This window comes from Curcuma longa, chromosome 8, assembly GCF_044706935.1.
Source record: "Curcuma longa cultivar G26 ecotype Majalengka, Jawa Barat chromosome 8, ITB_CL_G26_1.1, whole genome shotgun sequence".
Classification (NCBI taxonomy): Eukaryota; Viridiplantae; Streptophyta; class Magnoliopsida; order Zingiberales; family Zingiberaceae; genus Curcuma; species Curcuma longa.
In genome coordinates this window covers 121,631-193,536 of record NC_133868.1, presented here as the reverse complement: position 1 = coordinate 193,536, position 71,906 = coordinate 121,631, and the positions used below count along the sequence as shown (strand labels likewise).

General features: G+C 40.1%; 5 protein-coding genes and 1 pseudogene across 5 annotated transcripts; 1 reads left to right on the top strand and 5 right to left on the bottom strand.

Moving 5' to 3' along the window:
* Positions 1-2,550: 2,550 nt before the first annotated feature.
* Positions 2,551-3,982, bottom strand: LOC141833796 (arogenate dehydratase/prephenate dehydratase 6, chloroplastic-like). Its single transcript, XM_074721295.1, has one exon. It carries the CDS (start codon positions 3,808-3,810, stop codon positions 2,611-2,613), a length of 1,200 nt encoding a protein of 399 aa, XP_074577396.1. The 5' UTR covers positions 3,811-3,982; the 3' UTR covers positions 2,551-2,610.
* Positions 3,983-32,772: 28,790 nt separating this feature from the next.
* Positions 32,773-33,930, bottom strand: LOC141833122 (cation/H(+) antiporter 15-like). Its single transcript, XM_074720504.1, has one exon. The coding sequence runs from the start codon at positions 33,928-33,930 to the stop codon at positions 32,773-32,775; it is 1,158 nt and encodes a 385-aa protein (XP_074576605.1).
* Positions 33,931-45,677: 11,747 nt separating this feature from the next.
* LOC141833120 (uncharacterized) lies at positions 45,678-48,119 on the top strand. Its single transcript, XM_074720503.1, has 3 exons — positions 45,678-47,343; positions 47,387-47,688; positions 48,093-48,119. The coding sequence occupies exons 1-3, from the start codon at positions 45,678-45,680 to the stop codon at positions 48,117-48,119; spliced, it is 1,995 nt and encodes a 664-aa protein (XP_074576604.1).
* On the bottom strand, positions 46,059-46,156 carry LOC141834235 (small nucleolar RNA R71; annotated as a pseudogene).
* A 7,809-nt stretch (positions 48,120-55,928) lies between the features above and the next one.
* On the bottom strand, positions 55,929-56,585 carry LOC141832914 (uncharacterized). Its single transcript, XM_074720281.1, has 3 exons — positions 56,500-56,585; positions 56,095-56,428; positions 55,929-56,015 (listed from the first exon to the last, which is right to left on the bottom strand). Exons 1-3 carry the CDS (start codon positions 56,583-56,585, stop codon positions 55,929-55,931), a joined length of 507 nt encoding a protein of 168 aa, XP_074576382.1.
* A 2,328-nt stretch (positions 56,586-58,913) lies between these two features.
* On the bottom strand, positions 58,914-60,921 carry LOC141833119 (protein neprosin-like). Its single transcript, XM_074720502.1, has 7 exons — positions 60,748-60,921; positions 60,571-60,657; positions 60,257-60,463; positions 59,967-60,137; positions 59,726-59,779; positions 59,464-59,610; positions 58,914-59,291 (listed from the first exon to the last, which is right to left on the bottom strand). The coding sequence occupies exons 1-7, from the start codon at positions 60,919-60,921 to the stop codon at positions 58,914-58,916; spliced, it is 1,218 nt and encodes a 405-aa protein (XP_074576603.1).
* Between the last annotated feature and the right edge of the window lie 10,985 nt (positions 60,922-71,906).

Sequence of the window (71,906 nt, the reverse complement as noted above, 5' to 3'; positions counted from 1 at the left end):
TGGACATCTCACAAAGCACACTAGATACCTTGATTGTGATTGCTAAAACTTAGAACGGTGTGAGATGTATAGGAATCTAGTCTAAGCAAAACAGATGCTTTAAGTCAGTGCATCAAACCAAAAAGCTTAGACTCTAATTTCAATTGATCAAGTTAAGTGTCCCAAAATAAAAAGACAATCTTTTAAGTTGGGATCAAACACTTATACTTGGCTAACTGGGTCAAGCTACTACTTTCTAGTAGATAGCTAAAACCTAAGTTGGACACTCGCCCCAAAGGAATAATTTTTTTTGTCTAACTATATTTATTATCTATTAAGCTTGGACTCAACCCAATAGAACCAAATATATTTTTGATTATGTCAAAGGGGGAGAGAATTGAGGTTCAAGTTAGAATTTTTTTAAAATCTTTCAAGTTAAATATTTTCAAGTTAAAATCTTTTTTTGTTTTTTGAAAAAGCCTAAGTTACTTGAAAAAGGGGGAGTGAAAGGATTCAGGGGGAGTAACACACATGCACTGTCATACATGTTTAATACTTGTGTTATTTTTGGTGTATTTATCTTGGTTTATAAAAATTGTGATTTGTAACTTAACTTGAAACCTTAAGTTGCCATAATCAAAAAGGGGGAGATTGTTAGTGCAGGAAGCACTAGCAGATCGAACCTGAGTTTTGATTATGGAACTAGGATCAAGTTAAGTATGTGGTTTGGCTAACCAGGTTGAATTGAGCTTGCAGAAAACAGGTTAAGTCCTAGTGCTGCTAGGCATGAAGTCTTGGCAGAGTCAAAGTGCACCAGGCAGAAGTCTGGACTTGGTCAGGAGGACCAAGTTGCAGAAGGCTGGACTTGGTCAGGAGGACCAAGTTGCAGCAGAAGAATGGACTGATCAGGAGGATCAGTTGCATTACAAGTCCTGGGGGGCAACGACAGAGCCGAGCACAAGTCCAACGGGTCAGGAGGACTCGGTTGGCATCAGGTAAATTCTCCCGAGGGAGTGGGTGAGGACGCGTTCCTACGAGGAACAGTAGGCGTCGGTCTAACCCAGGATCTCACCGGAGATCCGAAGTTAAGACTCGGAGTTGGTTCGGTGAACCGACTCAAATACTTTACATGTTATTTGTGAGCTAACTTTTGTGCAGGAAGAAAATCCGACGAATGCTTAACTCCGGCCGAAAAATTGATTTTTCGGGTCTGGAGTCGACCCAGATGGGTTCTGGAGTCGACTCCAGCCGAGTCAGCCGAAATCCGGAGTCAGCGCGTCGAGTTTTCTGCCAAATCAGCCTGGAGTCGACTCAGGTGAGCTTTTGAGTCGACTCAGGGTCAAAACTTATCGCCGCTGCCGCCACCGCGACTGGAGTCGACCCAGAACGAGATCAGAGTCGACTCAGGAGGGATAAGCGACGAAGCCGATCAAGTTTTATCTGCCACGCGCGCTGGAGTCGACCCAGATCGCTATCTGAGTCGACTCAGGTCGACTATATAAGCAGTCCGCGACCTGCAGCCGACACACACCATTCCAAAGCTTCCAAACTCCGTTCCCGCGACTCCCGTGACTTCCAACTTCGACGTCGGTGCTGTGCCTGCTTCAAGCTACTGTTCCGAACACCGAGACGCCGAAATCGAACTCCGGGGAGCGAAAGTTTGGTAACGAAAACTTAAGTTGTAATTCAATTCTGTTTATACTTTGTACTCAAGTTTTGTAATCGGATTTTCGATATACTTGCTGCCGGAAAGGGGCAAGTATCTTAGTGGATTGCCCAACGTAAACGGTCAAGGACCGTGGGCCTTGGAGTAGCAGCGTTGCGCTGTGAACCAAGTAAAAATAAACGTGTCAATCTCTTTTACTTTCACTTGTTTTTGCTTCCGCGCAAATTGTTTAATCGCTTCCGCTTCCGCACTCGAAGTTTTACGAAAATTTGAAAAGCGTGCAAACACGCTATTCACCCCCCCTCTAGCGTGTTTTCGATCCTACAGGTGGTCGTCCCGGAAGAAGATTGTCTTGCACCAAATCAATAAAATTAATTAATAATTGCTGGACTTTAGAAATCATCGTCAATCTGCTGACAAATATACATCAAGAGATTTCATTTTCCTTGTTGGTAGCCTCAATCGTCCTTCAAAACCTAAAAGAGAAGTTGATAGTCTTGATTTCTTCCCATCACAGCTCAAAGGGGAATATAGTTGTCGGAAAACATAAATTAATAATGTTGTTAGATGCTCTTGCATTATTTTTTTATTTTTGATAGGTCCGTGGGTTGGTCCGTCTAGCAATTTGTTGGATTGATGATTTTCTAATCTATCAAATTAGTAGATCGGTCTGTCCCACTCCATCATATAATAAATTTTTGATGGATTAATCTATCCCATCATAAATTGATCAATTCAAATTCTATTTCTGACTCTATCAGTAGATCTTTCCTTCTAATAATAAATTTAAAATACAATTTATATGCATTAAAGGTCGATCTCTCTCGTAAAGATGAAATATTTTGAAAAATAAGTATGTGAGTTAGGTAATTCAAAAAACAGGATGCCTTAATTGAATATTTTTTCCCTTTATTTTCTGTCTTTTCGTGAAGACATTGACGCCACGCAAATTTACTTAAATAAATTCAAGGTGAGTGGCACGTGCAGGAGTAGCTGCCAAGCACGCGTGTGAAGGCGCTGATCTCCGTCAAGCGCGCTATTGCGGCCTCGACGGCGGCGTCCGATGCGCTCCCTTCCACATCCATCACGAAGACGTAATCGAAATATGCCACCTTCCCTCCAGCCCCGTCCACTATCCGGAGCGGCCTCTCGCTGTTCGGCCGGTGGTCCACGCGTGCCACCCTCACGCCGTGTCTCTCGAAGATCCACATCGCGGAGAACAGATCCGACGGTCCGCCCTCGAGCGCGAAGGCCAAGGTGGTCTTCTTCTTCGCTGGGGCCAAGGACGCCGTCTCGGCGGCGGTCGAGAGTCCGAGCTGGAAGAATCGGTTAAAGTTACCGCCCACCTGGCGATCCTGGAAATTGGGATTGAGTACCCGCAGGCCGAACTCGCGCGCAGCAATCCGGCTACCGATCACCGCTGTGTCGGCGACCCGGTTCTCCGCCACGAAAAGTGCGGCGTCGGCGGTGTTGGCGACTTCGTCGACTTCGAGATCGAGCGCCTCCAGGCTCCGACGACAGTGGGAAAGCACCTGCGGGTGGCTGACGACGCGGCGGAGGGCGGATATGGGGGCGCCGGGGAGGGAGAGGAGGCAGTGGTTGACGGGGAGGACGAGCTCAGCGAGGATGCGGACGCTGGGGTGGCGGAGGAGGAGGTCGAGGTTACGGTCGATGGGTCCGTCGAGGGAGTTCTCGAAGGGGACGACGGCGCGGTCGGCGGAGAGGTCCTCGAGGGCGGCGAAGGCATCCTCCATGTGGAAGCAGGGGAGGAGGGTGGCGGCAGCGGAGGAGGAGGGGAAGGCACGGGCGGCAACCTCCTGACAGTAGGAGCCGCGGGAGCCCTGGTAGGCGACGCGGGCAGGGAGGCGACCAAAGGGGTCTCCGATGGGAGGCGGGGAGGATCCCCCGACAGCCTGCTTAGTAAAGAGGCGCTCGAGGTGGGCAACGGCGATGTCGTGGACCAGACGGGAGGCATGGTTGTTGGCCATCTCGAAAGGCCACGCCCCCTCGTTTCTTCGCTCCCTCTGTTGCTTGTTCCGGTTCAATCTGGCAGCTACAGGAATGGATGTGGCTATGGACACGGATGCTCGGTTGCTGATGCTTAAATTGGCAGCAGCGAGAGCAGGATGCTCTGCTCCGACGTGATTCGAGACTGCAATCGTCATTCGAAGGAATAGATAGATAGATAGATAGATAGATACACCGATGGATCGATCAGACTTTCGTGGATGAAATAAGCAAGCCTCCTCCGCTTCTGTCCGTCTTCTTGTCGAGGTGTTGGTCGTTGATTCAGAAGAAGAAGGAGGAGCCGGAAGGGCAGCGCAGAGTGAACAGAGATCGAAGGGATCCCTGAAGGGTTGTTGGGGTGGCTTTTCTCGCATTTATAGTCCTCGAGTGTGGAGGTTGGAACTGGTGGTTGTAGGTGGGCATGCGCGGACCAAGGAAGAAGTGGAAGGAGGACGTGCAGCAGCAGCGCGGGTAGGTTGGTAGAATGAGCGGTGCGATGTGGCCTTGTGAACCGGCGTGTCAATCTCTGGTCCATTGGATTCGGATCGGTCGCTGAATCCAACTTAAACATTAATTTTTAAATCATATTTAATCGTGTTAAATTATTGGCCGAGTATTGTAATGAAATGGGATCAATCAGATGGAGTCCATCCACCGCTCCTAGTTACGATGTATTTGCACCGTCTCTAATTACAATGTATTTGTAGGAATTATTTTTCAAATAGAGAACATAATCAAAAGATGCTGGACGTCTGGGCTAATCATAACTTTCCAATTTATGATGGTCGATGAAAAACTTTCGGATCTGACATGTTAAAGATAGTCAATAGGACTAATTGAGATTTATCATTTTTCTTTATAAATTGTACTAATTTAGTGGGTATCACAATGGTTACGTTAGTCATCTTTAACAATTTTACCATGGACAAGAAACAAGCCGCGATGATGCAATTCTTAACTTTGTGAATATCGTCACGCATCCCATTTTTTAGTTGACGTCGGGGTTCAATTTACTTTAGCTAATGTTATTAGTGATTGGTTATTATATAATTTTTTGTTTCATCATCAGAATAAAAATATTCACGATGACCCATTTAAACAACCTACTCTATCTGATCCGCTACTCAGGGAAAGAAAATCAACTCTAAATCTGAGATTTCTGAGAATTCATATGAGGACTTTAACTGCTGCATTTAATTAATATAATTAAATAATAATCTGATATTGGTAAGTATTAATGGTAATATTTACTAATTTTGACTTTTAAGGCCATTCATTATATTTAGTAAGAATTATCCATAATTGATAAGTATTTATCTCAATATTCAATATTTTAAATTGCATGAAGTTACCATTTTTTTAATTTTTGTAAGCGCATGACCTATTATATTTAGTATATATTGATGGCAATATATAAAATTATAATTTAATTATTATAGAATATTTAGTGTTTAAGATAATCTATATACATCTAAAAGTTACATCCTACCAACTGAGTATTTAAACAACATGAAAGATTATTAATTAAAATGAAATAGTTGATATGTCGACAAATGGACCAACTTAGTGGTAGAATTAAAAAAAGTCTAATGATTATCTTACCTATATTAAATATTGATGATAATATAATAAAAGTTATAATATAAATTTTATTTTAGTTGACATATCAGTTCACCATATTTTGTAAGATTTTACATGACTGTAAGAATTAATTTTGATTCATTATAAGTGAAAGATCTCTTATGCTAACAATGATAATTCAAACTACAATTTAATATTTAAGCTAATTTTGTAAAGATTAATTTGGTAAAATGAATTTACTTTTAGTTTTCTATAATTTATTTAAACTTAGAAAGTTATATTTTTTATACAAAATCATGTTACTTTTTAATATTTAATATTTTAGAAATTAATTTAAAGTAATATTTTAATATAATTTATTTCATTTTTAAATTTTTATCTATGTATTTATGTATATTTATATATCTATTTATGTATATCTATATTAAAAAGTATGTTCAATAGCTGTATCTATACCAACTAAACATTATAGAAGTGGAAGACAAGAATTAAATATTTTCTTATCTTGATAAATGACTATTTACTTAATAAAACTAAATAATAGTTTAGTTCATTTCATTTAGAATCGTCATCCACTATCTTTGATAAATATTGATCTTAATATTTAATATGTATTACTTTTATAAAATTATAATTGAATTACTATTTCAATTGACTTACAAGTAGAATGCATGTTATGGTGAAAGTTATCTATAAAAATAAAATATATTTAGTATAATGAATTTATGTGCCAAGTAAATATTAATAGAATTTATGTGTTTAATCAATCATGTTGACTACCAAACAATCATATACATAGACACTTCATATATAATGTGAATTAAACTTAAGTGTTGATTTACCTTCTCATAGATGATCGTAGGATTAACCGTGTGAGACCGCTGGGGTGATGGATTCCACTTTTTTGCTGCAGAATTAAACCTAAGTGTCCATTATTGATTTGGCAATATCTATCCAAAGTTTGCTAAATTTTCTTTGATAAGGGGATATATAAATATGTTAGCATATTTTGACTTAGATTTATCCACTTAATCTCTAATAAGATGATGTTCATTCGTTTCTTGGTATCTTTATCACTTTTCATTGTTAAATGATGCATAAGATTTTTTTGTCAAGTTGTTGATGTAATGTTATCACACAAGACTTGTATATTTTATAATCTAATTTAAAATCTTCTAGTCAAAGATAGAGCTAGGGGTGATGGTGGCAGTTGCCCTCTCTCAATTTTTTAGTGCAAGAGGTGTAAGGGTATAGAAATGAGAGGCGAATAGGAGGACGAATGGAGAGTGACAACACGGTCACTCCCCTCAACGTAAACACATATCTTTTATCCCCAAATGAAATTTTTAACTCTATCCTTGCTTCTAGTGTATGTATAATACATAATAATTGTGAATTACATTATATTATTGTCCCATATTCAACCTTTGCTGAAAATAATGTGATTGATGTCAGCAAAGATGACAGAGGCCACGTGGCCAACCCAAGACTCGGTCAACAACAAATCTACATCAGTTCTCACGATGAGTCCAAGTCAAACCAAGACTGACATGATCGAGCTCGGGGTTAGGTTAGCAAACTTCAATCGAGCTCAAGTTAAATCAGTCCAAGTCACACCTGAGTTAAGTTCCAGTTGCTCTCGAACTAGGATGCAGTGCAACAATTAACGATGGTTACAAAAACACCATTTGCAAAGAGGTCATGCCCTTTGGTGAAAAGAAAAGATGTACGTCTTTTGAGAACAAGGGCCACTTTTTCACTCCCTATATAAAGATAATGGTGACAACATTGAAGGCACTAGATGAAGGATCGAAAATAGTGATAGAAGGGTGGGGTGAATATCGCTCGCTTTTCAAAATTTATATTCTTTACTTTAAAATTAGAACACAATGGAATAGAAATAAACACAAGAAACAAGTGACAAAATTATTTTTACTTGGTTCATAATCCTCCAGGATTGCTACTCTAAGGCTTACGATACGTTAGATGGATTGCTTCCCGAATATGCACTACTATTTCTTCTCCTTCCAAAAATTTTTCAGAGGTAGAGAAACCATATATAAATAGAGAGGTTATAGTTGTTGATGCAGCCTGACCCGGTCAGACTTAAGTCTGACCGGGTCAGACTGCATCAACAATCTCCCCCTTTTTGTTGTTTGACAACCCGATTTAAGTTTAGCCAGGGTAGGTCCTTTTCTAAACTTAACTATCTCTCCCCCTTTGTCAAACTTCAAAAAGAGTCTATGGGGATCAGAATTTGGATTATAGAATGTTCCCCCTTTTATCTTAATAATAAAGGATGAGAAGAAAAGGAATCGGAAGTAACAATACTCCCCCTTAATTCATGATCATTCTCTTATCCCCTTAAGGATTCAGGTTTAGCCCGGGTAAAATGTTTAGCCAACTCTCCCCCTTAACGGGTAAACTTAAGTTTCCCCCTTAACGATTCAAGTTTAGCCCGGGTAGAACATGTAACCAACTCTCCCCCTTAATCAGACTCAATCTCTCTCCCTTGATTGCTACCCCTTAGATCTCTCCCCCAAGATTCCCGGGTCAGATAAGAGTTATCAGATGGCACAATAGGTCAGTATGGTATCTAGGTGCCATGTCTGAGTTACTATAGGCTACCATTACCAAGTAAGTTGGGAAAGAGTTGCCGAGAGAAGAAACAGCTCGGCTGATTGGACAGTGATGGCTGTGTGACTCGGCTAGAGAAAGTTTTCTTGTAAATAGCAAGCAAGCCGAGATAGGTGATGAGTCGGCCGAGAAAGAAAGTAAGTCGGCTGAGAAGAGCAACTAATGGTTTGGCTGGGAGGAGTGTGAAAAATTTAACCATACTCCCCCTTAAGCTGTGGTTCTCTCCCTTTTAACTCTCCCTCATAACTGTGTTATTCAACATAACTATACCTCCCCCTAATTGAGATCAGAGTTTGGGTTGAGGAGTTGGAGTAGGATGACGCCGAAAACTTCTAATCCGACTGATCGATTTTGTTGTTAAATAGATCAAATGATATACAGATCAAGTCGGGTAAGGGTTACAAATGGCACGACAGGTCAATATGGTTTCTAGGTGCCATTAAGTAAGCCGAGAAGGAGTTGCCGAGAAGAAAAACAACTCGGCTGAGACAATAATTACTCGGCTGTAGTAAGGAGTTGGCTGAGCCGAAAGATATGTCGGTAGTAAGGTGGCTCAGGGCTCAGGGTTTTTAGAAGATGAGTCGGTGATAGATCACCAACCATACTTGTAAACTAAACCCCGCTATAAATTCCTTAATGATCAGGGAATTATTCTAAGATATTATTATGCAATACTTTTCCCGATCATATACTCGGAGCATCCACTTTCAACCATTCAAGTTGATGGGAGCTCCCCCTTGGCCTATGCCGACTAGACGCGGAAGATAGATGCCTTAGGCACCCACACTTTGGGTCCTACTGCATCAACAATGCATGACTTCGGTACCCATGCCTTAGTCATGCCCTTTCTAACTATCCGAGTTTTAGCCGTATGTGATTTATCACTAGTCCGTGCTAATAGGGATTGAAAACTAGCTCCCTTGAGTTGAGATTGATATCCCAACCCAGCCTTATTGTATACTCCCCTTTGGGAGTTCAGGATCATGTCCAAGGTCTTGGAGCTTGTTGAAAATTTCTCAAGCAACTGCTTGAGATCTCCTACTTGGTTCTTTAATGATTCATTTTCATTTTCAAGAACCTCTAATCGAGGGTTATCAGTCTCATTTTTCCTAACAGATGTCAACTTTTCTATTTCATGCTTTAATGATTTAACATTATTTTTTGACTTCTTAAGCATGGCAGAAAGATATGAAATTGCTTTATAACAGTTCTGCAATTTAACTGATGTTACCTCTTCATCATCCGAAGATGATGAAGTCGAGCTTGATTCCTCACTGCTGGAGCTCTCGGAGTCTGAATGTACTTGCGCCACGAAAGCGAAGTCGTGTGTGCTTTCCTCCGATGAGCTTGATGAGGACTCAACCCTCGCAGTTTTCAGTGCCCTCTTCTTCTTATTCTTCTCCTTCCTCTTCCTTCCTCCTTTGCTCCTTTCACCTGCACACAGAGCTATACCTTTCTCTTTTTGCTTTTTATTAGCAAGCTCGTGCAGTTCCATTTCACAGAAAAATTCATCTAATTTAACTGTAGATAAATCCTTGGAAACCTTATACGCATCCACCATGGATGACCATAAGGCGTTCCTCGGAAAAGATTTAAGCGCATACCTGACGAGATCACGGTTTTCGATGTGCTCATCAACGGAGTGAAGGCCGTTGATGATTTCTTTGAATCTTCCGTGAAGCTCGCTCACGGTCTCGCTCTCCTTCATCGTGAGATTTTGCAGCTGGTTCAGGAACAAGTCCCTCTTTGCCACACGAGAGTCCTGGTTACCCTCGTGCAGCTCGATCAGCTTGTCCCACAGATCCTTCGCGCTTGTGAATGGACCAACTTTGGTGAGTTGGTCTCTGTTAAGCCCGCACTGAAGGGTGACCACTGCTTTAGCATCAGCTTGACTCCTTCGTATTTGATCTGCTGTCCACCTCGAAGAGTCAAGCTCCTTGCCTTCTTTATCCTTCGGAGGAGTGAATCCCTCCTTTACTGAAAACCACATGGAGATGTCGGTCTTCAAATAATACTCCATGCGGCTCCTCCAATACTGAAAATCTGATCCGTCGAAGAACGGGGGTCTGGTGGTGCTGAATCCCTCCTTCATAGCCATTTGATGTTGCTCGTTGGGTGTTAATCCGGATGACAGAGCAGCCTTGCTCTGATACCACTTGTTGGATCTCTTGGACACCGGCTAGAGAGGGGGGGTGTGAATAGCCGTCCACACTTTTCGCCTTTTCTTCCTTAGTCTTCGTTGGCACAGCGGAATGAACAATCAGAGAACACGAAGACTGAATCAGCACACTCGACACAGGTATTTAACGAGGTTCGGAGATGATGCTCCTACTCCTCGGCGTGTCCGTAAGGTGGACGATCCCTCGATCTTTCGGTAGATCAGACCCCGATAAATACCGGCTATAATCTTCTCCTTCTCGGTGGAGGAACCTCTCCACAGATTGTCTCAAATGATACAAAGATAAGCTCAAGACAAGGAGAATACAATGAATCAAAGATCGGACAACAGAGACAACAAGAACCGCTTGCTGCTCAGCCTGTTCCTCCAAACACAGGACGTTGCTCTAGACAGAGCCAACAAGAACAGCTAGCAGCACAAGCCTGTTCCTCCAAACACAGGACGTTGCTCTTGTTTCCTCTTCTTCGATTCACGATCAGGCTCTCGTAAGATTGGCAATGGTGCTTCTGAGCTCTCAAGGATGATCAACGAATAGTCGTGTAAGCTCTCTCCTCAGCGCTGCTTCTCGCTTCTCTTATAGCCTCTGCTTGGTTCTTGTGCCCAACGGATCCCTGCCAAAAGCTGCCGTCCGTTGACACAGAACTCCCCCTGCAGAAGAGACAGCTCAAAAGCCCGCCTTGGAACTCTCACCATCCATTTGAATTTTCCTCCTTAACCTGTCCTGTATATCTGCACACTCAAAAGATGCATTAAAAACATTCTATAACAAGGACATAGTATAAGGATGGATTAAACATTAAAGTCCAGGTCACGAGCAGAGCTACCAAAGCTCTCTCGGACCAAACAGGAGACCGGGCCACCAAGGCCCTCCTCCTAGAATCAAGAGACCGAGCCACCAAGGCCCTCCTCTTGAGATCGAGCTACCAAAGCTCACGGTCCCGAGCCGAGCTACCAAAGCTCTCCCGGACCATCCCGGCCATCAGCACCAAGCTCTCGGCCAATCAGGTTCTGAGCCACCAAGGCTCCCTGAAATCGAGCTACCAAAGCTCACGGTCCCGAGCCGAGCTACCAAAGCTCTCCCGGACCAATCAGGTTCTGAGCCACCAAGGCTCCCTGAGATCGAGCTACCAAAGCTCACGGTCCTGAGCCGAGCTACCAAAGCTCTCCCGGACCAATCAGGTTCTGAGCCACCAAGGCTCCCTGAGAACTCAGCTGAGCCACCAAGGCTCCCTGAGGAATCTGGTTCTGAGCCACCAAGGCTCCCAAAGAAATTCCCGGCCATTCGCACCAAGCTCCCGGCCAACCCGGTCCTAAGCCACCAAGGCTTCTCCTGGACCAACCCGGAGACGAGCTACAAAAGCTTTCTCCATTCGCCCACGAACACCAAGTTCCCGGCTACTTCGGTCCTGAGCCACAAAGGCTCCTTCTGGACCAATCCGGAGACGAGCTACCAAAGCTCTCTCCATTCGCCTACGAGCACTAAGCTCCCGGCTATCACAGTCCCGAGCCACCAAGGCTTCTTGTCTCTTGTCCAAGGGCAATACCTTCCCGGCTTCACCTCTCCCGATCAGATAATCACTTTCCCGGGCAAGATCTTACATCTCCCGGGCAAGATCTCACTTCTCCGGTTAAGGCACTCTCCTCCGGACAGAAGTCAGGCTATCCAAGCATTCTCCCGGACAAACTTCTCTCGGCTTTACTTCTCCCGGCCAAATGTCTCTCGACGAAGTTAATCTCCTTGCCGGGCAAGATCTTACTTCTCCCGGGCAAAAACTTATTTCTCCCGGTCAAGTTCCCGGGCAAGTTTGTTGCTTCCGGCCAAGAAACTCTTCTCCAGACATTACTGCATTCTCCCGGCCAAGCTTTTCTCTCCCGGCCTCATTTCTCTCGAAGAAGTAATCTCCTTCCCGGGCAAGCTTGATATTTTCCCGGCCAAGATGCTGCTTTCCCGGGCAGGAAATCCTCGACAAAGAGCAGGCAGGAACTGCCCCGGCAAAGAGTAAGATCTCCCGAAGTCACGACTACGTTGGACCTGGTCGATTGCGTGATCGACCAAAGCACGCTGGTCGATCAGCTGATCGACCAAAGCAAGCTGGTCGATGACTTCTAGGATAAAGCACTTTAGAACATTCCCATCTCCCCCACACAACTCATGATCAACATTCTCTCCACCTTTTTGTGCTAGATATAGTAAGTAATTCCACGGTCCCTGTGGATTCGATCTTTTTATTACTTGACGACATTCCGTATACTTGCGGAACGCTATCAGTTACCCAAGGTTAGGCTAGTTTAGGTTCGTAGCGACGTCATGTCATTGATGTGTCATTGAGGCTTGAGCGTAGCCAAGTATCAGAGTCTCGAAAACATAATGGAGCATCTTTTGGAGTTAGAGTTAGAAAATATATCCTGAAGCACTGGTCGAAGCCTTCTTTTATAAAGCATTCTAGGTGTCTGGGCCAACCCAGAGCATTCCCCCAACTAGGCCTATCCAATCTGCATCTTTGGTGAGTTATCCACTTCTAGGCGCCTGGACCACCTTCGGGCTCTTAGAATACTAATGTGGTAGCATCTTGTTGAAACTTTATCCGCTTTAAACTTTATCTCTTCCCAAGCGCTTGGATTGTTATATTTGAGACATATCCTAAGGCAACCGTCTTAGATATTGTATTATTTACTGGATAAATAAAATCACTATTTGAGTATACATTGTTAGATTTGAGGAGTGTCCTAAGGCAATCGCCTTACGGTTATACTATTTATTGGATATATAGTAATTGACTATTTGAGTGCATATTTTCTATGTATTTAATTGGATCTTAAACTCAATTATTGAATGTGCACAATACGATTTATAACATGAGAGAATCTGTGATTATATCACAACTAATGAGCATCTCTGCATGTGCAATTATGAATGTATTGAAATTATCCTTAGTTGAGGAATTGATGAGCACGAACGCCATCGATTCTGTTGAGACTAGAATGTTTAAACTCCTTGGTTAGCCAAGCAGCTAATCTCACTGGCTAGAGACATTGGATATTGAGAGTTAAACGTGGATGCTGGTTAAAGGTAACTAGTTCGTTGGAGTGACCTGCCTTGAGACTTCATATGGTTCTCTACATATGTCAATGAAGATCTCAGTGTAGCTTAAGTGCAAGTTTCCTTTAACTTATGGTATTCAAGTCACCTTGGTTATGGAGATATACTTTGACATCTTCAAGGAGGTGTGGACCCGGGATGATTGGGTATAAGTTGAAGTGCTCGAAGGTATTTGAATAACCCATAGAGGATTCACCACTCCTTGAAAAAGGAGACGTATACGCTGCGGCAGCTTGTCAGGATTGCTACTAAAAGTCTTTAGCTAAAGCATTACATGTCAAGAGTACTATACTCTTAGATACAGGTACAAATAACTTGAATTCATAGGATAAGAAAATTAGCTTGAGCTAGGTGTGACGTAGTCAACCTAGTGGAGACTGACACGCATAGACTATGTCCTGAACCAAGTGGGTATAAGACAGTGAAAGGAACGAGACACGTTTAATTGGAGCTACTGAAGAGTTTAAAAATATTCTGAAATCAATCATTGATTTTTTGATCAATTGAGGATCATGATATGCTACTAGGTGTCACTCATGATCATTCCGTAATTAATGGATAATTACGGACGACCAACATAACTGAGAACCTATTGGGTACGTACTACAAGTTCTTAGAAGGACTTAAAACGAGTTTGAGAATTAGATTATCAAAATAAGAGAAATAAACTCTGGTTGGATCAGAAAAAGGATAAAATAATGAAATTCATCTTATGAAGAGGAAATGAATAAAATTAATTTTGTTCAAATTGGAGGTCGTTTGATTATTGAACCAAACGATTCAGTTTTTAACCAACTTTGTTTAGTTCATAATGGAAGATATTTTGGAAGAACGGATGCAATGAAAAACTTCATCCTATGAAGATAAATTGAACAAAACTAATTTAGGTCAAATCGGAGGTCATTTGGTTATTAAACCAAGCGAACCAAGAATGAACCCATTTCGCTACAGTGAACATAGGCTGAACCTGATTCAGCCTGGGTTATTCTTCTATTCCGGTTGATCCCAAACCCAATTTGATCCTGGCTTCATTATTGCAGCTTCTCAAAAACCTAATTGCAGTTTGACCCTGTTCGTCTTCCCCGTCGATTCACGGTGCTCGCCCACAACCGCTGTGCCCGATCACGCGAACTCTTCTTCGTGTGATCTTCGGCGCTGATTCCGGGTGAGTTAGGATTTAAGGAGGAGATGCGAAACCCTAAATTGTGACGATGAGGCAAGCTTCAGCTGAATTCTTTCTTCCTGTGGAGCGTGGTGGGTTTTAGGGTTTCTCCCTGCCAGCCGTCACGCACTTCAGTTCCTCCCGAGCTCGTCGGCGGCGTGGAGGAAGACTTGAGTCCACTGTCTAGAAGGGGTCACCAGCTCGCATGGGATAAGAGGGAGCTACGCCTGGCAAGCGATCTCCTCTGTTTTCCCCGATCACACCCGTGAAGGAGGTGCTCGTTGCACTCTCCTCTCTCAATCGCGCGACAACGAGGTCTCCCGAGCACCGACTCCTTCATCTACAGAGAGCTTGTTATCGGAGAGAGATGATGTTTGCCAAAGAGGGCTTGTTGTCGGAGGAGGGACTACTTTTTTATTTTCTTTTCGGAGTTTGCCTCCTTTATCGGAGCTATTGTAGCTACCGGTCGGACTTCACTGTCTTGCTGCTGGAGCACTCATATAGTGCTTCCGTCAGCATTCGATGAATTGTTCATCAAGGACAGATGTTGTCAAAAAGGAAACATGGATGATAACTCTTGTGAAGAGTTGGCTAGTCGCGGCCAATCATCCTCGATTGTTCGACGACCATCTTTCAATTTTGTGGAAGCTTGCGAAGCTTCCAGAGATTATTCCATCCTTATCGAAAAAGTTTCGACTATTTGTCCTAAATAGGTAGTCAAAGGTTGACCACAAAAAAACTACATCGGGAATATAATTTCTGGTGATAGTTAGAAAGTCCCGAAAAATGATCGTGATAAACGTTGTGTGTTTTTGGAATTAGGCTTTTTTCTTGAATCGATCATTATTGATCATCAATCAGCTAGTACCGAAGACGATGACGCGACTCATGGCTTCGGAAGTCGTCCAGATGAGAGCTTGACGTGGATCACTAGTAGAGGTGGGACTTCGACAAGGACCACTCGATTGATGTCACTTCGATCAACGTCATCAATAAGGTACATGTAGAATATTTACTATTCTGTAAAATTTTAATTTCCTGTCATGCCTTGTACGCTGTTATTTCTTTTCTATGCATGCGTGTATTGTGATAATTCTTGTTAATTATCATTCTATTTCTGCTATGTACGTTTGCGAAACGTGTAAACACGCACATTGCACTAGGATGATCTCAACATACATTCTCTATGTATTTAATTTGATCTTAAACTCAATTACTGATATCCACAATATAATACACAATATGAGAGAAATTATAATTGAATAACATGTAACGACCCGGCCCAGCCCATTTGGCGGTCCATTCGGCGGCCCATTTGGCGACCCTGGTGGTCGTCGACCGTCGACCGTCGGCCCGTCAACCGTGTCGTTACTCATCTGGACTTCCCACCCCTGGAAGTGGGTTTTTTGCCTTCCCCAGGATTCGAACTCTAGACCTCCAGGCTAAGTACTAAAGTTTATGAATCCTGGTACCAAGTGTTCTCGAGAACACTTGGTACCAGGATTCATAAACTTTAGTACTTAGCCTGGAGGTCTAGAGTTCGAATCCTGGGGAAGGCAAAAAACCCACTTCCAGGGGTGGGAAGTCCAGATGAGTAACGACACGGTTGACGGGCCGACGGTCGACGGTCGACGACCAGCCGGGTCGCCAAATGGGCCGTCGAATGGACCGCCAAATGGGCTGGGCCGGGTCGTTACAATAAAAAGGCGCCTTTTTATTGTAACGACCCGGCCCAGCCCATTTGGCGGTCCATTCGGCGGCCCATTTGGCGACCCTGGTGGTCGTCGACCATCGATCGTCGGCCCGTCAACCGTGTCGTTACTCATCTGGACTTCCCACCCCTGGAAGTGGGTTTTTTGCCTTCCCCAGGATTCGAACTCTAGACCTCCAGGCTAAGTACTAAAGTTTATGAATTCTGGTACCAAGTGTTCTCGATAAAAAGGCGCCTTTTTATTGTAACGACCCGGCCCAGCCCATTTGGCGGTCCATTCGGCGGCCCATTTGGTGGCCCATTTGGCGACCCTGGTGGTCGTCGACCGTCGACCGTCGGCTCGTCGACCGTGTCGTTACTCATCTGGACTTCCCACCCCTGGAAGTGGGTTTTTGCCTTCCCCAGGATTCGAACTCTAGACCTCCAGGCTAAGTACTAAAGTTTATGAATCCTGGTACCAAGTGTTCTCGACGGTCGACGGTCGACGGTCGACGACCACCAGGGTCGCCAAATGGGCTGCCGAATGGACCGCCAAATGGGCTGGGCCGGGTCGTTACAATAAGAACACTTGGTACCAGGGATTCATAAACTTTAGTACTTAGCCTGGAGGTCTAGAGTTCGAATCCTGGGGAAGGCAAAAAAAACCCACTTCCAGGGGTGGGAAGTCCAGATGAGTAACGACACGATCGACGGGCCGACGGTCGACGGTCGACGACCACCAGGGTCGCCAAATGGGCCGCCGAATGGACCGCCAAATGGGCTGGGCCGGGTCGTTACATAACAACTAGTGGGTATCTCTACATATACAATTATGTATGTATTGAAATATTTTCTAATCGATGAATTGATGAGATTGGATATCATTGATTTTATGAGGCTAGCATATGTTAGACTTCTTAGTTTTACCAAGCAGTCAATCCTTATTAGCTGAAAACATTTGGATGTTGAAATTTAACATATGGATGCTGGTTAAGGGTAACTACTTCATTGGAAGTGACCTACCATAAGACTTGATATGGTTCTATGAACATCTATGAAGATCTCATTGTAGCTCGAGTGTAAGTTTCCTTTGACTTGAGATATTCAAGTCATCTTGGTTATGGTTATTAGATTTAAGAGGTGTCCTAAGGTAATTACCTTACAGTTATACTATTTATTAGATAAATAGTAATTCACTATCTAAGTGTATATTTTTTATGTGTTTCATTGGATCCTAAACTCATTTACTGAATGCCCGCAATACGATTCATAGCATGAGAGAATTTGTGATTAGATCACAACTAGTGAGTATCTCTACATGTGTAATTATGAATGTATTGAAACTATCGCTAGTCGAGGAATTGATGAGCACGGACGTCATCGATTCTGTCGAGACTAGCATGTTTAAACTCCTTGGTTAGCCAAACAGCTGATCTTACTGGCTGAAGACATTGGATGTTGAGAGTTAAATGTGAATGCTGGTTAAAGGTAACTAGTTTATTGGAGTGACCTGCCTTGAGACTTCATATGGTTCTATACAAATGTCAATGAAAATCTCAGTGCAACTTAAGTGCGAGTTTCTTTTGACTTGCGGTATTCAAGTCACCTTGGTCATGAAAGCTTATATTTTTAACATCTTAAGCAAACATCTTCAAGGAGGTGTGGACCCGGGATAATTGGATATAAGTCGAAGTGCCCGAAGGTGTTTGAATAACCCACAAGTGATTCACCGCTCCTTGAAAAAGAAGACGTATACCTTGCGACCGCTTGTTAGGATTGTTACTAAAAGTTTTTGGCCAAAGCATAACACGTCAAGAGTATGACACTCTTGGACACATGTACAAGTAACTTGAATCCACAGGATAAGAAAGTTAGCTTGGGCTAGGTGTGACGTAGTCAGCCTAGTGGAGATTAACACACATAGACCATATCCTAAACCAAGTTGGTATAAGACAGTGAAAGGAATGAGACACGTTTAATTAGAGATGCTAAAGGGTTTTGAAAAGTTCTGGAATCAATTGTTGATTTTTTGATCAATTGGGATTTATGATATACTACTAGGTGTCACTCATGATCGTTCCGCAATTAATGGTTAATTATGGACAGCCAACATAACTGAGAACCTATTAGGTCACACACACTACAAGTTCTCCGAAAGACTTAAAATGAGTTTAAGAATTAGATTCTCAGATTGAAAGAAATAAAGTCTGGTGGGGCCGGACAAAGGACAAAATGATGAAATCCGTCTTGTAAAGATAAAATGAAAGAAACTGATTTCGTTCAAATCAGAAATCATTTGGTTATTGAACCAAATGATTTAGTTTTGAATCAAATTGAACTAACTTGATTTGATTCATAATGGAAGAAGTTTTGATAAAATTGAAGAGATGAGGAGCTTCGTCTTGTTAAGATGAATTGAATAAAATTGGTTTGGGTCTAATCAAAAGTTGTTTGGTTATTAAACCAAGCAAACCAAAAGTGAACCGGTTCACTATAGTAACCAAACTGGTTCGCTACAATAACCCAGTTCGGTTCAGCCCATTTCATCTGGTTTAGCTGCGCGTCATTCGGTTCACTCTGCTCGTGCCGAGAAAAACCAAAGACCGCTATAGCTTCTCTATTAACAAAACATCGTGATTTGTCTTCTGTTGATCTTCTTCTTGGCGTCGTCCCTGGTCTGCCATCCATGCAACTGCCACCGGTTGCAGGGAGAAGAAAACAACGTCATCTGAGCTTCTTCCTCCTGAGTGCGCGTCGACTGTAAGCGAGGAAGAAAGTCCTAGGCTAGGGTGTGCCACTGTGCTCCGTCCGATTCTGCCGCTCTGCTCCGCCCAGTTCCGTCGGATGTGTGGGAGAGAATGAAAGAGCCTAAAAACCCTAGATGTTGATTGCCTCCCCTCTTCCTCACGATGTTCGCTGGGGAAAGAACCACCCTGATTGCGGCCTCTACTCCGGTCGATAGCATCTTTGCTTCCGTCGGCTGCCTCTGCTCCGGTGCCTGGCTGTCTTTGTTCCGCCGGTCGGCCATCTTTGCCGCCGACTACGAATCTGCCGGCGTTGGAAGCCACTATTGGTTTTCCCTTCCTGATCGGCTTTGTTTCGTTTCTCCCGAACGAAGAGATCCCGAATGGCTTTTGAAGCCATATCCTTCCCAAGCACCAGCCAGCTTTGGATGCCGATAGATCGACTTCTCCCGTGCACGACTGAGAGCCTGAATCGCCATTGGAGGTTTATGAAACCATCGAATATTGCTATCCACGAACAAGAGATGCTACCAATGGTAGATCTTGCTGTTGACTGGGCATGCCGATTGCCGGAGTAATTATTGCTGTCGGAAACAGTATATGGTCACCGGAAAAGGCATCTCACTGGTTGCTTATCATTAGTTGTTGGGTTGACTGTCAGAGTTTGACAATGGAAGCTTGTGAAGCTTCCAGAAATTGTTCCATCAACATCGGAAAGGTTCCGATCATTTATCTTTATCGGCAGTCAAAGGTTGACATCGAAAACTACACCGAAAATATGATTTTCGATGATAGTTAGAAAACCTCTAAAATAGTCACGACAAACGTTGACACGTGATTTTCGAAATCAGGTTTTTCTCTCGAATAGATCGTTATCGATCATCGGCTTATACCGAAGATGATGGCGCAACTCGTGGCTTTGGAAGCTGCCTGTACGAGAGCTTGGCGTGGATCACTAATAAAGCCCACAGCTAGTGTCACGAGTGAACCTCAAATTAATAATTATAATCGAAAACCCTTAGCTCACAAAACAAATGAAATATAGGGGCTACGAATCGTATTTTTCCAAGGACTAGTAGAAAAGTGTTTAAGTCAAGCTAAGATATTGTCATTTTTGAGTTTTTCTATGTGAATGGGGGTTTTAGTGTTTTTCAAATGAAATGTAAATTTAAGATCTGTAAATGAAATAAAATGCAAGTTTTATCAATTTAAAATGGAAACACTTGAAACTATGCATGAAACAATCTATAAGTGCAATTCAATTCAATTTCAAGGAATCAAACCTATTCTAGTTATTCATTGAAACATTACTGACATGTAAAGTCTTCTTCCTCAAATTGTGGGAAATCAGAAATCAAACTAAAATTGTAGGAAACACTAATGCTAAGCTCTACACATCATCAAGCAATGAGGGAAACAACTAAACTTGAAATGCAATTAGAAAACAAAGAAAAATTAAACTAAGCTATGATAACAAATTGAAAGGAAACAATCAAGCTTGCCAAGCCATTATGCAATCTCATTATTAGTAACACTTAACTATCAGAATCCAATTGCTTAAGCTAGCAAAGAGCAATTGATCAGAAACAAATTAACTATCAGAAACCAATACTGATACGCAACAGTGAATGAAACTAAACAGTAACATGGAATCGGAAACAAGATGTAGTAATCAGAAGTATGCAACAAACATTATCTAAACAACTCAAAACAAGCTTATCAAACACTTAAGAACACAAATGTCGAATGTTCAGAAATGGATTTACAAGATTAACAACACAGAATGAAATCAACAGTAATGTTCAGAAATGAAAAACAGAATTCGGATCTTCCCTTAGCAAATCAATTCCAATCTTGCCTTCACACAAGATATGAGAAAATCATCAGAAATCCAGAAGAAGAGACTCAATTCAGGCTTGGATTGATCTGAAATCAGATCAAATCAGAGAAATCTCAGAAACTCAGAAACTTCTCCGAACAGAACCGATCCAGATTTAAATCATTCAACTGGTAATCCTTCAAATCGCGATGAATGCAATGCTCAGGAACCCTCAATATCCTTCAAAGAACCCCTCCGAATGATTTGATTGCTCTGGTTAGGTTGGATCGAAGAAAAATCAACTGAAGTCCGCAGCGGAAATGAAACTCTGATGAAACCCTCAACAGAATAAATCGCTCCCAATTAATTCCCAATCTGAGCTCGTAGTCATCTCTGGAAGCTAGAGACTGATTTAGAAGAAGAAAAACCAAAGATTTGCTCACGAGAATGAAGAAATCTTAGAAGAAAATGACGAAGAAGAAGGAGCTACAGTAACCGCGACATCGGTACTGTAGCTTTCTCGTTATAACTGGGTTTTGAAATCGCACTGTTCACAGTCGATTCGGCTAGCCTGGATTCAACCTGAGTCAACCCAAGTGTGACCCAACTCAACCAATTCAGCTCCAATTTGCATGGTTTCAGCTCAAATCAAATCCCAATCTTGATCATAAAGTTTAGGTCAATAGAATTGATCAATCTTGGCTAGACTCGGTCTCAATTTGGCTTGATCATGGTTTATTTTGGTTCCTACAAAGAATCAAGCTCAATTAATACAAAATTAATCACCAAATCATAGAAATTAGATCAATCATCCAAATACATGTTATACCATAAATGCAATCGAATTATATTCATTAAGCAATTAATTATTCACACAAAAACTCAAAATGAATCAACAAAATACCATAAAACCCTAGCTCATTAATCACTAGTAGAGGCGGGACTTCGACAAGGACCTCTCAATTGATGCCAACTTCGCTCAACGTCTGTTGGTGCAAGATGCACTAAGATCTTGCCTAGAGTTTCGATGTTTGACAATACACCTAAGTCTGGTCAGTTTGACCAAGGGTTGATCCAAACAGGACTTGATGTTTGGATGTGTGGAAGTGAGCGAGAAGACCTAGTCGGTTAGACTAGGCAGTGGAAGTCCTAATCTGGAAGATTGGGCAAGGGAAGTCCTGGTGAGTGAAGCTGGGCAAGGGAAAGTCCTAGTTGTAGGCTAGGCAAAGGGAAGTCCTGATTTGGAGGATCAGGCGGAAGTCTTGGCAGAGTCAAGTGCACCAGGTGAAGTCTGGGCTGGTCTAGGTGACCGAGTCGCAGCAGAAGTCTGGGCTGGTCTAGGTGACCGAGTCGCAGCAGAAGTCTGGGCTGGTCTGGGTGACCGAGTCGCAGCAGAAGTCTGGGTTGGTTAGAGAGAACCGAACCGCAGCAAAAATCCTGGGGGGCTAGGACAGAGCCGAGCACAAGTCCAACAAGTCTGGAGGACTTGGTTGGCATAAATTCTCCTGAGTGGAGTGGGTAAGGGCGCGTTTCTGGAGTGGAACAGGAGGCGTCAGACTAACCCAGGATTTCGGTAGAAATCCGAAGTTAGACCCACAAGGTAAAGCTAGGTTGGCTTGGTTGTTTTCATGCTTGTTTTGCAGGAACCATAATGCAGGGTCAACTTCAACGGGTCATAACTTTTGACTCGGGACTCGAAACGAGGCACGGTCGGATGCGTTGCGAAGCCCTTTCAGAGATCTACAAAAAAGGTTTCTGGAGTCGACTCAGATTCTGGCTGGAGTCGACTCAGAAGGGCACTGGAGTCGACTCAGAAGGGCATTTGAGTCGACTCGGACAGCAGATAACGAGCAGGATGAAGTTCTATCTGCCACGCAAGCTGGAGTCGACCCAGATAGGCATCTGAGTCGACTCAGGAGCAGTATAAAAGGAGGTGAACGTGCAGAAGCAAAGGCATTCAAGCCAATTAACCTCCCTGCTCAACTAGTGGTGCTTCTGAACGCGAACGAGGCCAGACGCTTGCAACCGGGGAAGATCCAGGAGGAGTGCGCGGCGCTCAGGACTTCCAGATCGGCGGCTAGTGTTTGGTTTTTTTTATTTACTTGTTCTTTAATTTTTTATTTTATTTGTTTTTTTTATTGGACTGTAAGACGGGTTTCTCCGCCTCCGAACAACGTTCGGAAAGGAGACCACTAGTGGACGGGCGCCTCCCGAATTAGGCCTTGGACGTACTAACCCTGGGGGGTTAGGAACCAAGTAAATCCCGCGTGTCCTTGTGTTTTGTTTTTCTAATTCCGCTGCTTAGTTTTTTGATAGTTAAACGAACGAATTTTGAAAAAGCGACACGCGCTATTCACCCCCCCTCTAGCGCGTACATCGATCCTACAATTGGTATCAGAGCCGGTGCGCTCTTGATTGGACTAACCGCCAAGGGAGCAAGACGGCAAAGATGGAGGGGGAAAAAGGTAATATTTTAAATTTTAATTTTAAATTTCATATTATATGTTTTAAGTGCAGGGAGAGAGGGCACTACAAAAATAAGTGTCCTACTCGAAAGATTCGGACGGCACCACCGGCGGCAAAGGAGCAACCGATGCCAGGAGCCCGGAGGAACAAAGAGCACATCCAATGCTTCAAGTGCCAGAAAACACGGTCACTACAAGAACCGGTGCCCGGAGAGGAAGACGGCGAAAAAATCAGAATTAGGGGAAGCGATTCCGGTAAGTCAGTTTAATTACGAAAATACCCCTAGGATGCATGACCATGCTAGATTTTCTATTTCTGCAAATTTAGATAATTTTTCTGAAAATTTAGAAAAATTAGAAAAAGTAAATCTTGAAAAATTAAATTTAAATTAAATAATTCAAAATTTAGATAAATTAAAAAAATTTAGAAATTTAAAATTTGACTTAAATAAATTAAATTCAAATTTGAAAAATTCAAATTTGGATAAATTGAGAAAATTTTAAAAATAGATTTAAAAATTTAAAAAATTTGACTAAATCAAATTTGAATAATTCAAATTTGAAAAAGTCAGATTTAAAAATATTAGATAATAATTTAAATAATTTAAATTTGAATAATTCTAAATTAAATAAATTAAAAAATTCAATCTTAAATCCTAAAGATAAAGAAACCTTATCTAATTTAGATAAAATAATTAATAAATCTGAATTAAATAATAATTTAACTAATTCAAATGTTACCAATTCAATTATTAATAATTCAAATTTAATTAATTTAGACTTATCCCAAATAAATAAAAAATTAGAACAAGTCTTTAATTCTTTCAACCAAGATAATGATAAGCTTAATAAATCAACTTTAAATAATTTAATAATTCTAAAAATTAATAATAATTCAACTAAACAAAATAAAATTAATAATCATCAAGATAAGTTGAACAATTCAATTTTACTCAAAAATTCAAAATTAAAAATTCAAAATAATCCTAATAATAAGAAAAATTCAAATTTCAACAAGATAAATCCTAAAATTAATAATTTAATAAATAAAAATTTAAAATTAAATAATAAAATTAATTATAATTCAGTACCATTTAATTATGAAATATTGAATAATTCTAATAAATTAAATATTAAAAATTCAAAATTAAATAATAAAATTAATTATAATTCTGTACCTTTTAATTATGAAACATTGAATAACTCTAAAAATTAAATTCAATAATTCGAAATTAAAATCCTAAAATTTAGGAAAATATTTTTATAAATTTTAACAAGTCAAATTAAATCTTAAAACTCAAATTTATTAACTATTCAAACATAATCTAATTAAATAATTAAAATTAATAATTCAAACATAACTTAATCAAATAATCCAAACTTTAAATTAAATTAAATTAAAAATTAAATTAAATTAAATTAAAAAAAATAAATTAAAAAATTAAATTAAATTAAATTAAATTAAATTAAATTAAATTAAATTAAATTAAATTAAATTAAATTAAATTAAATTAAATTAAAATTAAAATTAAATTAAAATTAAATTAAATTAAATTAAATTAAATTAAATTAAATTAAATTAAATTAAATTAAATTAAATTAAATTAAATTAAATTAAAATTAAATTAAATTAAATTAAATTAAATTAAATTAAATTAAATTAAATTAAATTAAATTAAATTAAATTAAATTAAATTAAATTAAATTAAAATTAAATTAAAAAATTAAATTAAAATTAAAATTTAAATTCAAACTTAAATTCAAATTAAAACTTAAAAGCTATGAACCTAATTAAAATAAATTACCTTTAATTATAAAACTAAATTAAAATATTACCAAATGAAACAATAAAAATAAAACTCAAAGTGTGTCAAAGTGGGTTGACACATTCGCGGGTCCACACGAAATGTATCAAATCGAGAATTTGATACATTCTTAGAAATTAAAAATTATTGTGTGAATTGTTTGACTCATGCATACTTGCCATGACATGCATCTGCTTTATTTTAAATGCATATAACATGTCATGTCATCATGTTTACTTAACGCTTAATCTAGAACGGTTAGTTAAGGACACATGAATGATTGACACTTGCCAACATAGTACCAGGGTGGGGCGAGATGATAGTACGTTAGGGAGGTTAGGTTAAGTGGTCAAGAAGGGTAAGGAGTACCTGACTTGATTTGCTTAGTCGAACCAAACTGACCGAAGCTACCTCGCCACATCCTAGACTAGTTAGACCAAGGTTTCTCAAGAAATCGGTTAAGGTCATAATTTCTTGAATCAGTTTTGTCTTAGAAAGTGGTCGTTGTTCCGATACCCAAGAAGGCCCCTGTGCCTCGCCACTGCCTGGAAACTGATTTTTGAAATGTGGACTTAATTGATTGACGGTTAAACCTGAATCTAACTCAAGGTCAAACATTTCATTAGAACTTAACTTAAAATTAATAAAGATAAAATTGACTACTCATCTCACATAACCCATAAGGTTACCCGTGTATGCCATGTATTGCAACACTTAGTACGGGTGAGATGATAAGGACAATTAAAAAGTACAATGCTTTGAAAAATATTTTCAAAAATTATTATAAATATTTTTATAAAAACTATTTTTGAAAATTTGATATTTCCTTGAGTTTCATGCTTGCTGGGTGTATCTATATTATAAGTTTCAAAACTCTATATATTTGAAAATTGGTTGACCAACACATTAGACACAAACCTTTAGGTCAACACTAAGTCTAAGAACCCTAAGACACATAGGCAGAAAATCCTTGTGGTCAACAAGGATGTCCTAAGAGAGTGTCTAGTTCAGGGGGAGGTCATTCTTGAAAGACTGATATTTAAAAAGACCTCTTAAAATAAAAAAAAAAAAAAAAATTATTTCAAACTTTAAAAATTCTAAAATTATTTTGAAAATTATTATTTTGTAAAATACTTTATAAATTGTTCTTTTAACTTGGAACAACCTCTAAGACACATAGGGAGATTGCCTTGTAGTCAACAAGGGGCCCTAAGGGAGTGTCAGATTTAGGGGGAGTCCAAACTTAAAAGTTCAATTGAAAATTATATTTTAAAAAAAAAAATCTTAAGTTATTTGCTCTGGCTGATTTAGATTAACCTCTAAGACACTTAGGGAGTTTGCCTTGTGGCTAACAAGGAGCCCTATGAAAGTGTCAGATTTAGGGGGAGATCCAAATCGAAAGAGTAAAATTAATTTAAAAATTATTTTCCCTAAAATTTTTTCCTAAAATTATTTTCAAAATTATTATACATTATCTTTTTATTTTGGGTCAAACCCTAAGACACACAGGGAAGTTGCTTTGTGGTTAACAAAGAATCCTGAGGACGTGTCTGGTTCAGGGGGAGACTCTGAATTAAAAAGATAATAACTAGTTTTTCAAAAATCTACCTATTTTGAAAACACTCTTACAAAATTATTTGAAAATATTTTGAAAAAATATTTTAAAAATTATTATTATACATTATTCTTTTGACTTAGGATCAAACCCTAAGACACACGGGGGAGTTTGCTTTGTGGTTAACAAAGGGCCCTGAGGAAATGTCTAGTTAAGGGGGAGATTCTAATTTAAAAAGGATAATAAATAGTTTTTCAAAAACTATCTATTTTAAAAATACTTAGTTTCAATGAAAATCATTTTAAAATTATTTCAAAAATTATTATTCATTATTCTTTTAATTTGAGTCAAACCCTTAGACACACAGGGAGATTGCTTTGTGGTCAACAAAGAGCCCTGAGGATGTGTCAGATTAAGGGGGAGATTCTGATATAAAAGAATAATGACTAGTTTTTCAAAACTTATCTATTTTTAAAACACTTACTTTTGAAAATTTTGAAAAACTATTTCAAAAATTACTAAAAACTATTTTGAAAAACCTTTCAAAAACTCATTTGAAAACTATTTATACAAAATCTATTTTGAAAATCAAAATTATATATTTTAAAAAAATTAAAAAATTTTTTAAAAGACTTAAAATTATTTGAAAAATTTTTTAAATCTACTATGGTCTTTCAAGAATTATCAAGACTTAGACGTGACCATAGGGATACCTTTATTGTTGGTGCAAGAGAGAATGAACTTAAAAATATTAAATCTTTTTGATGTATGAAAAGGGGGAGAAGGGACCTTAAGTTAATAATATAGATTTCTCCCAGAAAATTAAACCCTGACCTATATTAACTTAAGAAATTGTCAAACATCAAAAAGGGGGAGATTGTTGGTGCAAGATGCACTAAGATCTTGCCTAGAGTTTCGATGTTTGACAATACACCTAAGTCGGTCAGTTTGACCAAGGGTTGATCCAAACAGGACTTGATGTTTGGATGTGTGGAAGTGAGCGAGAAGACCTAGTCGGTTAGACTAGGCAGTGGAAGTCCTAATCTGGAAGATTGGGCAAGGGAAGTCCTGGTGAGTGAAGCTGGGCAAGGGAAAGTCCTAGTTGTAGGCTAGGCAAAGGGAAGTCCTGATTTGGAGGATCAGGCGGAAGTCTTGGCAGAGTCAAGTGCACCAGGTGAAGTCTGGGCTGGTCTAGGTGACCGAGTCGCAGCAGAAGTCTGGGCTGGTCTAGGTGACCGAGTCGCAGCAGAAGTCTGGGCTGGTCTGGGTGACCGAGTCGCAGCAGAAGTCTGGGTTGGTTAGAGAGAACCGAACCGCAGCAAAAATCCTGGGGGGCGAGGACAGAGCCGAGCACAAGTCCAACAAGTCTGGAGGACTTGGTTGGCATAAATTCTCCTGAGTGGAGTGGGTAAGGGCGCGTTTCCTGGAGTGGAACAGGAGGCGTCAGACTAACCCAGGATTTCGGTAGAAATCCGAAGTTAGACCCACAAGGTAAAGCTAGGTTGGCTTGGTTGTTTTCATGCTTGTTTTGCAGGAACCATAATGCAGGGTCAACTTCAACGGGTCATAACTTTTGACTCGGGACTCGAAACGAGGCACGGTCAGATGCGTTGGAAAGCCCTTTCAGAGATCTACAAAAAAGGTTTCTGGAGTCGACTCAGATTCTGGCTGGAGTCGACTCAGAAACTTGAGTCGACTCAGAAGGGCATTTGAGTCGACTCGGACAGCAGATAACGAGCAGGATGAAGTTCTATCTGCCACGCAAGCTGGAGTCGACCCAGATAGGCATCTGAGTCGACTCAGGAGCAGTATAAAAGGAGGTGAACGTGCAGAAACAAAGGCATTCAAGCCAGAAACCTCCCTGCTCAACTAGTGGTGCTTCTGAACGCGAACGAGGCCAGACACGTGCAACCGGGGAAGATCCAGGAGGAGTGCGCGGCGCTCAGGACTTCCAGATCGGCGGCTACATAAGTGTTTGGTTTTAATTTTTACTTGTTTTACTTTCTGTTATTATTTTATTTATATTATTTACACGGACTGTAAGACGGGTTTCTCCGCCTCCGAACAACGTTCGGAAAGGAGACCACTAGTGGACGGGCGCCTCCCGAATTAGGCCTTGGACGTACTAACCCTGGGGGGTTAGGAACCAAGTAAATCCCGCGTGTCCTCTGTGTTTTGTTTCTAATTCCGCTGCTTAGTATTTTTGATAGTAAAACGAACGAAAGAATTTGAAAAAGCGACACGCGCTATTCACCCCCCCTCTAGCGCGTACATCGATCCTACAATCTTCATTAACATATATATATCGAACCATATGAAATCTCAAAGCAGGTCACTCCAATGAACTGGTTACCTTTAACCATCATCCACGTTTAACTCTCAACATCTAATGTCGACAACAGTGAGATCAGTTGCTTAGCTAACCAAGGAGTTTAAAACGTGCTAGTCTCGACAAAATCGATGACGCCTGCGCTCATTAATTCCTCGACTAGGGATAATTTCAATACGTTCATAATTACACGTATAGAGATGCTCAATAGTTGTGATCCAATCACAAATTCTCTCACGCTATGAATCATATTGCGGACATTCAGTATTTGAGTTTAAGATCCAATCAAACACATATGAAATATGCACTCAAATAGTGAATTGTTATTTATCCAATAAATAGTATAATCGTAAGGTGATTGCCTTAGGACACCCCTCAAATTAACAGTTGGCACTCACCTGACACCGTGTTGTGGTGAGACAGGGGTGAGAGCATTTGTTGCACTATGTTGGGTGGTTCTGAACCGCAAGTATACGGTTGTCGTCAAGTAATAAAAAGATATCGAACCATAGGGACTGTGTATTAGCTATAGTGATGTCACAGGGATAGTTATCTAGACTCCAAAGGAAGCGGAATGGTTGAGGATTGTGTGTGTATGGTAGAGAGAGAAAGATTGGCTTGGGGATTTATGGGTGAGATGGATAAGTCTAGGATTTCGGATTCATATCAATGCTAGGTGAATCCCTAATTCATGTTTGTTCCCTTACTCTCAATGTCTACCACCTTGTAGGGATTCTAACCAAAATACCAACTCGACCTCGTCAGGCTTTGTTGGCATTTGACCTTGAAGTCCTATGTGGTGGCCCTCTAGTAAAGGTGACGCCAGAAAGTCCGATTAAAGGTTCACCTTCTGTCACAAGGCACCCCGATCATACGATCCAACGTCATACCCTCTGTCACCGAGTACCCTGTTAAGGACCTTGTCCTAGTGGCCACCAACCATTAGATATCCCTTATGGAAGTTTATCACCATGTAAGGATCACTTCAGAAAGTCTGATTAAAGGTTCACCTTCTGTCACAAGGCACCCCGGTCATACGATCCTAGGATCTCCCTACACAGTAATCTACCCCTCATAATCATGCATATGCGCTCACACAAATATTTTATCAAACACATTCAAGGCACACAATACATGAAACAAGTGTAAACACTTCATTGAATAGGAAAAAATAACATAAACTAGTTCTTACATCACCATCATTACATTAATGTTCATCCTACATCCTAAACTCAAAGATCTACTCCATTACAAGAAGATTACAACAAGTATGCAAGAAAAACGTCATCCACAAGAGAGGGGAAGACTTATCTTTGAAGCGTGGGCATCCGTTGAAGATCTTCTCGCTCCGGTGTAGGATGGATCGGTGGAGATGAAGTGTTTAGGGCCTCCCCAAGAGTGGGGAGGCGCCTTCCCCCAAGCCAAGACCTAGGGTTTGGAGAATGTCCCAAGATAACCCAAGATTGGGTTTGTTTCCCACTTTTATACTCTCCCAAAACTGCCCAGATTTTTCCTAGTTTACAAGGCTCCGCCTCAATGGATTTTTCACCCAATAAACCCGATTTTCTTCAATTGGACTCTGAACCAAAGTTGTAGAGCATCAAATTATCTTCAATTTGGTGGGTGGACCGACCCATAACTCCATCTGAGCCGAAAGTTATGTTGGTTCGAAGTTTGGTCTGCAGTTTGGGCAGAGCACCCAGCGTGGCCGTGGTCAGGAGGCACGGCCGTGCCATTTAGCACGGCCTAGAGAAGTCATCATTCTGTACACCCTGAAGAAAAGTTGTAGATCTTGAAGTTAGCTACATTTTGGTAGGTAGCACGGCCTGTGGGTCCATTTGAGATGAAAGTTATGCCCATTTTACTTTAAGTCTGCAAACTGTCCAGAAGGGAGACACGCCCCATGCTTTCCGTCACACGGCCGTGCCTAATAGGCACGGCCTGGAACAGGCACGCTTCGGGAAAAATAGGCACGGCCGTGCCTATTAGGCACGACCAATCACTGGCGCTTCTCTGGAAATGAGGCACGACCGTGCCTCATAGGCACGACCCCAAGCCTATCTCTAGCTGACTGGAAAATGGGGCACGACCGGCACACGACCCTGATGTGGTCCTGCTCTGGAAGTGGGCACGGCCGTGCCTGATAGGCACGACCCCTTGCTATCTTCATTCTGTAGGAGGGACACGGCCGTGTCTGGGCCGTGGGTATGTGAGGCACGGCCGTGCCTGGTAGGCACGGTCGTGTTCTGCTGTGTGCTCCTTTTCCTCCATTTCTTCGTGTTTGCTACACAAGAGACTCGTCCGTGATGACGAGCACGGCCAGTGCGAGTCTCTTTTCTCCACTTCTTGCTCCACCATCAATAATGCATCATTTTGGCTCTAAATCGCATCCTGTCAATCAAAATATACAAAAAGCAGATCTCCGAGCAAAAGAGTAGAAATAGATAATAATAAATGAATAAGGTGTGATAAAGTAGAGCATATGCAATGAATTACAACATACACCCCTCTATCATTGTCGTCCATTATCAGAGGTAGGGCAAGAAATTGAGGTTACTGTCTAGAGATGAAGAACAGATTCAAATCAGTGCTGGGGCACGAGAGGGAGGATGCGATTTCAATAACTTAAAGCCGACATCATTTTAGGTCGGCGATCATAGAGGAAATATGCCTCCGATAATGGACGCTCTGCCTAGAAGGAAAGTTGGGAGATTAATCATGTGCTCACCTTTTCTTCCAATGGCCCATTAGTATGACACTATGGGCTAAAGGAAAAATCTAGTTAGTCATTCGGTAGGAGATAACCACCTCAGCCCGCCTATTTCCCACTTTCCGACGAGCATATCGAGGCAAAGGGTAGCTTACGAAGGTTAGGTACTTAGCTGTGTAATGTATAGTCTTTTATATTTTTGGCATGCTAGAAAAAGATGTCAATACAAAGATGATATACCCAAATTAGATAGGATGATTCTTAAGACAAAGACATATATCTACCGTTTTATAGACGTCTAACTTGTACATTTCACTTTTGACTTTATAAAGCATTTACCTTTCATCCCAAAAAAAAATCTTAAAAGTTCACCTAATGTGAAATTTCAAATGATTTTATTTTAAATCATAGATCATTGTATCAGTAAATCATAAACATAGTGTAGGACAATATCATTTCTGAAGGAAAAAAAACGGTTTTTTATACTTTCATCTCCACTTAAATTCTTTTTTAAAAGGATAAGTCCACATGAAAGGGCGTGTCAACATCTACCGAGCTGATTTAACTATTGATGTAATCCACGGTTCACAAGTTCAAGCTTATTTTCTTATGAAAGGGATGGCTTATTGGACATAACTTGTTGCACTAATTAATTTTATGAAATTAAAAAAAAAACCCAGCAACAAGTACCACCAAAATTAAAGGTAATAGGTACTCCAATTGATCCTGTTCTTCTGCAAAAGATGAAATCTACCATCTCAACAGTTTCACATAGTCAACTTCATGATCATCTGTAAGAAAGTAAATCAAGAAATTACAGTTAAGACTGAGTATTCGGTTAAAACCAAATCGAATTAACTGAAAATCGAATAAACTAATTTTTTTCAAACCAACCGAATCAACTAAATTTTCCAATAAAAATGAAAAAAACTGAATCAATATTTTATCGGTTAATTCGGTTTTCGACCAAATTAACTGAATTAATCAAAATTTTTAAATATTATAAAAATTTTACTAATTAATTAAGAATTTATAAATTTATTTACTTAAAATTTATAAATTATTTTTTTAGTTTGATTAATTTAGTTTATTCGATTTAACCGAATAAGAAATTTTAAAATCGAAACTGAACCGAATTAATTAATTTTTTAAGAAAAAATAATCAAAATTCTGAAATAACTGAACTAAATTTTTTAATTCGGTCAGTTCGGTCGATTTATTCGGTTTAACTAAATTTTTGTTCACCTTTAACTGTAGTTGATCACAACAGAGGAGGATATAGCTCAACTTCGTCGAGATTCGAATCTTTGTCCTCTTCTATAAATCTGTTCCGTCGTAACCAATTCAGTTATAGCTTGGTGCGAGCACCCGGAGCTCCATGTCCGGCTTCGACCTCTGAAGGTTGCGTCGCTTGTAGCCGACGATGCGCTTCAGAGGGCGCTGCAGGTACGACGCCACCGGCGTCGCCACCACCGTCATGACCACCGAAACCACCACCATCACGGAGAACGACTTCGCGTCGACCAGTTTCTTGAGGCAGGCGATGTTGAGGATGAGCAACTCGATGAGGCCTCTGGAGTTCAACAGGAAGCCGAGCGTGAGCCCGTCGCGCAACGTCATGGTGTACATGCCGGAGATGATGAAGATGCCGACGATCTTAGCGACGGTGCCGATAACAGAGACTAGAATGATCATGGCGGCCATCTGTCCGGTCTTTGCATCGATGAGCGTTAAATCTGTCTTCAACCCACTGATGACGCAGTAGAGCGGCATCATGATGCCGTAGACGACGTCGTGCATCTTCTCGCTCAGCGCCACCTTGACGGGGCCGTTGGGGATCATGAAGCCGATGAAGAACGCGCCGGTGACAGAGTAGAGGCCTATGGATTCCGTCAACACTCCGGCGAGCATCATGAAACTGAGGAGGAGGCAGACGTGGAAGTTGCTGACCAGTTGGCCTTCGGGGATCTTCTGCAACACCCGGTTGATCATCGGTCGGACGCCGACGAAGTAGAAGATCACGAAGGCGAACCCAGAGAGAGTGATCCAGAGGGACGACAGCGGGTCGAATTTCGAGAGGCCGAGCGTGAGGGTGAAGAGGGTCCACATGATGGCGTTGTTGGCCAGGGCCGCGGCGATGGAGATGCGGCCGATCTCGGAGTTGAGCAGCTTGGTCTTAGCGAGGATTTGGGCGAGGACGGGGAAGGCGGTGATGGAGTTGCAGACGCCGAGGAAGAGCAGGCAAGATATTCGCTTCATGCCTCCTAAGAAGAAGTTCCGGAGAGCGAGGGCGGCGACCGAGCCGACGCCGAAGGTGAGGACGACGCCGGCAGCTCCGATCACGACGACCTTCTGTCCCGACCGCTGGATCAGCTTGTTGTCCATCTCGATGCCGACGAGGAAGAGGAAGTATATGAGGCCGAGCTGAGCCACCGTCTCCAGCGTTAACAGGCTCCTCGCCGAGAAGAAGATGCTCGCGAAGGAATCCACTCGGCCGAGCATCGTGGGCCCCAAAATGATCCCGCCCTGTCACAGAAATACGATACTATATTTTGATTAAATAAAAAGTGTAATTGTTTTTTTAAATAAATAAATAAAACATATCTAATTATTTAAATTTTTAAAAAAATATTTAAATGACCATACACTACATGAAAAATGTAACATGAAACTCAACATGACATATTCCATGCAGTGGATCTCACATATATGCAATGAGGTCCACATCTATTCAGTTGAGTGTATCATGTTCAAAAATACTTTTATTCTAAGAGCATACACAACTCACTCTCATTATAATACCCTCCATCTCATTAAAAAACATAAGGTTCATTGTCACATATTCGTTATAATCAATGGCGTAGCCAGCCTGAGTAATTTACCCAGGCTGATTCGAACTCTTAGACTACGCCGATGGTATACCCGGGCTAATTCTTAAAAAAATTTCTCTCCTTCCTAAATTCAAGATTTTTTTCTTCTCGCCGCCGTCGGACCACCATAACAAGTTTGTCTTGACGTGCCCCTTCTTATTGCATTCATAACAAGTTACGTTAGGGTTATAGTTGAAACTTTGAGATTTACCTCAAGGTGATGTGAACATCTTCTTGACATCTCTCTTAGTGAACCTTCTCGATTTCTCCATCATCCGTTTGACATAATGTACCACCTCTCTAGTCGACATCTCTTCGTTACTGTTGGAGGATTCCTGCTCGAACTCGGATGATGACTCCTCCTTTTCCCTCTTCTTCTTCTTTTCTGCAACCAAAGCTATACCTTTCTCTTTGGTAGACAAGTTAGCTTGTTCATGCAATTCAAATTCACAAAATAGTTCATCTAACTTGACAATGGAAAGATCCCTTGACACATGCCCATAGAGTGGTTCTAGGAAAGGCTTGAAGTACATACCTCACCAAGTCTCAGTTTTCGACTTTCTCACCTATAACGTGAAGACCGTTCACGATCTCCTTAAATCGCCCATGCATTTGACTTACCATCTCATTGGGCTTCATTGTGAAGGTTTGGAGTTGTCCTACCAAGAGATCCCTCTTGGCTCGTCTTGATTCGCTTGAACCTTCGTTTAGTTCGATGAGTTTCTCCCAAAGCTCTTTGACCAAGTCGAATGGTCCGACCTTGCTCAGTTGTTCTTTGGAAAGCCCGCATTGCAAGGTGGTTGTGGCTTTTGCATTTGCTTGAGCCTTCTTGTATATATCCTTCGACCATTCCTTGGTAGGTAGAGGTGTTCCAGATGCATCATTGGATTTTTCGAAATCATCTACAATACTAAATCAATTTTCAATGTCATTCATTAAGTAATATTCCATTCTACCTTTCCAATACGCAAAATCATTTCTGTCGAAGTAGGGCGGTCGTGCGGTGTTGTATCCCTCTTGAAACGTCATTTGATTCTTTCGGTTGAATGTTAGTTCGCGCGAAAGAGACCTGCTCTGATACCACTTGTTGGGATCGGTGCGTTCGCTAGAGGGGGGTGAATAGCGAATTCTCGAACTTTCCTATGACAACGTTAGAGGAAGCGAAAATAACAACAGAAAAAGAGAAACAATCGCTAACCCGTTGATTTACTTGGTATCCACCTCAACGAGGTGACTAATCCAAGGATCCACACACACAGACGACCGTTCCACTATGAAAAACACTCCTTTTCGAAGCACGCTTCGAAGGTAGAGAAAACTCTCACAAACTAATCTCTTCCTTTCACAAGAATTGGTAGTGAAGTATAGAGGAAGAGTAGAGCTTTACAGATCCAAAGCGTTGCCAGAGAATATGAGAAAAAGAATTGTTAGTTTCTTCGGCGTCATCTGCTCTTTTTATGTATTTTCGTACATCAGTCGACTGCTCCAAGGGCCAGTCGACTGATGGGCTTCAACAGCTCTTTAATCTACATTTAATTAGTCAATTGTCGCTCCAACGGTCGTCTAGCAGTCGACTGCACCATGAGCAGTCGACTGCTCTAGTCGACTGCTCCACTCGATCGATTTTTCTGTGAAATCTGTGTGTGCTTTTGATCAACCATCAGTCTACTGCACCAAGAGTAGTCGACTACTCCAGTCGACTGCTCAACTGGTCAGTCGACTGCCCATCAGTCGACTGGTCAACTGGTCAGTCGACTGATCAAGCTGAAACTCCTCTTCCAACTTCTTCTTCAGCTCTTAGCCTTGACGTAAGCCTTCAAACGCCTTCCACAAGCATCGTGCCCTTCCTTGCACTAGCTTGAGACGTTTCCCTCAGCTTCGTCGTGCTAAGTCTTCCTTTGCCAAGAGGCCGCGCCTCCGGGACTTCATCCTTTGCCAAGAGGCCTCGCCTCCGGGACTTCACCTTTGCCAAGAGGTCGCGCCTCCGGGACTTCACCTTTGCCAAGAGGCTGTGCCTCCGGGACTTCACCATTTTCCAAGTTTTCATTCCTGGACTTTCCTGTGAACTCAATTCACACACGTTAGATCACCAATATTGCCTAACTTAAACTCATTTTAGCCAAACATTAAAATCTAAATCACTTGGGGCAAAATTGCACCAACAGACTGATGTCGAAAAAATTATAAAAACATAAATTGAAGATTGGAGACGTAAGTGTTTACACTTTCTCTTCTTGGCACGAACTTCAATCTCTGTAATCTCTCAAAACTCTTCCCTAAACTTCACTACTCAATCTGTAAGAGGAAGAGGGTGTTTGTAAAGGTTTCTCCACCTTCAAAGAGTGCTTTGAGAAGGAGAAGTTTTCATAGTAGAACGGTCGATGTGTGTATAAATCCTTGGATTAGTCACATCGTAGAGGTAGATACTAAATAAATCGAACGGGTTAGCGTTGGTTTCTTTTTGTCTTGCTTTTGTTTTTGTACTTCAGCTAACGATTTTGCAGGCAAGAGCAAAAATCTACTATTCGCCTCCTCTAGTAAATGCACCGGTCCCAACACTCTTTTCAGAATTTGAATTGCATGAACAGTCTAATACAGAAGTGCAAGAGAAAGGTATAGCACTTATTTCAGATACCGATCAAGAAAGGAACACTAAGAAGAAAGTACATGAAAGTTCTGAATCATCGGAATCCGAGGCGAACGACAAAGTCACCTCGGAGCTAGTGAACCTCGTCCGGAAGATGTTCCGAAAGAAGCGCGGAGTTAGACGATCGGAGGTCAAGAAGGTAGTCAACAAGATGAAACCGATGTCTACCGGCAAGACGGAGATGAGATGCTATGGGTGTGGTCGGAAAGGACACTTCATAGTCGACTGCCCGAATCAAAGGAAAGATCGGAGGACCAGGAAGGAGACCCTCAAGGTGACTTGGGACGAGTCGTCTTCCGAAGAGTCGGACGAGGAACCAATAACAACCAGCTTCCTCGCTCTTTTAGCTCGGGACGAACCTAATCGGAGCGATAGCGACTCGGACAATGATGAAAGCCACGGATCTATATTCGGTTCAGAAGGTTTGACCCCCACTGTAAGTAATGAACGTTTATATTCTATCAATATTAGTCTATCTAAGAAGTTAGCTAGGTCCAACGCCTTAGTTGAATCGCTCCAAGAGGAGTTAGTACTCCTCAAGGAGAAAGTCAACACTGAGTCACCAACTCAGGTCAACCGAGTTGAGGATTCGACTTGAGTTCAACTCGAGGAAGAAAATTCTCAACTGAGGACCCAAGTCAATGAATTCAGACGGTCGCTTAAGCAATTCACCTCTGGGTCTAAGTATTTGGATATGATGCTTGGATCACAAAAGGCTGGATACAATCGATTGGACATTGGATTCATGGCTAAACACAAATCATTTATATCATTGACACATCGAACTCAAACACGAAACCAATCTAGAGTCCAAGCGTGGGTTCCTAAGTCTAAACTGATTAATCCAGTTGGACTGAACCAGTTTTGGGTCTCTAAGGATCAAATTTACTTGATCCGACCCAACAAGGGTCACGATCCAAGGGGATCCAAAACACATTGTCTGATCACATGCTTAACTTAGTCTTTATTTTCCTGCAATAGAAAACTTAGGATAGATAAGGACTAACTATTTGATTAATACTTGCCAACCTATTACCAGGGTAGGGCGAGACGATAGTACGTTAGGGAGGTTTGGTACAAATGGTCAAGAAGGGTAAAAAGTACCTGACTTGATTCGCTTAGCCAGACTAAACTAACCAAAGCTACCTCGCCACGTCTTAGACTAGTTAGACCAAAGTTTATCAAGAAATTGGTTAAGATCATAATTTTCTAAATTAGTTTTGTCTTAGAATGTGGGCGTTGCTCCGATAACCAAGAAGGCCTCTGTGCCTCGCCAATGCTTGGAAACTGATTTTTGAAATGTGAACTTAATTAATTGACTGTTAAACCTGAATCTAACTCAAGGTTAATCAAATATAGATACCTCAAACAATAAACAAAGATAAAATCAAAAAAGTCATCTCACAATACCTATAAGATCAACTGATTGATCACTTAGACTCGAGTGAGATGAATTAGGTAATAAATTTTCTAAATCAACCTAACCCACCTAATTAATTTTACTTAATCAACCCAATTTTACTTAATTACTTAATCTAATAAACTAATTTATAACTTAATTAAATATTTTTAAAACTAATTTTTAACTTAATTAAATATTTTCAAAACTAATTTTAACTTAATTAAATATTTTCAAAACTAATTAAATATTTTTAAAGCAATTTTAAACTTAAATAGTTTTCAAAACTTAAACCTTAATTAAATATAACTTTAAACTAATTAAATTTTTTAAAATCTTAAATATAATTTTAAACTAATTAAATAATTTTCAAAATCTTATAATTTTAAACTAATTAAATAATTTTCAAAATCTTAAATATATATAATTTTTTAAAAATATTTTTAAACCTTAAATTTGTTTTTTTTAATAAAAACAACCCTAAACTTATTAAACCCTAAGTTCAATTAATTAAATATAAAATTTAATTTAATCAATTAAAATCTAAAAATTAACCGTAAAAAGGAAACTCAATCGACTCAAGTCGACCAAGTGAGCCAACCCTAAAACGGCGCGAACTTTTTCCCGCAAAAACGTCGTTCTCTGACTCAAGTCGACTTGACTCAAGCGTCAATCGACTCGCACCGCCAACTCAAGTTGACTTGAGTTTCACTCGAGTCGACTTGAGTGAGTTTATAAAACAGCAACGCGGCCCCACACGGTAAAACTGAAAAACCACCTTTCACCCACCTTTTCGTTGATTCTCGCACTGCGTGAAGTATTTTAGGATGCTAGGAACCTTCTCCCATCACCAAAATGCCCAAGTAAACCCTAATTTTTTCCCATATTGTTAATTTTATAGTTAGTTTTATGTTAAATCAATAAATTTTATGTTTAGACGACAAAAGAGAGGACGTGAGATTGGGACCTCCACGACCCCCTCTACTGACCCTAGGTTCCCTACTGATGAGTTAAGACTTAGGTTTGAGTTGTCTTTTCTTCCATTACCCTGTAGATATTTAGATAGAGCCTTCTTCTTACGGTCATGCACACTATCCATGGAGGTCATCGAGCACTACCATCTAGACAGGCTGGTTTATTGTACGATCCCGGCTAACACTACGTTGTGTGTCGAGTTGTACAATAATCTGGTCCAGCTCGATGATCGTGACGATTACCACCCATGTAGGACGAGGGACATTACTATCACTCCATCCATGATTAGCACATTTATAGGACTCCGTCCCTCCAGTCCACCTTCATAGTCTACCCACCTACGGATCTATCTTTTGGAGATCCTTATTCTCATATCACCCTAGACGTCATGCATACATACTTTTTCCAGGAGGATCGAGCTCCTGGATTGGTGTCATTTCATTCTGGCAGGCTTAGGATACAGGACTATGTCTTGTATAGGGTTATTGTAAACTGCATTCTGCCACTTGCCACCAGGGATCTCACCAGGATGAGACCCTTTCATTCATTTTTGCTATATGCATTTATTCATAGGTTAGATATAGACTTAGGTTTACTTATTTTCCATACCATCATCTATGCATCATCTTTAGTGACTAGTAGGAGAGTCCATGCCCTACTGTCACATTTTGACAGGACTGTTGGGCACACTAGGGGTAGATACCACTGCTGGTGATATCCTACCTCTTGGTGATTTTGATTGCATAGGTTCTAGGAACCTGTCCTTAGGGGGTGTCGATGTAGATGATGAGGGGAGACTTTCCTGGAGGCACCCACCTCAACCTCAGCCTCAGGCTCCACATCAGCCTCCACCCCAGCCCCAGCCCGAGCCAGCAATTGAGGATATGGACCTTGGAGCCGAGTTAGAGGAGTTACTTGGTCTTCCAGCTCTACCTGCTCCACCTCCTCCACTGACCACTGACCAGAGATTGACCAGGCTGGAGGACTCTCTTCAGACAGTGATAGGGAGACTTGATATTCAGCGTGCTAGCATAGCAGAGGTTCTACAGCTACTTAGAGCTATGCAGCACCCACCACCACCTCCATAGTAGTTGATCACTATTGTATTTTGGACTTATAGTTGACTTATTTTTGCTTATATCTGACTTACTGCATTATAAACCATAGACATGTGTATAGTTTTATTTTATGCATCAGTATTTAGTTTTTACTACTTTGTTTGTCTACTTTTGACTGGATTGTGCTTGGTAGACTAGTAAAATCATGATTTCAAAATTCACTTATATATTTTTTTATTTAAATCTATTATTAAATAGTTTTTTCAAAATGATTTTAAAACTTTATTTGTTTTATTTTAAAAAATCTATTTTCAAAATTTTATTTGTTTCAAAAGTAAGAAATTGATGATTTAGCCTTAGACTAGACTCAATCCCCTAGAGAGCATGTACCTATAGATCTAGGTGGACATCTCACAAAGCACACTAGGTAACTTGATTGTGTTTGTGAAACATAGACCGGTGTGAGATGTATAGGATTCTAGTCTAAGTACAAGATGCTTATTCAGTGCATCGTGCATCGTGCATCGAACCTTACTTAGACTTTAATAAACAGTGATCAAGTTAAGTGTCCCTAAGTCAGAAAGTTTAATGGGATGATACACTTAAACTTGGCTAACTGGGTCAAGCTACTACTTTCTAGTAGTTAGCTAAAACCCAAGTTGGACACGTGCCCCACAGATTAAGTTTTTTTGTCTAACTATGTTAACTATTATAAGCTTGGACTCAATCCCTTAGGTTTATTTTGATTATGTCAAAGGGGGAGAGATTTGTAAGTTTTCAAGTTATTCAAAATTTTTACAAGTTTTTGTATTATTCAAAATTATTTTCAAGGAATAAAGTTTTAACTCCCCTCTCTTCTTTTATTTTTCCCTCAACGAAAATAGGAGTAGATGTGGGTTTGAATTTTCGAAAATGATGATGTGGAGGGGGGTTACAAGAGAGGCATTTAGGAAGTTACAAAAAGAGAATTTAAAGCAAAGGTTTTCATTTGAATTTCCTCTCCACTTGTGTTGCTTTCTCTTCACCTTATCACCGAAATAATATTTTTCTTTCCCTTTTATTTTTATGTTGGTCGAATATTCATGAAGGGGAGGTTACATGAGAGTTAAGAGAGGAGAGGGGGGTTACCAAAAGGAATTAAATGAGAGAGTAAAGGAATTAAATGGGAGAGTTACTCTTAATCACTTTTCTCTCCATTTGATTTTCATTCTTCTCATTCTCCTTGCCGAAACCATCTTCTTCTCCCTTGTGTTTCATTGTGTGGCCGAGCACCTTGAGGGCTTCCTCCATTTACAAAGTTTCCAAGGGAAGTTAGGAAGGAAGTGTAGGAAAAGAGAAGGTAAGTGCTTTCAAGGGTTTGGTTCTTCTCTTCCTTTTCTTGTTTTCTTTTCTATTTTACTTCTTTGGCCGAGAGGTTTGATGGGGTTATCATCACCATTGTTGTCAAAACAAGGAGGTTAAACCAAGGGCTAGGGAGGTTTTGAAGGAAGAAGGAAGAAACTCAAGAAGACAACAAGACAAGGAGTTCTTTTCTTTTTCTTTAGGGTAAACTTTTCTAAAGGCTAGGTAAGTTCCCTCACCCTTCAACATAATGGCTTTTTGATGGTTTTCCATGGTTTCTTTATGTTTTAAAGTTTATGTGGCAAATACATGAAGAAATCTTGTTTTAGATGTTTCGGCCATGAAGTTTAAGGTAGGGTTCCAAAAGTATGCTTGAATAAGTTTTGTGCCATATGTTTGATGAAGATGTTTAAATAAACTTTGTTTGTTTTTCATGTGATTAAAGTTTAGGGCTTTATGTTGTAACATGTTAAGGTTTCGGCCAAGGTTTGATTAAAGTCTTAGGAGATGGTTTCAAACTTAACTAAAGGTTTCATAGGATACTTGATGTTCTCCTATCATGATCTAGGGTTCCTTATGTTTTTACTCTAACTATGTTGGCAAGTATTATTAGATGATTTCCTATGATGATGTAGAGTTTCATGTGGATTAAGTCAAACTTATGTTTCCATATTTTTAAAGTTTCGGCCAAAGCTTGTAGTTAGGGCTAAGATGGTGTTTTTAACCTAGCTATACTTGCAAATGATGTGTATGATTTCTTATGAAGATTCAAGGTTTCATGTGGAAAAAAAACCTAGGATTTCATGCTATAGGGTGTTCGGCCAACATGAAGATCTAAGGCTTTAAGCTATGTGTTTTAACCTACCAAGGCTTGAAAGGATAGGTGATGTTGTAGCATGCTTTAGGGTTCATTTGGTTGAATTTATTTCATGATTTTTGGCTTTTAAAGTTTCGGCCAGATTGGATACAAAGGAATGAGGTTATGTTCCAACCTAGCTAAGGCTTGGAAATGTTATGTAATAAACTCTCATTAGGGTTTAGGGTCTCATATGGTTAGATCTAAAACAAATAAATGGACTCATGCTAACACTAGGGGTTCGGCTAACCTTGTTTAACAAGAGGCTTGAGTAATGTCCTAACCCTAGTAAATGGTTTCAAAGAATGGAGAAACATTAATAGAACATAGAGTATTAAGTGGTTAAGCCTAACCTAGGGTTTTCAAACCTACAAGGTTTCGGCTAAACCATGTAGGGTACTCAAGAGATGTTGTAAATCTAGTTGATAGATTTAAATGTCATGGGACATTCTCTTATAATGATAAAAGAAAATGAAAGCATGTGCATTAATTTATTTTAATGAATGGCTTGTACCGGAACCCGAAAGGGGTCCAAGGGATGGCCACCTAGAGAACGGCCCTAGGTCGAAAGGCAAAAGACCTAGTAACTGAGTAGTCGAGAATTGCTACCTCGTACTTACTTGGAATGGCGCGCAAGAAATAAATGGGTACAAGCCGGGATCCCAAAGAATGATAAGAATGGTTATTTTCATCTATTATGTTAATAAGTTTTCAAAGGCATGTTCATCATTGTTATGCATATGATTTTAATGTTAAGTTTAAGGAATATACATGTGCTTAATGCTAATGGGATAATGTGCTTCTATGATTATGTTTGTTTTTAACATGATATAACTGTTATGCTCGGATTAACGATTGGTTTTTGGTGAGTAGGAAAGGAGCTTACTAAGCCTTGTGCTTATAGTTTCTTCTTTCTTATGTTGCAGAGCCAAATCGAGGTCGTTAGGCAATGGGAGGCAGCAGGACAAGGCTGAAGTAATGATGTGCATAGGGTTTATATTCGTATTTACACTTTATTTGCACATCTTTCTGATTTTATTGTTATATCTTGTGTGCATTGCATCCCTAATCCGTGCATTTAGGCATATATCTTACATTTCCTAGTTCGGAGATCTGCTCTCATTTTTACTTGTTTCAGGATGGAAGATGGAGCAAAATCGGGCAAATCGGAACAACTATTGAATACAAGGCAAGACAGGGCCGTGCCTCACAGGCACGGCCGTGTCTAATCAGTTTCCTGGCCGTGCTTCACAAGGCACGGGCGTGTCTACAAGCAGATCATCAACAAGCCCTGGCCGTGCCTCACAGGCACGGCCGTGCCATCATCCCCCTTCAGCAGCAGACAAGGCCGTGTCTACCAGACACGGCCGTGCTTCAGAACAGAAGAGAGCCAAGGCTTGGCCGTGCCTCACAGGCACGGCCGTGCCTCCATCAGAAGAAGACCACTGCTGTTGGCCGTGCCCACAAGGCACGGCCGTGTTTCTCATCAGAGGAGTCCCTGCTGTTGGCCGTGCCTCCCAGGCACGGCCGTGCCCTGCAAAACCTGAAGAAACAGGCTTTGGCCGTGCCTCAGAGGCACGGCCGTGCCTTTCAACAGAGACACCACTGCTTCTGGCCGTGCCTAAAAGGCACGGCCGTGCCCCTGAACAGAGCCTTCACTGCTTCTGGCCGTGCCTCCCAGGCACGGCCGTGTGGACGGGGGCGTGTCTGACCTCGGGCTGCAGCTATAAATAGATATTTTTGGGACCCTAGCAAAGGGGGGAGACCTTTGGAGAGCCACCGGAGCTATTCTTGAGCCACCGAAGCCTATTCCGGAGCGAGATTCGACGATCCATCCACCGATCCGGCTGCTCCATCCCATCTTCATCTCATCTACGAAGAGTTCACAGTCCGAGGAAGAAGAAAACCATTGATAAGTCCTATTTTACTGCATTTCTTGTGTATTCTTTGGAAATAGGATGTATTCTCTTTATTCTTCTTTGTATTGTGCTCTCTCCGTCATGGAGTAGTTCCCTAGATTCTAGGATGTAGGATAAATCAGGTGTATTTGGATGATTGTAACTTGGATTTGTTAATCTACCGTTTCCTATGATTTGATTGTCTATTGCCTTGTGGATTTATGCTTGTGTTGTGAATGATGAAATGCTTGTGTATGAATCTATGAGGGTAGAGATTAATTGTGATTTGAGGAATCATTAGGCCGTACACCGGGGCGCTTCGTGACAGGAAGAAAGCCTTGAACCGGGCGAGTTTCCGAGGGGTTTCTTAAATCATAATTAGTTTCTATGAGGGATAGTTAGCGGTTATTCATTGTTGGAGAGAGGTCCGTAAAAAAGATATCCTGTGACAGGGGATAGGATTTTAGTAGCATTCCGGGGCGCCTGAGTGACACAGGAAAGCCTTGAACCGGGCTATCTAGAATCACCTTGATCTAACAATGATGACGTAAGAACACCAATGATTTATTCCGAGGATACCTGACGAGGTCTAATTGGATATATTGGTTAGCGTCCCTACAATTGTACAATTATTGAGGAAAGGTAGAGGATCCAAGTCAATCAATCAATACTCTGAGGAGTCCGAAGTCCTAGGATCGCTTCACATCCATTGTCACAGTCGTTTCCTTTCTCCGAATTTAGGATTAAGTACTCTAGAGTGCTCCCTTCTCCCCCACAACAACTCATGCTCATTTTCTCTCCCACCTTTTTGTGCTAAATCTAGTAAGTAATTCCACGGTCCCTGTGGATCGATATCTTTTTATTACTTGACGACACCCGTATACTTGCGGGGGCCTATCAAGTTTTTGGCGCCGTTGCCGGGGATCGTGCGCAATTATTTACTAATCTAGCACATTAAGTTTTTCTTTTCATTTTTCTTATACATACATAGCCCCATTCTTTATTTTTATTTCTTTTTCATTTGTTCATTGGTACTATTCTTTTGCACATACATTCTTTATTCTTCTGGCATTTAATCATTTCTTTTACTTTGGTGCATGCGCAGGGCCGAACCTTCGGAGTTTCCTTTTGATCCGGAAATAGAAAGAACTCTTCGAAGGAGACTTCGAGAACAAAGGTTAATCGATCAAGAGCAATCATCAACCATGGCCCAGAAATCATTGAAGGACTATGCAGCACCACAAATGAGAGGTTCGACGTCATGCATCGCCATCCCAAACATTGAAGCCGCCAATTTTGAATTCAATCCAGGCTTCATAGCAATGATACAACAGAATCAGTTTGGGGGCGGACCACATGAAGACCCCCATCTACACATAGAGATATTTTCTGATGCCTGTAGCACCAGAAGACAACAAGGGGTCAGCTTTGACGTCCAGAGGCTTATGCTTTTCAGATTCTCACTAAGGGATCGGGCGAAGGACTGGTACCATTCTCTACCTCCAAACTGCATAAATTCTTGGGAGCAATTGGAGAAGATTTTCATGAACAAATTTTACCCCCCAAGCAAAACTGCCCACATGAGAAATCTCATCTCAAGCTTCCAGCAAATGGATGGAGAAACTCTTTTTGAGGCTTGGGATAGATTCAAAGGAATGCTCAGAAAGTGTCCACATCATGGATTGGAAAGATGGCTTATAATCCACACCTTTTACAATGGGATAAACTATCAAACTAAAGTATACTTGGATTCCGCTGCAGGAGGTGCCCTTATGAATAAGAGCCTTGAAGAAGCCGAGGACTTAATTGAGAATGTGGCACTTAATCATCATCAGTGGGCAAATGAGAGAGGTAGTGCACAGAAAATTCCCGGGAAGTACAATGTTGACCCTTACACTAAGCTGAATGCACAGATTGACGCCCTCACCAAAAGGGTAGAGGGAATGAACGTTGGTAAGGTCCATGCGGTGACAACTAATTGTGATATTTGTGGAGATTCCAGTCACACAACTGAAATGTGCCCAGCTGTAGCTTGCCAGAATCAGATAGTTCAATATGAGCAGTGCGACGCAGTTGGTGCATACAATCAAAGGAACAACCCCTATTCTAACACATACAATCCGGGTTGGAGGAATCATCCCAATTTTTCCTACCGCAACAACAACAACAGTTACAATCAAGGAGGGCCTTCCAATCAGAATGTGCCTCAGAAAGCTAGTGAAGAGGTGTCAGACACCCAGAAGATATTGAAAATTCTGGAGAAGCTTGAAAGTGATGTGGTGAAAATCAATGAAAAATTGGATGACCACGATAAGAGGATGAAGATGCAAGAAACTCAAATTGCACAGATCAGCTCTTCCCTCTCCTCCAGAACCGTGGGTGCTCTCCCGGGCAAACCAGACTTCAATCCCATGGAGCACTGCAAGGCCATTGAGCTCAGGAGCGGACGGACCCTGAAGGATAGAGAGCCTCAGGTGACTGCTCCTGGGGAAGGTATATACTTCACCCCAGCCGCTGTGCAACCTCCTTCCTCTATTCCTGATGTTGAAGAAAAACTGGAGGAAGTTGAGACCGCTACACCTGCTGGGCCTTCAGAGAAGAAATCATATGTGAAGAATATACCGTACCCGCAGCGACTCCTCTACAAACAAAAAGATGAAGAATTTGAAAAGCTATACAACAGGGTGAAAGATTTAACGCTGGATGTTCCTCTCCTTGATGCACTCATTGAAATGCCAAAGTTTGCAAAATTCATCAAGGGGTTAATATCCACCAAAGACATCACCCGGCCTAAGAATGTGGTGGCGCTTACTGAGGATGTGACTGAAAAGATATTGAACAACAAGATCCCTCAGAAGCTCAAAGACCCAGGTAGCTTCTTTCCTACCTTGTAAAATTGGAAATATTTCTATAGGAAGGGCATTCTGTGATTTAGGAGCTAGCGTCAGCATTATTCCTTATGCTACAAGTGTAAAATGTGGATATCCGGATCTCAAGTTAACACCGATGACCCTTCAACTAGCGGACCAAACCTGCAGATATCCAAAAGGTCTAGTTGAAGATGTTCCGGTAGAAGTCGGGGGGTTCACAATCCCCACCGACTTCGTTGTGCTTGATATGGATGAAGACCCGGCTATCCCCATTATTCTTGGAAGGCCATTCCTCGCCACCTCCGGAGCCAACATAGATGTGAAGAACCGGAAGTTATCCCTAGAGGTTGGCGGTAAGAAGATAGAATTCAACCTCTCTTTGGATTGTAATGCATATCTGCCAGAGCCCCCACATGTGTGCCGGTTGGAAACCATCCAATCGAAGAAGAAGTTGTACCATCATTCTTTCTTGCCGGAAAAGACGCCCGCTCCGGCCGGGTTAATAAGGGAGCTATGTACAAAAATCCAAAAATACAAAGTTCCTCCAAGGGGAAGGTTGCGAGAGGGCAACCAATGATCCCTTGTATATTAGAGAATAAGGGGTCGAGCTAATGACCTTAAACAAGCGCTTCTTGGGAGGCAACCCAAGGGTTTTGTTTAGTTTGCATTTCTTTCATGTTCATACCATATACTTTTTATTTGTTTCAATGCGTTTTGTCGAGTTCTAATAAGTTTTCCTTGTTTTTGCAGGGAATTTCGGAGTTTAACAAGCAATAAGAGCTAGGCCGTGCCTCATAGGCACGGCCGTGCCTCCCATTTAGGCATAAAAAGCTCAGGCCGTGTCTCTTAGACACGGCCGTGTCACAATAATAAGGGCGACTGGACCAGGCCGTGCCTCAAAGGCACGGCCGTGCTTCTCCACAGAGAAGCGCCTGCAGTGGACCGTGCCTGATAGGCACGGGCGTGCCTGGCAACAGAGCCACGCCCACACGAGGCCGTGTCTCTGAGACACGGCCGTGTGGTTCATCAGAAGGGCGCCAGCTCCAGACCGTGCCTCCTAGGCACGGGCGTGCTTCCAAGCAGAGAAGCCCCAGCTTGAGGCCGTGCCTATAAGGCACGGCCGTGCCTGACTTTCCTTAAAAAAAGGCACACGGCCGTGCCCTCCCTAGACACAGCCGTGTGCCTACCCCCCAAAAATAGCAAAATTCCTCTTCCTTCTTCTTCTACCTCCTCCCAACTCACTTCTAAACCCCATTTCTTCAGTCTTTCCACTTCTTCTTCTTAGATCTGACTTCTCTCATCTCAGATCTAATAAAAACCACCTCAGATTTGTTCAGATCTACTTTCATACCTTAAGATCTAACAAGATGAGTCATTTGCTGAAAAAGTTCCGCAGATCTGGAGGATCCAGAAGAAAGGACGACTCAGGAAGGAGGAAGGGTAAAGAGCCAGCACGAGAGGAAGCTCCAGCGAAGGGAAGAAGCAAAACAAGGATAAAGGAAAGAGAAGGGCTACAGAGGAAGTCATTGAGACAACCCCCATGGCATCATCTTTCGCAACGACATCCAAAGAGCCAGGTATAATGTTTTAGCTTCTCGTAAGATTTATTGCTCTCGCTATGTAGATGATAATACCATGCAATTGTTAGGAATTAAGGACGACTTCTTCTTCCTCTAGCTTCGACTAGCAGATTGATCTCAAGATTTCAGCACTTCAAAGAATGAACGTTCAAAAAGATTAATCGATCCTTTCCTTAGCGCCTCTTCAGCTTCTTTTATAGACCTGCATCCTCGATTACTGTGCCCAACGGATCTCTGACAAAAGCTGTAGTCTCCCTTCCCTGCCAACTGCAGGTACTGCTACCTGCTTTCGTGCGCCGTTTGCTCGTAATCCTTTTTGCAGAAAAGACAGCTCGAAGATCGCCTTGGAACTTCCACTGTTCGTTTGAAATCTCCCTCCCAAACCTGTCCTGTATACCTGCACACTCAAAAGTAGCATTAGAACATTCCAATATTAGGACAGTATGAAAGAAAGCAATGTAACAGTCATGTCCGAGCTTAGCTACCAAAGCATTCTCGGACTTATCAGGTTCTGAGTCACAAAGACTCCCTGATGATCGAGCTACCAAAGCTCATGGTCTCGAGCCGAGCTACCAAAGCTCTCCCAGACCATCTCGGCCATTCGCACCAAGCTCCCGGCCTAATCAGGTTCTGAGCCACCAAGGCTCCCTGAATCGAGCTACCAAAGCTCACGGTCCCGAGCCGAGCTACCAAAGCTCTCCCGGACCATCCAGGCCATTCGCACCAAGCTCCCGGCCACTCAGGTTCTGAGCCACCAAGGCTCCCTGAAGTCGAGCTACCAAAGCTCACGGTCCCGAGCCGAGCTACCAAAGCTCTCTCGGACCTTCCCGGCCATTCGCACCAAGCTCCCGGCTAATCAGGTCCTGAGCCACCAAGGCTCCTCCTGGACCATCTCACGGAGCCACCAAGGCTTCCCTCCATTCAACACCAAGCTCCCGGCTCTCGGTCCTGAGCCACCAAGGCTCCTCGGACCATCCCGGAGCTACACAAAGCTTCCTCCATTCGCCCACGAGCACCAAGTTCTCGGCTACTTCGGTCCTGAGCCACAAAGGCTCCTTCTGGACCAATCCGGAGACGAGCTACCAAAGCTCTCTCCATTCGCCTACGAGCACCAAGCTCTCGGCTATCACAGTCCCGAGCCACCAAGGCTTCTTGTCTCTCGGCCAAGGGCAATACCTTCCCGGCCTCACCTCTCCTGATCAGATAATCACTTTCCCGAGTAAGATCTTACATCTCCCGGGCAAGATCTCACTTCTCCGGCCAAGACTGTCCTCCAGACAGAAGTCACGCTATCCAAGCATTCTCCCGGACAAACTTCTCTCGTCTTTGTTTCTCCCGGCCAACTATCTCTTCTCTCGGCCAAACGTCTCTCGACAAAGTTAATCTCCTTGTCGGGTAAGATCTTACTTCTCCCGTAAAAGCTTATTCCTCCCGATCAAATTCCCGGGCTTTCCAGAACTTCCCAGAGAAACCACAAAGGAAGGGAGTAACAAAGGGGGGGTGATCGACCAGCTGGTCGATCACCAAGGCTGATCGACCGGCTGGTCGATCAGCCCATGCTGATCGACCGGCTGGTCGATCAGCCCATGCTGATCGACCAGCTGGTCGATCAGCCCATGCTGATCGACCAGCTGGTCGATCAGCCCATGCTGATCGACCAGCTGGTCGATCAGCCCATGCTGATCGACCAGTGAGTCGATCAGCCTCTCTCTCCTGAACACCCGGACATTGTTCTCATCGGCCCGGACTTATTGATTCCTATCCTGATAACCTATTTCCCGGGCAAACTCATGTCCATTTCTCCCGGATAACTTTATGTCAGCTATTCTTTATCTCCCGGGAACTGTCCTGACCAAGATCACCTCTCCCGGGCAAAACCTTTAAACAGAAGAAGCTCCCATTCTCCGGGAGACTTCTCTTTTTATTTAACTACTCTCGAGAACCTTCTTCCGGCTCTATACTCAGATCATGTCTTCATCCCGACTAACCTTTCTAGATATCGGGACAAAACTTTCTTTTAACCAGATTGATCATAGCCAGGTCAATATAAACCTTTCCCGACCATGTCAGGGTGAACCATTTCCAACTTCTCCCGATCAAAGTAAACTCAACATTATATGCCCGGCTAGGATATCCATCTCCCGGCCAAGCCCGAATACGTCTTATATGACCAGGGTAATTTCTCCATGATACTCACCCGGCCAGTGAGACCTTTACTCCTGGTTTCATCTTTCCTAGTTAAGTTTATCTTCTTCCCGGGCAAGAGCTTGCCAGTGGAACCTATTCCCGGGCAAACTCTTCTCTCCCGGTTAAACCTTCCAGGGTAAGTTTTCTCTCGGTCAAAATAGTATTCTCCCGGGAAACTCACCAATCAACCCAGGAGCTAAGAAATCTATTTAGAAACCAGGTATCCCGGGCAAGTTGTCAATTTCCCGGGCGACCTTCAACTTAACTTTCCTAACTCAAATTCAACAGGTAAAGCTAAACTTAAATCATGATTAGTTGATCTAATTAATCTTTGTCAAACATCAAAACAGACTCAGGTCTGACTCGAGTCAGACTCGGGTCTGACTAGGGTTAGACTGCATCAACAATCTCCCCCTTTTTGTTGTTTGACAACCCGATTTAAGTTTAGCCAGGGAAGATCTTTGATAGCCCGAGTAGCTCGGGTAGATCTTTAACCATCTCTCCCCCTTCTCTCCCCCTTAACCAACTCTCTCCCCTGAAGATGTTAAGTCTAATGGGTAACTCTCCCCTTAACTCTCCCCCTTTATGTTTTAAATAAAGCTGGGTAAATTGTTTTCAGTTTTGGTTAAGGTGGAGTATTTCAATTTAGACCAGATAGTTCCCAAACTTAAACAGTTTAGCTAAACTTAACCAACCTCTCCCCCTTTGTCAAACACCAAAAATGTAGGGGAGAAAAATATTTTAGGGATAGAATAAAAATCCTCCCCCTTAATTATATACTCACTCGCTCCCCCTTAATCGTTGTCCCGTTAATTAAGTCGATCTAGGTTAGACTAATCAACTCTTGGAAGGGTTTAATCCGTCCTTGTTGTTGTTTTAATCATATGCTATTGTCAACATTTCCCGTATAGAATCATTCTAGTGCAGGACTAAAGATAATAATATGAAAATGAATAAATCAAGTAAAATAGCACCATAGCAGAAGTAAAAATGACAATAGAAACTAAACAGTCATACAGAACATAAACAGTCAAAACAAGGGAAAAACATGCATAGCAAGCATATAAACAGAAGCACTGTCATCGCATACTCCTAGTGGAACTACATCATATAATCAGGCGGCGGTGGATCATCACTCGGAGGAGGAGCGCCATGGCCGGCCATCCAAGAGTGCATCATGTCATAGATCTCGGTCTGGCGCTGGCCGAAGGTAGTGAACTGGCTCTCAAGGGCGGTGAAGCGACCGTCGAGTGACGTGTACTGATCACCGATCAGCTGAAGTCCTGTGTCCAGCCGCTCTCCTAGAGACTGAATCTGTGCCTGTAGGTCGGGGCCACCGTAGTCGGGATCAGCAGCCTCCTCCTCCTCCTCTGCATCAGCGGGGTCCTCGTCCTCAAAATCCTCAGGTAGCTCAGCAGGTGCAGCAACCTGTCGAGGCAACTGACCTACAGCCCTACCATCTGCCCACTGAAGTACCCCATGTCTAACAACCATCTTGGACTTCGTAAAAGACGAAAGTCCAAGCCGGGAATACTTCGCAGTCAGCCGCTCTATCTTCCCCTGGGAGATGTCTATACCGACCGACTCTAGCCACCTGGTGATAATATGCCCAAAGGGCATATAGACCTTGTTGTTCACAGGTTGGCTATGATGAACGATAGACTGGTAGATCTGCTCTGCTATATCAATATCTAGGCGCTGGTGCAGAGCATAGAGCATGAATAAATGAGGAGGCCGGATGATAGCTAGTCCACGGGAGGGGATCGGTAGAATACAGTGGACTATGACTTTAAACAAGACATAGTCCTGAGCTGACAAAGCCAGGGCAGGAAATGCAGAAGAAGAGCCCAAAAACCGATCGGGACGAGGACGATGGAAGAAATGCTGATGCATAAGGTCGACAGTGATATGCTCAAATGGAGGTGGTAACACAGGAGGTAAATGAGGAAAACATGAAAATTCTACCTCCGATGGTCGACAGCCAAGAAACTCACGAAGTATGGGGTAAGTGAATTCTAGTGATTTCTTGGCGACTCGTGTCTTAAAATTTACTGCATCATTAGTTTGCAGATTATTATAGAATTCTGCTACCAAGTCAATGTTGACATGCTGAGTGCAATAAACCAGAGAATGCAGCCTATAATGCTCAATGATATCAAACGTGTTAGGACACACATCATGTATGAATTCGCGGTCAACATACCGCGGAGTAATAGTCTCGAATGAATGGTTGCTAAATGACCATTCTAGGAAGGCATTAGGAAACCTAGAACTCTGGGGAGGCTGATGTCTAGAGGGGGAAGTAGGCTGAGGTGGATCCCGGGAAGATCCTTCTCCTGCCTTTGACTTCTTCCTAAAATTGGTTATATGAAGGATCGGCCAGATAATGCCCGGACAGAGATAAAAATAAATCAGGAAATTGATTAGTAAAACTAAACAGAAAACATAGAATGGACATTAAGGTAGAGCATTATACCGAGGTCCCATAGATCGGATAATCTGGAGAAAGAATGCTTGCAATCGGCTCGGATAAGTCGAAGATTTTGCCGATCAAGCCGAGAGATGCCGAGCTAAGGACCTTCTGTCGGGCAGAAAGTCACGAGGGTGAAGGTGCCCGGGTTCTTGAGAAAAGATGATCTGCTGTGAATGCTCGGGAAGGAGGACAAGAACCCGATCAAGTGTCTGTCATGAAGGCTCAGAAAGACTTCAAAGCTCTTTGGAGATCCTGTTGACCGGGAGAGGTGAGGTTGTGGTCGGCAGTGGACAAGGGATTCCAACTGATAAAAAATGATTAGTTCGTATAGTCTAGGTGCATATGACTGGAAGAAGGATTTATTTATGAACCTAATATCCATAAGATGAAAATCAGTTGTTTCAAAGAGATTTTGGACTTCCGGAGAGTAGAATCTAGGTTCAGGAGCGTTTTGGAAGTAAGCATGATTTGGATATTGAGGTGCAGGCTCAGTTCTTTGTGGAATTGGAGCTCCTAGAAGGTCTATGAGCTATGTGTTTGGTCCTAACTCTAAATGTAATGCAATATATGATGCGTGCACATGAAAACATAAGCAAGTTAGGCCAAAAATTAGATTATAAACAATAGAATCAAAGAGGAGTCGTTTTCAGAGGTTTACCTTCTTCCAGATTGTTGGTCTGCCATGAAACCCTAGTTTTTGCTTGAAAAGATGAGTAGAGGTTGTAGAAAAGGAGAAATGAGGAAGATTTAGGGCTCTAGAAGGCTGGAGAGTGACTGAAGAGGCGAAGAACGGCAGGGACGACGCAACCCTAGGGTTAGCAGTCGACCGCCGTTTATGATTTCTTATATAGAAGTCACGGCGTCAGTCGACTGATGAGTTGCCAGTCGACTGATATCAGTCGACTGAGCCATTTGCAGTCGACTGATGCCCTTTGTGAAAACTCACAGAAAGATCAGTCGAGTGAAGCAGTCGACTGATGCTTTTGTGAAAACTTACAGAAAGATCAGTCGAGTGTAGCAGTCGACTGACAGTCGACTGATTTTTCTGTGGTGTCTGTTTAGTTGCATCAGTCGACTGATATTCTGTGTCAGTCGACTGATGGTCTGAAATCAGCTAATGCATATTCTGATACGAACTTCAGAAATGCATAAAAAATTTCACAAAATTCAGAAAAATCTGAAATTTTGCAGACATGTTTGTTTTGATATTCTCTACTTGGAAAAAATATAATTTTATGAAAAATGTTCTTGTTTCCATGGTTTGATACGAACTTGGAGGTTTGGCACAAATGCATGCATTTTGTATCAAGTTTAGGATCTGTTATGATTTCAAATCTGGTCTTTTGTCTCCCTATCCTTAGTTAATTTTTGAAATGGTGTGGAATTCTTTAAAATGTCCAACTATGATCTATGAGCAAGATGTCCATTAATTAAACATTTGTCTTTCCCATAGTTGGTCTAAAATAATTGAATTGATACCATTTATACCACATCAAGATGCTATAAAGCATTTGTGAGGTATGAGTATCATCCTATCATCCCACATATCAATCAAATTACCAATACACATTCAAAGTCATCCTAGGGTCTTGTGGGATGTTAAAGGTTCATGTTTCGGGTAGTGGTTTGGTGAATATATCGGCAAGATTTGATTTTGATTCAATGTAGCTTAATTCTATATCACCTCTTGTCATGTGGTCCCTTATAAAATGATATTTAATTTCAATGTGCTTAGTCTTATGAAAGATGATGATTTAATTTCACACATGATTTGAACCTTAGTAGTTTAGTTCATAATCCTTAAGTGTGTGCATCATCCATAGGATTGAGCTACACATCCTCCTAAGGATACTCTGCTTCAGTAGTAGACAAAGCTACACAAGGTTGTTTTCTACTACCAAGGAGATCCATATAGGTGAAATGACCAAGGAGATCAATATAGCAGATTGATCAACATATGCCTATACTAATGTTGCCTATAGTTCCATAGTTGATATTAAATAAACCTATCACAAAGTAGATGCCCAATTAAGAACAATTCAAGATGCACATCTCCATGAATATATACATGCATAGTATTCTGAAAAAGACATCTTGAATTTCTTTTATACATGTAAATCATTTTCAGCACAATTTTGATAGAATCCTTTTCAACTAATTAAAAAGCTCCCATGACTGTTAATCATCCAGATCAAAGGCCTGGACAAAGGAACTAAACAAGTATTCTTCAGCACCAGACATCCTTCAGTTCCCTCAATAAAATTGGATTCAGCTTCAGCTTCTTTCAGTTCTTGCTCACTCATGAGTCATGACATGAAATGCAACACTCATTTATTAAAAACAAATTTAGCAAAACATATTATGGATTAATTGATAGCTGAAAAATAATACCTTAGGTATGCCCCCCTCAAGGCTGTGATCATTTTCAGCAACCTATTTGAAAATTAAAATGAATACATAATCCTAAAGTAAGTTGGATTTTAACTAAATATAAATAAAGGGTTTATATAACCTTGGGACTGGGACTGTTAAACGATGAGGAAGTAGTATCTTGCAAAGAATCATCCTCCTTCTCCCTCTTTAGTCTCAGTTTTCTGCTTTCTCCTGATATATCGACTACTGTTGATGAAGCTGGAGCAACATCAGAGATGATGGAAGAGCAACTCACAACCTGAGATTTCTCCTCTGCTGCCATGAAGTCCTCCAAGTACATGGTCCATCCACTCACTTCTGAGCTGCAGGGTAGGCTGCTCACAGACGAGTTGATTGATTCCTCCATGTCTTTGAGATGGTGGAAGAGCCATGTAAGAGTCCTATTAATTATACATATCAACAACACGACAGAGAGAGAACTTGAGATGATGATAGAGCAAACATTACAAATGGTCATACCTTGATTGTGAAATATCAACTTGGAGGGGGCTCTTCCCACATGGGGTCTGCGATTAGATTACAACAAATGCTCGTGAACCTGTAATCACAGTTAATGCAGTGAATGTTCATCAAAAGCCAAGGCCCTACTCACCCAATTTATTCTGAAAAAGACATCTGCTTTAGCTGATTCCAATTTTTCAACCCCCTCCTTAACACTTGATCCAGCTACTCCCACACTTGAACCTGTCATCCCTCAACTAGTGTTCCCCCACCACTTGAGCAACGGAAACATAAGAAAAAAAGAAGAGAAAGAGGAGTAGAACTAGGGTTTGGGGAAGGAAAGGGAACCTTGATCACGCGGCCTTGCTTCGTTTTCTTCGCAAATGATTTGCTCTGTAACATCGCCGAAGAGGTCGCAGAGGGCAAAGAAACAGGATTTTTTGGTTAGGTTTTGGAGGTCAAGGCGTAGTGTGCGCCGTTAGAGAGCAAGAGGAAGAGGCGCTGTGTGCGCCGGTAGCGACCAAGGCGAAGAGGTAAAAATGTCGGCGTGAGGCGCTGTGTGCACACCGCTAAATAAAAACCAAAAGAAACTTTTGCCGTGAGATCTTGACCGCTTAAGAGAAATCGCGCCGCGCAAATTTTTTGATTTTATAAACCGCCGCTAATTGAATCAAAACCGCCGCAAAAAAAATTCCAGCGAAAATTTTAAAACTGCCGTGAATTAAATTTTAAACCGCCGCAAATCATTAAACCGTCGCAAATCAAAATTTAAACTGTCGCTAAATAATTCTTTTTTGGCGGTTAATATAAACCGCCAGAAAACACAGAAAATAGCGACGGTTAATGTAAACCGTCGGGAAATACAGAAAATAGCGGCGGTTTTTCAAACCGCCGCTAAATAACTGCCGCTAAGTAGCATTTTTCTAGTAGTGTCCAACTCACTAAGGAAGCTCCTAGAAATTAGCATCCACCACTAGTGTTTTTTCTATCCAACTTACATCCTGCATAATCTGAGTCAGTATACCCAATTATATCAAAATTTTAGTTTCTTGGGTACCAAAGACCTACATTTAAGGTTCCCTTAATGTATTTTAAAATTCTTTTTACAGCTGCAAGGTGTGACTCTTTTGCACACGATTGATACCTTGCACACTACTACCTCTCCTAAAGCCTTTTGAGTAAGAATTAGGCTAGTTGATCAAATTAACCATGTAAAATTGGTTTGCAATGTTGTGTGCTTGTATTTTATATTTGCATTATTTTATTTTTTTTGCTACATAGTATGTTAATCGTAGATAATCTCAAAATAGAAACACCCATCTATTCACAGCCTAGCTACAACCAATGATCTAACATTTGGATCTCCCTCTTGACTCATGATCTTTCTTCTATTTTTTTAGGACTTTTGTTGACATTTTTGTGGAACCTTTGCATCGTGAAAATATTTAAATATTTTATAGGAAGTTTCTCAATGCATATTGTATATCATTGGATAAAATTAATTCTAACCATTTATTTTAGAGGGGCATACGTGTAAATATCAAAAATAAAAATAAATCCCTCTTTACTTAATATTCTATGAAGCTCTCTCAATATCTCTTGACTTCTCTTGTTTAGGTTTCTAGTAATCTAAGTTTACTTAGCAATTTTGCAAAGACAAGTTTTCAAAGTGATGCATGGATACATGGTGCTAAAAATAAGCTCATGACATAAGATTGTTCTGGTGGAATTTTTGAATTGTTCATTATACTTTTTCTCTTTGTAGTAGTTTATTGATCTTCGAACAAAATCCTTCAATATTTTTGTGGTTCCAAATATGTATGAAGAGAGTTAGTATGTGACAAATTTAATAAATATAATGCACGCCTTTAAATTAGGTACATGGTTCAATGTATTCAAACATAGTCAAAGAAGGGTTGATAGCATCTTATGGAGCATATAGTAAGGATATGAATGATGTTTCTAATTGGAAATAGTTACAAGAAGAATGAATATGATGCCATATTTGTTTGAAATTTTTTGGTAGTGTAAGATTCAGAAGAATAGGAAAAAGTTTTTTGTTTCATTGTGCATCACAAAATGTTTCAAATGTCTCTTTATATTGACTTCAAAGACAATTCTAGAAATCAAGATAAAAAAAACATTAAGTATTATGATTTAAATGATATGGACATAAGAAATAATGCTTAAGTTCCAAAAAGGAATGGTTACCTTGACTTAAGCATCATGCACGGAGTATTTTGGTTTAATTAACCATGATCTTCACCATTATTGCATGAATATTTAAGAATAATCAAAAATTTTATTCTTGAAATTGCATATTACAATTTAACAATCTCCCTATATATAAAAAAAATTGAAATATCCGTACGCATGATATAGTCATTTAGATGTGTATAAAAGGTGCATTGACTAAACAATACTTTATTTGATTACATAGTAATTTACGACTATAAATTAGGAGCAATTTTTATTAAGTCCATCCCCACCATAGTAAAAGAATGTTCCCCATACTTCATCTTTTTTGTCAACAATGATGTTGTAGCAGTTATTATTCTCAGTTTGGGTGTAAGGAAATGGGGTAATTGGAATGAAATTGTTTAAATCAAAAATCTTTAAGCTGTTGAAAAAACTAGCCTTCCCCCATCCTTCATCAGCGAAGGAACCTGATCCCATTTGAGTTGTAGTATGTCTATTGTTGGGATTGTTATTTGCTATTTCTCCACCCCACTTTATTAAATCTGCTGATGAATTGAGGTATTGGAAGAGCTCATGCGGCCAATAACCTATAGGTTCCTTTTCGTAGCCCATCCACCAATCACCAGTTTTTTTAGCCTGAAATATTTCATCATTATTATTAGATTAATTACAAGTTTATATGCAATGGATATTTAAGTTCAATATAGAACAATAGTGCACATCTTAAGATCATTTACACTAATCTAAAACATAAAAAAATTCTAATTAAATGCATAAACCAAGTTTTTCGTAGGAATTCACAACTTGCCTTCCAAATTCCCATTTCAAAAATCAACTGATCACCATCATAGACTGAGATATTGCTTATAATCATTCCAGGGAATATATTGCGGCTAACTTGGACAAAGCCGGAGCAAAGAACATCATAGCATCCAGTTGACTGAGATCCATCTATCTACATGCATTCATGAAGTGTGTTTCTGATTAATTAATAAATTATACAACCCAACTAAACGTTGCAAACAATACAAATACAACAAGTGATATATATGCAAGGAAAAGTATCTTACTGTCCAGTGGCTGAATATCCTTGTCCTGTAGTCTCCATACATTTGAGGATAAACCTAGAAAATTGTTATGGAAACATCACAAAATGTCATTCAGTTTCCATTTTTTTTTTCAAATTCTCATGTCAAATTGTTATGGAAATATCACAAAATCTCATTCAGTATCTTACTGTCCATTTGTTTGTCAAATTGTTATGAAAACATCACAAAATTGTTATTGAAGATTGAGAATTAAGAAGAAAACCTGCCACCCAGCTCTAACTGTTTCATATCTTTGGCCAGCTTTTCCTCCAGAAATCCATATTTGGGAGGCACTGAACTCATTATCACCTTCAACTACAGGATTCCAAACATTTAATGTAGCCGAACCTCCGTGGATATTTCCTGGTGTAGCATTATAAACAGCTACTGCGTGCTGAAAGCAATAGTTAACGAGTTTAAAATTGTGAAAACTAGAATTTAATATTCTTCAAAAAACAAACAAACAAACAAAGGAAGTTCAATGAATGTAACAGATCCAAATCTGTCATTCACCTCCAGCTTTCCAACTTGATTTGCTTCTTTTCCAATGAACCGATACAAAGATCCAGCTCTTAGAACATCGTCCACAGTGATCCTTCGTATTGGAACAGTCCCCTTTGGGCAACCTGGTGCTGGTGGCCATGCAGCAAACACCCTATTCTCACTCACCCCGTAATTCTTTTCTCTTCTTTCCAATGATTTTGGCATAGAAGGTGCAACCTGAAGTGATTAATTTAATTAGTTTATGCATTAGGAGCTAACTATAAAATAAATCATACATGACTAACTATATGCTACGGTAAGACAATGCAAGTTGTACAACATACCTGAAGCTTGTGATTCTTTAAAGCAGGATGATCGAAAGCCAATTGCTTGTGAATGGGAACGCAGTCTACGACATCTCCCTCTACGCTCTGTGATCATTAGCAAGATTTCATGCATTTATATAAGCATATATATATATAGATAAAGTAATCGTGGAACAATTTCGTAAATGATATTGCCTGTATGGTTTTCACTGCAGGCTTATTAACTTTGGCAAGGTACTGTTGGATCCTCTCTAATTCTTGCATAGAAACTCGTCCGCTACTCGTATAATTCCAAGTTGGGATCCCCGTAGTTCCATGGACAACAAACAGCAGCAACAGTAGAAGAAGATGATGGAAAGGAGGATACATGGTTCAACGATGAACCACCTCCTAGTCTGCCTCCGTTGAGATGAGCAAGTTAAAAGGATTAAATATATATATAAAAATTAGGTGTTCTATTTTGATGACGCATATTGCTATTTTTTTATATAAATAATTATGCAAGGAAGGAATGCTATAAATGTATACAAATCAAATTATAAAGAATTAGAATTTTATTACTCTATACATCAATCTATGGGTAATACGTGAGATATTGCTATTTTTTTTCTATAAATATTCATGTGAGAAAGCACAAATTAAAGCTATAAATATATGCATATATATATTACAAATATGAGAAATTATTTTTTTATTTAAAATCTTGTCATTATATATATATATATATATATATATATATATATTACAAATATTATTTCTTGAAATTACTTTCCTATATATATATATATTACATTGTTTTTTGAAATTAATTTTCTATAAGAAATTATGAGTTGAGGGTTGATAATTGCACAGTTATCGATATGGTTATTTTTTTTATAAATAATCATGCTTGGAAGCTCATTTAATTTTCGAATTTATTTTGATGTCCGATAAAAAATTTTTTTAGATTGAATTGATTGTTTTTAAAATTAATTGATTTAAAAGAATTAAATTATTTAAAAAGATTACAAATTAAATTTAAATTAAAAGAATTAAATATATATAAAAATTTAGGTGTTGTGGTTTGATAGCGCACAATTATCATATTATTATTTTTATAAAGAATCATGCGAGGAAGGAATACTCTATATACATCAAATACTTAAAGAATTATTAAAATCTTGTCATATATATATATATATATATATTATTTCTTGAAATTATTTTTTATGGGAAATTATGAGTTGTGATTATTTAGTTATATTGTGTGGATCTTTGGAATCACAAATTCTACATTTTTATTATAGTTAATTATTAAAATATCTTAAAATATTGATATCAGAGCCAACCATTACAAAAATATACAAATTTAATGATGAAGTTTAGCTAAAAAATAATTCATCACAAATCTACAACAACAAAAAATATTAAAAAAAATTAGTTGAACAATAACAATAAAATTAACAACAACATATATTTTTATAACAAATTTATCAACAAAATATTTTCATCGCAATAGTCATTGGTAAAATTTTATTATCACAAAAAATATCATAAATTTACGATGCATTTTAAAATTCGGTGCTAACTTTGTGACAAATTTTTAATTCATCATTAATTTATGATAAATTTGAAATTCATAGTAAACTTAGAAATTTAATTCTCATTTATTAAATTCAACAACAAATCTAGGAATCAGCGACAAATTTAGTTCCTGCTTATTAAATTCAACAACGAATGTAGAAATCAACGACGAATCCAAGATTCCTAGCTAAAATCGATGAATCTCATATCATCGTTGATTTTAGCGATGAATCTGAGATTGAATCAAGGATAAATTTCTCAACCCCTAATTTTTTCCCCATCTCATGCAACTTCTAGGATGTGCCGGATCTCGAATCTCTCCAATGCCATCGTCGCACGTCGTCGCTCTCCCATCTCCTGCACACTTAAGTACCACTAGATCTCCGATCTCTCCAACACATGAATGCTCACCACCGCCAACGCAGGCTGACCGCCAGTTCCCTGAACGTGCTGCTCTTCACCTTCATCGTCGACAGCCGACACGAGAAAGTTGCCCGCATCTTCAGCGACTTCCCAAGCACCCACGGCATTACCCCTAACATTGAAACCTACAACAATGCCATCAAGGCCTTCTCCGAGTCGGTCATCACTCGTTCATTCTATTCAGTGCTCGACCAGATGTGCAATGCCGGCGTCAAGCCCGACACGACCACTTTCTGCAATACACTTGCTAGAAACATGGTTTGACGATCGAGGTCAACAAAGTGTTTGAAGGAAGAAAAAGTAGATAATAAGAAATTTAAGGACAAAAGAGACTTGTTGCTGTTGGCAAAACAAAAGAGAAAAATAACTTTGTGAATGAAGGCAAATGAAATATAAGTGAACTACTCAATTTTTTTATAATTAAGTTTACTTTTCAACACCCTCTTTTAAACTTAATTTTGTGACTCCAAGTAGATTCCACATCTTGATGAAATCTTCAAACTTCAATGGCTTGGTAAAGATGTCAGCAATTTGATCTTTTGTCTTTACATAGACTAGCGCCACACCTTTGTTCTTCACATGTTCGCGAATAGAATGAAAGCGAACATCAATATGCTTACTTCTTTGATGATATACTGGATCCTTCCCCAATGCATTGTCGATTTGTTATCAATGCAAATTTGAGTTGCTTCATTTTGTTCAAATTTTATCTCCTTTAGCAAACTGCTTAGCCATATAGCATGACTAACACATGAGGATGTCGCAATGTACTCTGCTTCACAAGTGGAAAGAGTAATAATAAGTTATTTTTTTGACATCCAAGAAAATATCGTATCTCCAACAAAAATGCAAAGCCGGAAGTGCTTCTCCGGTCATCACAGTCTCCACCCCAATCACTATCCAAATATCCCACAAGTTGAGAATTGTTAGAGTGAGAATAAAACAAATCCATGATTTAGAGTACCTCGGATATAACGAAGGATTCACTGGGATCAACCGTTCTTCCTTCGTCACTTTTGGATAACTTTGTTCCGCAATCCACCGGTGTGTTAATTGGATTATAATCATCAATTCTAAATCTTTTAAGGACCTCTTTTGCATATTGTTCTTGAGTCATAAATATGTCATCAACTCCTTGTTTCACCTCCAAACTGAGAAAGTAGGACATAAGTCCCATATCGGTCATATCAAATGCTTTTTCCATAGCTTCCTTAAAAATTTTTATCATTTGAAGTGAACTTCCTGTCAAAATAAGATCATCAACATATAATGATACCAATAAGATGTTATCATTATCTGCTCTTACATAAAGAGCATGCTCATAAGGGCATTGCATAAAGCCATGTTCTTTGAAGTATGTATCAATTCTTGAATTTCATGCTCTCGATGCTTGCTTCAAGCCATAGAGAGATTTCTTCAACTTCAACACCTTTCTTTCTTGCCCCCCCCCCCTTGATGTAGCCAGCCGGTTATTCAACATAGACTTCTTCTTTTAAGTAGCCATTAAGAAATGTCGATTTGACATCAAACTAAAATATTTTCTACCTTAGTTGAGCGGCTAAAGAGATTATCAACCTTATAGTCTCCATTTGGGCAATGAGAGCAAACACTTTTTCGTAGTCAATGCTGACCTTTTGTTTGTAGCCTTTTTCTACAAGTCATGCTTTTTTACTTTTCTATTTCTCCTTGAGCATTTTTCTTCACTTTATAAACCCACTTCACACCAATGGGCTTGTGGCCATTGGGCAAAGTAGTAAGATGCCAAGTTTCATTCTTTTCAATTGCCTTCATTTCTTCATCCATGGCTTTCTTCCATTTGCTATCTTTAATAGCTTCTTCAAAAGATACAATCTCTTCATTAGCATAAAGACAAATGAGATTAAGTGGAGATGTCACCTTATATAATTCTTGAAGACTCCTTGTCTTTTGTGGTGGAGGATCTTCTTCATCCAAGGATGATGAAGAGGTAGGCGATGGTGGTGGACTTGGTTCTTTCTCCTTCACTTGCTCTTCTTCTTGAATCATCACCATATTAGTGCTCCAATTTCAAGCACCATCTTCTTGAAATTCAACATCTCTACTTATGATAACCATTTTGTTCACTAAAAAAAATGATAAATCCCAGTTAGCCTTATTAACTATCCCTAGGGGTGATCGGTCCGACCCCATGGAAGTTTCCCACCGGCCATCAAAGTAAATCGGGAAGTACACGCAACGGCCAACCCAAATGCCCAGTATCCTTTGATTGCGCTCTCCATTTGGAGAAAAATTCTTACAAATACACTGTAGCTGGGAATCGAACCGCGGGTGCTTGGGAGACAACCTGAATGTCCTATCGCGGCACCATTGCCCCAGGGACAACCATTTTGTTCACTAGATTATAGAGTTTGTAAGCCTTCGATCTTGCATCGTAGCCAATGAAAATGCAAGGTAAACTTTTGTCATCAAGCTTCATTCTTCTTTGATCCGGAATGTGTGCATCGGCAATACACCCGAAAATCTTTAGATGAGATACACAGGGATTATATCTGGTCCATGCTTCTTGATGTGTCACTCCTTCTAAATTCCTTATAGGACATCTCTTTAGCAAATACACTGTACAGTTTACCGCTTCGGTCCAAAATTCTTTAGGCACTTCTTTCATTTTTAGCATACTTTGAACCATGTCAAGAATAGTTTGGTTCTTCCTTTCAGCAACTCTATTTTGTTGAGGGGAGTAAGGTGCGGTTAAAGGCTTCCAGATGCCATGATTTTTGCAGAATTTTTCAAATTCTTTTGATGTGAATTCACCACCACGATCTAACCGCATCGTCTTGATAGTATAGTCGAATTGATTTTCTATCAATCTTCTGAATTCCTTGAACTTCTTAAAAGCATTTTTATTCATCAAAAAATAGACCCAAGTTTTTCTGCTGAAATCATCAATAAAGGTTAGAAAATATCGACGACCTCTAAAGGAGGCCGGAGTGATTGGCCCACATATGTCTGTATGAATGAGTTCAAAAGGCTTCTTTGCTTGGTTGTGAGATTCATTCGGAAAGCTTGCTCTAGGGTGTTTGCCAAGAACACACCCTTCACAAATATCCTCTTGAGCATTAATATGAGAAAGATCATTCACCATTCCTTTGCTTGAAAGAAGCTTTAGAGCTCCGAAGTTCACATGCCCGCACCTCATATGCCATAACCATGTACTATTCTTTATGCATGCACTTAAACACTTTGCAGTAACATGATTAATATCAAGAGAAAACATCCTATTTTTAGCCATATGAATATGAGCAATAAGTTTGTTTTGCTTTCTCAAACGAAGACTACCATCTTTTAGTTGCATATCAAAGCCTTTCTCAAGCAATTGTCCAAGGCTAATAATATTTGTTTTCACGTCGGGCACATAATAAACATTGGTGATGTATGTGTGAGCTCCATCTTTAAGTCTGATGAGAATCTTACCAACGCCTCTTACTTTGATTTTGGAAGCGTCTCCAAATGAGATTTGTCCATTCACCATTTCATCCAACTCGACAAACATATCTTTACACCCGCACATATGATTGCTTGCCCCCAGAGTCTAAATGCCACAAATTCTTATTTGTGGAATCTCCATCCTTTATTTCTAGCAAAACCATATCATTGTCATTGCCTTCTTTTGATGCAAAATTAGCATTTTCTTGTACATTGTTAGACCGACATTTCATTGCATAATGTCCAAATTTGTTACAAGTATAACATCTTACATTTCTTTTGTCATACCTTTGGCCTCTACCTTGATTGTTGTCATTACTTCTTCCTCGGCCTCGAGCAAAGCCCTTGCCACAACCTCTACCTTGGCCACGTCCACGGAAATCACCACGACCACTGTCGTTTTCTTGCAAACCTTCTGTCTTTGACTCTTCTTTCTAGTCAACAATCGTGAGCTTGGTTTGTAGAGCCTGCTCCGACGGCTCTCTCCGTCTTCTTTGCATTCTTGCTTCATGAGCTTGTAGAAAGCTTAATAGTTCTTGTACCTTCATTTCTTTCACATCTTTTGATTCTTCTATGGCCGCAACTACATAGTCATACCTTGGCTCCAACAAGCGTAGAATTTTCTCTTCGACACGATTATCTTTAATGTCATCACTATTTCTTTTCAATTGGTTGACAATAACCAATACCCTTGTAAAGTAGTTTGATACACTTTCGGACTCTTTCATCTCCAACGATTCAAATTCTCCTCTCAAGATTTGAAGGCGAATACTTTTCGCTCTTTCATCACCTTTATATGCTACTTGTAGGATCTCCCATGCCTTTTTGGAAGTTGTAGCTTCTGCTACTTTCTCAAAAGTAGCTTCATCAATAGCTTTATAGATAAATAAAAGAGCTTTTTTTATCTTTTTTCTTTTGTTCTGCCATTGCTGTCCTCTGTGCTTCCATTTGGTCGACTCCTTCTTGAGGCGCTTTATAGCCTCCTTCAACAATATCCCACAAGCCTTCGCTCTCAAGTAAGACACTCATTTGGATACTCTAATTATCATACTTCAAGTCAGCAAGATGAGGGATAGGAAGCATTGACATGACTCTGATTCCACTTTGTTGGCCAAAAAAGGAGAAAAGTCGTGGAAGAAGGCAAATGAGATATAGGTGAACTACTCAAATTTTTCATATATAATCTCTTAGAAACATTACATATTTATAGGCTTATTGGATAAATGATAAGCACTATCCTCAAATACATTGAATTTAGACCATTTTATTTTACCAACTTTCCACCTCATCTATTTTATCTCCACTAATTCTTATCTTATCAATATCAACTTTCCATCTCATTCATATCGCTACCACATCATTTCTATCCATAATTAAATTTACTTTTCAACAGTTACTACAACTCTCACTTGTTGCAAACTTAACCCTTCATCCATATTTATAGGGTTTTAATTTGGATGACATGAAAATCAACAAGACATTAAAAATAATACATGCATTAACTAATGAATTCATAAAGAGGTACAATGAATCCATAAAAAAGTATTTGAGATGAAATTGGACTTTACTTCTGGTAGAAATAGAAGAGGCATTTGAAATCAATTTGTAATTTAATTCTTGAATTTGGTTTAATCCAAACGTGTTGGAGCTCGTGAAGAAGCATGATTGCGACCATGAAGATTTTGAGGATTTTGAGGCAAATTGGCAAAACCCACTTCACTCTAGTAAACTTCTTGTGCAAAGGTGGGGATTTTGAGGCAGCGCTGTGTCTGCAAGGATTCCATGGCACAGAAGTGGATCTCCCAAATTTCTCAACCATGAAGATGATTGTGAAAGGGCTCATTGGATCCTCAAAGGTGGAGGAGGCAAAGGATATAATGGAAAAGGTCAAAGAAGAGTTCTCAGGGAATGCAGGGATGTGGAAGGAACTGCAAGAGGCATTTCCACAATAATCTGAAAAATCATAGCGGTATGCATTATTGGCTTTTGTCTGCACGTACCTTTTGTAGCCTAGGTTGGATTTTATTTGATCAATTTTTCATGTGTTGTTTGTGCATATACTTTTTTGCCTTAACTGTCATTCTCCTTCTCGATATGTTGTGTACTTGGCAATCAGTGGAGAGGGATTATCTCCATTGATGCTCCATTTGTTTAGCTCGTGTAGTTACTCAAGTGCTGTTTGGTCAATCATTTATAAAGCCATATACGATCTCGTAGGTGGAATTTGTAGTGGACCACTCAACGGCCACATATGGTTTGTAATTTGTGTATTCCACATGCATGTGATTGCATGTACAGTGAAAAAAACCTTATGCAATTCGTGATTAATTACTTCACTTAAGATTAATTGAATTAACTCGTAGTTAATTAAATTACTAACATATGGATAATTGATTAATTAATAGGGTTATTAATTAATAGGTTGGTTCATTGATCATAAATTCTTAGATTTTTTTCGTACCTTTTTACTTGTAGGATTCAAACTTGAGGCAAGACCTCTAAGTTGAAGATGATTAGGACAATCTACATTTAAAGGTAGGTAGTTCAGATTTCCAAAATAATTTTGTAAAGAATTGTTAAATCAATTTTTCATGAATAAGTTTTGAACGTATTTTTCAAAAGTATTTCAAAATAGTTTTTTAAAAAGTATTTTCAAAATACACTACAAAAATACCTTTGATTAGCGACTGAATTTTCGATCGCTAATCGATCACTAAACTCCATTAACGACTGATTAGCGACCAATAAAAAAATCATTAAAAAATTCATCGTAATTCGATTTAGCGATCGAATTCCATTTCAGTCGCTAATTAGCGACCGAATTTCATTTCGGTCGCTAATTAGCGACCGATTTGAAATTCGGTCGTTAATTTTAGCGACCGATCCCAAATTTGATCGCTAAAATTAGCGACCGATTCTAAATTTGGTCGCTAATTTTAGCGATCGATTTCCAAATCGATCGCTAAAATTAGCGATCGAATTTCAAATCGGTCGCTAATTTTAGTGACTGAACAATATTTCGGTCGCTATTTTAACGACCGAATTCTAAATTTGGTCGCTAAAATTAGTGATCGAGTTCTAAATTCGGTCGTTAAAATTAGCGACTGAATTCCAAATTGATCGCTAATTTCGTCATTAATATTTTAAAAAATTTATCAAAATTCATGATTATATTTACTTACAATCAACAGTAAAACTCTTTCTCAAATTATATTTTCAATCCACATTTAAATTTCATATCACAAATTTATCTAAATGATTAAAAAATTAATTTTTATTGAAGACAAACTTGTTCATACATAGAATTATAACAAAAATAATTTTTGAAAAGAAAATATCAAATAGAAAATAACAATCTTATTTTCTCTAACTACAGGTAGATACTCATCACACACAACTCCTATATAGGTATTTCCAAAATAGATAGTTTTTAAAATAGGTATTCTTAAACCATAATTTTTAAAATGATTTTGAAATATATTAAAAAGTTTTCAAAGATTTTGAGATATTTTTCAAATATTTAAATAGTTTTGCTCTTTTGATTTGATCTCCCCCTAAATTTGACACTTTCTTAGGACTCCTTGTTAACCATAAGACAAACTCCCTAAGTGTCTTAGAGGTTAATATAAACTAAATAGAGTAAATAATTTATGATTTTCAAATTAGTTTTCAAATTATGAATTTTGATTGAACTTTTAATTTAGATTCCCCCTAAATCTGATGCTCCCTCAGGGCTCTTTGTTGACTACAAGGTAATATCCTTATGTGTCTTAGGAGTTGTTCCAAGTCAAAAGCTCAATTTTCAAAACATTTTACAAAATAAGAGTTTTAAAAAGTTTTCAAAATGTTAGAATTTTTAAACTTAGTTTTTAGGAGGTCTTTTAAAAAATAAAGTCTTTCAAGAATCACCTCCCCTTCAACTAGAAACTCTCTTAGGATATCTTTGTTACCTACAAGGATTTTCTGCCTATGTGTCTTAGGGTTCTTAGATTTAGTGTTGACCTAGAGGTTTGTTTCTAAGTGTTGGTCAACCAATTTTTCAAATATATAATGTTTTGAAAACTATAGTATAGATACACACAGCAAGCATAAATTTCAAGTAAATATCAAATTTTTTAAAAATAAATTTTATGAAAATAGTTATAATAATTTTTGAAAAGTTTTTCAAAACTTTATTTTTAATTGTCCTTATCATCTCACCCATTTTACGTACCTCAATACATGGAATACAAGGGTTACCTTATGAGTTTTGTGAGATGAGTTGTCAATTTTATTTTTATTAATTTTTTAGTTAAGTTCTAATGAATGTTTGACCTTGTGTTAAATTCAGATTTAACTATCAATCAATTAAGTTCACATTTCAAAAATTGACTTTCAGATCGTGGCGAGGCAACGGTCTTCTTGGTTATCGGAACAACTACCACTTCCTTAGACAAAACCTTTTAAAGAAATTATTACCTTAATCAATGATGTGTGTAGGGTTTACATATATTTCTACTACTTTTATTGCACATTGTTATGCATTTTCATGTTGATACTCTATGTTTGTCGCATCCTTTATTCATGCATTAAACATATTTTCTCTATTTTCTAGTTCAGAGGTCTGCTCTCATACTTTTACATTTGCAGGATAGAAATCGGTGTGAAACAAGGCGGAACAAAGGAAGAATAACAAAAGCCAAGATTGGATCGTGCCTTCCATACAAATTCGCAGCCACTCTAGGCCGTGCCACCAAGCACCGTTGTGCCCCCAACTCAATAGCAAGCCAACCATAGGTCGTGCCTACAAGGCATGACCGTGCCCCTAAAATAGAAGGACATCAGCTCGGGGTTGTGCCTATAAGGCACGACTATGCCTTTCTTCCAAAACCAGACTAACATGAGGTTGTGCCTACCCGGCACGACCGTGCTAGCAGAATATTTGGGCCGAGTTTTTCAGCCGCGCCATGAGGCACGCCCATGTCGCACCTAGAAGCCTATTTAAACGTCTTGGTGGCTAACTGCTATTGATGACTAGGAAGGGATCCTTGACAGGGGTACTCTATGACAGAGGGTAGGATACTAGTAGTATTACCGGAGTGCCCGGTGATAGTGGGAGAGCTATAGAACCAGGCTATCTAGGTATCATCCCAAACTAGTAGTCGTAGCATTAGAGGTTAATGATTTAATTTCAATGAAGCTTGATGAGATCTAGTTGGTATCTTGGTTAGAATTCCTACAAGGCAGTAAACATGGAGAGTAAGAGAGTAAACATGGATTAGGGACACTATCTAGTATAAATGTGAACTCAAAATCCTCATCCATCTCATCCATCTCATTCCATAAAATCCCCAAGCCAATCTCTCTCTCTACCCAATTCACAATTCTCAATCTTTTCACTTCTTTTAGAGTCTAGATAACTAGCCTTGTTGTAAGATACTAGAAATTTTAGCATTAAAATTAACCAATTAAAGGCTGAGTTTTAATTGGGTCGGATTAAGCGGGTTGAAGCCCAAAGTAGCCGAAACCCATTAGGTTATTGAATATAAGATACAGGAAAATTGGATGTTGGGATCGAGGCGTTCGCTAGAGGGGGGGTGAATAGCGATTTTCGATTTTTCTCTGCAAGATAGTTAGCGGAAGCAAAATACAATATACAAAAGAAAGAAACAAACGCTAACCCGTTCGATTTACTTGGTATCCACCTCAACGAGGTGACTAATCCAAGGATCCACACACACAGCCGACCTTTCCACTATGAAACTTCTCCTTCTTCAAAGAGCACTTTGAAGGCGGAGAAACCTTTATAAATCGATCTCTTCCTTGTACAAGATTGATAGTGAAGTTTAGAGGAAGAGGAATATGAGTTTACAAGTATTAGAGTTTGTGCAAGAATGAAAGAATGTCATCACCTTCTCCAATCGTCA

Coding starts and splice junctions, on each gene's coding strand:
- LOC141833122 (XM_074720504.1), bottom strand. CDS start 33,930: ATGCTCGGCCGAGTGGATTCCTTCGCGAGCATCTTCTTCTCGGCGAGG.
- LOC141833120 (XM_074720503.1), top strand. CDS start 45,678: ATGGCCCAGAAATCATTGAAGGACTATGCAGCACCACAAATGAGAGGT. Junction 47,344..47,386: donor TCAGAAGCTCAAAGACCCAG/GTAGCTTCTTTC, acceptor ATATTTCTATAG/GAAGGGCATTCTGTGATTTA. Junction 47,689..48,092: donor ACCGGAAGTTATCCCTAGAG/GTTGGCGGTAAG, acceptor TTGTTTTTGCAG/GGAATTTCGGAGTTTAACAA.
- LOC141832914 (XM_074720281.1), bottom strand. CDS start 56,585: ATGAACATTCACTGCATTAACTGTGATTACAGGTTCACGAGCATTTGT. Junction 56,429..56,499: donor CCCATGTGGGAAGAGCCCCC/TCCAAGTTGATA, acceptor CTCAAGTTCTCT/CTCTGTCGTGTTGTTGATAT. Junction 56,016..56,094: donor TTAACAGTCCCAGTCCCAAG/GTTATATAAACC, acceptor ATTTTCAAATAG/GTTGCTGAAAATGATCACAG.
- LOC141833796 (XM_074721295.1), bottom strand. CDS start 3,810: ATGACGATTGCAGTCTCGAATCACGTCGGAGCAGAGCATCCTGCTCTC.
- LOC141833119 (XM_074720502.1), bottom strand. CDS start 60,921: ATGTATCCTCCTTTCCATCATCTTCTTCTACTGTTGCTGCTGTTTGTT. Junction 60,138..60,256: donor ATCAAGTTGGAAAGCTGGAG/GTGAATGACAGA, acceptor TATTGCTTTCAG/CACGCAGTAGCTGTTTATAA. Junction 59,780..59,966: donor CAGTTAGAGCTGGGTGGCAG/GTTTTCTTCTTA, acceptor ACAATTTTCTAG/GTTTATCCTCAAATGTATGG.